This window comes from Ranitomeya imitator, chromosome 5, assembly GCF_032444005.1.
Source record: "Ranitomeya imitator isolate aRanImi1 chromosome 5, aRanImi1.pri, whole genome shotgun sequence".
NCBI lineage: Eukaryota > Metazoa > Chordata > Amphibia > Anura > Dendrobatidae > Ranitomeya > Ranitomeya imitator.
The window spans coordinates 517,780,790-517,836,730 of NC_091286.1; the positions used below are offsets into that span (position 1 = coordinate 517,780,790).

At 45.9% G+C, this 55,941-nt stretch overlaps 1 protein-coding gene across 1 annotated transcript; it reads right to left on the reverse strand.

The window, feature by feature from the left end:
- Positions 1–10,470: 10,470 nt before the first annotated feature.
- SELENOT (selenoprotein T) lies at positions 10,471–33,580 on the reverse strand. The gene is made up of 6 exons (XM_069727528.1): positions 33,374–33,580; positions 25,804–25,914; positions 21,477–21,603; positions 20,914–21,001; positions 13,217–13,372; positions 10,471–11,134 (listed from the first exon to the last, which is right to left on the reverse strand). Exons 1-5 carry the CDS (start codon positions 33,520–33,522, stop codon positions 13,245–13,247), a joined length of 603 nt encoding a protein of 200 aa, XP_069583629.1. The 5' UTR covers positions 33,523–33,580; the 3' UTR covers positions 10,471–11,134; positions 13,217–13,244.
- Between the last annotated feature and the right edge of the window lie 22,361 nt (positions 33,581–55,941).

Consider the following 55,941-nt stretch of genomic DNA (forward strand, 5'->3'; position numbering starts at 1 on the left):
ACTGCCTTCAGGACATATGTTAAGTCAGCAGTCTTCCCCATGATTGTGGAGCCTACTGAGACATACTAAGGGACCTTTTTAAATGCTTAGGGAGTCTTTGCAGGTGTTTTTTTTTTGTTAAATATTCTAATTTACCGAGATAATGACTTTAGGATTTTCATTGGCTGTAAGCCATAATCATCAACATTAACAGAAATAAACACTTCAAATAGATCACTATGTTTGTAATGACTCTGTATATGATTTTCTTTTTGTATTGAAGAACTGAAATAAATTCACTTTTTGAGAACAAACTTTCTGACACAAACGTCAGATCTCAAAAATAGATATTGGTCATAAAGGCCAAAACTAACTAGGCCCTTAAGGAGTTACTGTATATACTCGAGTATAAGCCGACCCGAGTATAAGCCGAGACCCCTAACTTTGCCACAAAAAACTGGGAAAAGTAAATGACTCGTGTATAAGCCTAGGGTGGAAAATGCAGCAGCTACTGGTAAATTTCAAAAATAAAAATAGATACCAATAAAAGTAAAATTAATTGAGATATCAGTAGGTTAAGTGTTTTTTGATATCCATATTGAATCAGGAGCCCCATATAATGCTCCATACAGTTCATGATGGGCCCCATAAGATGCTCCATACGAAATACGCCCCATATAATGCTCCATAAAGTTTATGATGGGCCCCATAAGAAGCTCCTTATTAAAATATGCCCCATATAATGCTGCACAAAGGTTAATAAGGGCCCCATAAGATTCTCCATAGAGATATTTGCCCCATATAATGCTGCACAAATGTTGATTATGGCCCCATAAGATGCTCCATAGGAAATTTGCCCCATATAATGCTGCATAAAAGTAGATTATAGCCCCTTAAAATGCAGTTTATACTGATATTATTAACTGTACAGTATATCTGTATAAATGACATACTCACCTCTCGTTGCTGCCCGCTGCTCCTCAGCGTCCTCCGCAGTGACTGTTCAGGCAGAGGACGGCGCACACAAAAACACATCATCACGCCCTCTGACCTGAACGTCACAGACAGAAGACACGTTAGACGGCGCCTGGCGGTGGAACAGGGACACGTGACTATCGAGCTATGCCCCCGTTATACTCACCTGCTCATGGCACGGTCCCTGCACATCCCTGGTTCTCTGGGTGCCGACAGCTTCTTCCAGTGTTAAGCGGTCACTGACACCGCTCATTACAGTAATGAATATGCGGCTCCACCCCTATGGGAGTGGAGTCGCATCCATATTCATTACTGTAATGAGCGGTACCACGTGACTGCTCAGCACAGGAAGCTGCTGGCACCCGAAGAACCAGGGACGTGCAGTTATCGCGCCAGGAGCAGTTGAGTATGATTAGACAGCCGCCGCTCCCCCTCCCGACCCCTGGGAATAACTCGACTATAAGCCGAGGGGGGCAATTTCAGCCTAAAAAAATGGGCTGAAATTCTCGGCTTACACGGTAATGGCTTTTAAATAAGAAAATTAAATCTTAATGAAACCTGATCTTCGAAGATGGTTAAATTTGCAAAGTGTTTTGGGCTGGATTCGGATAATCACAATACTCATGCTCCCTGTAGGTCCTCTGAAGAATACAAAAGTTTAAGGAAAAATTTTTTAGAACACTTTCTGAAGGGTAACAGAGTACCAGATATTAATTGTAGTTATTTTTTTAGCTATATTCACAAAAAAATTTGATTTCTTGTAAGTCTCCATGACAGCACCACAGGAGGTTGACTCCATTACCTCCACCACTCAGTGTATTGGAAAATAACCAGACCAGCATGAATTCTCTATTTACCACCAAGGAAAACAAGATTGAGGGGGGATATCGGTGCTGCCGTGGAAGGTTCCCAGAAATTGAGTGACTAGTGGTAAGACATTCTATGTTATCAAATCAACTTCCACAAGAGCACCACTGGAGACACCCCAAATAAACATTTATATGGAGAATTTTCTTTGCAATGGCAAGTTCTGCCCCACATCCGGACATATGACGCATGTCAGGTGCAGGTATGGGTTTATTAAGTGGGCTCCAATAGCTACTGTTATCCCTTAAATTCCATATTCTATCTCTGCCAGCAACATTTAAAATGTAAAGTTTCTGGTGTCAACAAGCCACCCTGCATTGTGAACATAGGGTGCTGATGGGTTGCCATGGCAGCCAGAAGCATGCTGAAGGCTTCCATGGCTGCTATTATGGCATTCCTGTGATGCCCAGGCACAAGTTAGGCTACATCAGAGAACTTGATCTGTGCTATACATTGCAATAGAGCAATACTGGGCACAGAGTGGGCATTATGTATCAGGAAAGGATTTTGCATGAGTGATAAAGATTTTCTTTTCCAGAGAAGAGGTAGATTATTTCCAAATGGATAGAATGAGGTACTAAAGATGTGTGTACTTAAACCCAAGATGCCACCTGAATACATGCCAGTTAATTTTTTCCCCATTCCGAATTAAGAGGTAGGTGCATTTCCAGGTTTTTAGCATGCATGTGGTTTTAAGAGCGCTTATAATTTTTCTTCTTTCTGGGGCTGGCAGAATAGAAAAATGGAAGCATGTGACCTGAAGAAGTAGGAGGATGAGGAGACAGTCAGCATCCATACCGCTGGAGAATTGCTACCAGACTCTCATGCAGAACAAGTATGAAGATAAACATCAACAAAAGTTATTTGCCCACAAAAAAACACCCCAGTAAGAAATCAGAAGACTCTTGAAGGGAAAAAAAGAAGCACTGTGGTGAAGAAGAAAAGGAGAGTGGTGGTCATGGGAGATTACCAATAATAATAATAATCTTTATTTTTATATAGCGCTAACATTCTGCAGCGCTTTACATTATGCACACATTATCAACACTGTCCCCGATGGGGCTCACAATCTAAATTCCCTATCAGTATGTCTTTGGAATGTGGGAGGAAGCCAGAGAACCCGGAGGAAACCCACGCAAACACGGAGAGAACATACAAACTCTTTGCAGATGTTGTCCTTGGTGGGGTTTGAACCCAGGACTTCAGTGCTGCAGTGCTAACCACTGGGCCACCGTGCCGCCCAAGAGGAACAGAAGCCGCTATCTGCCAACCGGACATTACAAGAAGTGGGTTGTTTCAGGTGCCCAAATCAAAGATGTGTCTGATTGGGTATCAAGACTCTTCAGTGCTACAGACGACTACCCATGTCTACCATTACACATAGGAACTAATGACACAGCAAAAAAGGACCTGGAAACTATGAGATTTTGAAGACCTAGGCCAGAGACTGAAGGAACTGGGAGCGTAGGTCGACTTCTCATCCATCATCCGAGTGGATGGACAATGACCAAGAAGATTTAACATGATTGTACAGGTGAACTGGCTACGTTGATGGATTCGTGAGCATCATCTAGGGCAGGGGTGTCAAACTGCATTCCTTGAGGGCCGCAAAAATTCGTGTTTTCAAGATTTCTTAGCATTGCACAAGGTGCTGCAATCATTATGTGTGTAGGTGATTAAATTATCACCTGTGCAGTAGAAGGAAATCCTGAAAACATGACCTGTTTGCAGCCCTCGAGGAATGCAGTTTGACACCCCTGATCTAGGGTGACCATAGAGTGAATTACCTGTATGATGGACTACGTGCTAGAGATGAATTTCATCTTACGAAAACAGGAAAACATATTTGGTAGACTCCTTGCTATACTTATCAGGAAAACTTTAAACTAGAGCAAATACAGGATAGGATAAATATGGGATAAGAAATATACGGCAAGGAAAAAAAATTGGAGCTAATGAATTCTTTTGAGAACCCTATTAGAAGAGGAAATCAAGAACAAAAATGAACTCTGAATGAAAATAGAGGAGCAAGAGAAACCAAATACAAACTAAAATGTGTCTATACAAATGCAGAGGGCGTGGGTAAAAAACAAGGAAAGAAGAGATATGATGTCATAGGCATCACTGACACTTTGAGGAATGATATACACGATTGGAACACAAACATTTATGGCTACAACTTATTTAGAAGAAACGGGATTAACAAGAGAGGTTGAGGTGTTGACTTGTGAGGAAAATTTATATCTCCACAGAGATCCAAGCTTCAGACACTGGTAGCTCTCTAGAAACTGTTAGGGTAAGAATACAAAGAGAACAGAAAGAACACTATTGTAGGTGATTACTATAGGGCACCTGGACAGACTGAAGATATAGATGAACTCTTTTTAGATCAGATGTCTCTGTTCTCAAAAAAGTACAACAAAGTGATCATGGGAGATTTTAACGATACAGATATTTTTTCAGAATCTCTCTCAGACAAGAGTAATGTGTCCAGAAAATTCTTATCTTCTCTTGCTGACAACTTCATCTTTCAAAAGGCTTGAAGAGAGAAGAGGATCTGCAATCTTGGACCCAATTCTTAACAGGGAGGAAATGGTTGAGGAAGTGAAGGTGGCTGGGAATTTAGGTGGCAGCGATCATGCGATCCTCGAATTTTAGATTACAAGAGGAGATAGAACAGCGAGGACTCAGACTTTGTTGCACTTCAGAAAGGCAGATTTTAATGGACTCAAAAAGAGGATAGGAAAGGTCTAATTGCTGGATGTTCTACAGGACAGAAATGTCCAAGGATGGGAGATTTTGCTAAATTAAATTCTCACTGCACAACTGGCAACAATCCCGAAAAGGAGCAAGAATTGGAAGCATTTAAAAAGGGACTAGAAAGGATAAACACACAACTTAAAAACTTGTTAAAATGGAAAAAATAAATGTGTATTAAACGGAAAAAGGGGGCATATCAAAAGAAGAATATAATACTGTTTGCAGGGAATGCAGGGCAAGCATAGGCGCTAAAGCCAGTAATGAAGTGAGGCTTGCAAGGGAGACCAAAAGCAGTAAAAACAGAAAAAAAAAAAAAAAGGCTTTTGGGGGAATGTCAAAAGCAAAGGAAAAGTCAAAGACGATATAGGATTTTTATAGGATGAAAAGGGTGAAGTGGTCAAAAATGATGCTCAGAAGGCCAAACATTTAAATTCCTATTTTGCATCTGTGTTCTCCAAGAAAGGAATTGTATCATCAATTGATGATCTTCACAGTGCCATCGAAGGAATAAAAGAATCCACACTATCAATAAACGGAGAGCTGGTGAGGGAACACTTTGCTAATTTAAGTGAATTTAAATCTCCTGGTCCAGATGAATTACATCCTAGGATACTGAAAGAGTTAGAGGAAATTGAAGAACCACTAGCCAGAATCTTTGAAAAATCCTAGACAACAGGAGAAGTCCCAGAAGTTTGGAGAAGGGCAAATGTTGTCCCTATCTTCAAAAAAGTTAAGAAGATGGAGCTAGTAAATTACAGGCAAGTGAACCTTTCTTCTATACCAGGAAATATTTTTGAAAAAATTATTAGACAGCACGTAAGTACTTGGATAAGAATACAGTAATTAACCAGAACCAGCATGTGTTTGTAGCAAACAAGTTATGCCAGACTAATTTCCTTCTATGATGGAATCACTGACTGGGTGGATCAAGAAAATGCGGTAAATATAGTATATCTCGACTTTAGAAAAGTATTTGATAAAGTATCTCATACTATCCTTATTGAATAAATTACCGTGTATGGGATTGACAAGGTAACAGTTAGGTAGATTCATAACTGGCTCAGTGATCATGCTCAAAAAGTGGTAATAAATGGGTTCACATCCAATTGGAAGAGTGTTTCACGTGGTGTATCAAAAGGCTCTGCCCTTGCCCCAGTGTTGTTCAACATTTATATAAATAATTTAGATAAGGGAACTGAAAGCAAACTAAATTTGCATACGACACAAAGCCAAGAGGGATAACTAAAGGTACCTTCACACATAACGATATTGTTAACGATATCGTTGCTTTTTGTGACGTAGCAACGATATCGTTAATAAAATCGTTATGTGTGACAGCGACCAACGATCAGGCCCCTGCTGGGAGATCGTTGGTCGCTGAAGAAAGTCCAGAACTTTATTTCGTCGCTGGATCGGCGTGTGTGACACCGATCCAGCGATGTCTTCACTGGTAACCAGGGTAAATATCGGGTAACTAAGCGCAGGGCCGCGCTTAGTAACCCGATGTTTACCCGGGTTACCATCCTAAAAGTAAAAAAAAACAAACAGTACATACTTACCCACCGCTGTCTGTCCTCCAGCGCTGTGCTCTGCACTCCTCCTGTACTGGCTGTGAGCGTCGGTCAGCCGGAAAGCAGAGCGGTGACGTCACCGCTCTGCTTTCCGGCCGCTGTGCTCACACAGACAGTACAGGAGGAGTGCAGAGCACAGCGCTGGAGGACAGACAGCGGTAGGTAAGTATGTACTGTTTTTTTTTTTTTTACTTTTAGGATGGTAACCAGGGTAAACATCGGGTTACTAAGCGCGGCCCTGCGCTTAGTTACCCGATGTTTACCCTGGTTATCGGCATCGTTGGTCGCTGGAGAGCGGTCTGTGTGACAGCTCTCCAGCGACCAAACAGCGACGCTGCAGCGATACGGATCGTTGTCGGTATCGCTGCAGCGTCGCTTAATGTGAAGGGACCTTTACACTAGAAAAGACAGGGAAAGGATTCAGAAGGATCTAGATAAGATTGAACAATGGGCAGCAACTAATAGAAACGTATTTAACAGGGAAAAATGCAAGATTCTACATTTGGGCAAGAAAAGAATGGGAGGAATAGAACTAAGCAACAGCACGTGTGAAAAAGACTTGGGTATACTAATAAATCACAGACTGCACATGAGTCAACAGTGATGCAGCAGCAAAAAAAAGGCAAACAGTTCTAGAGTGTATTAAGAGAAACAGAGCTTACATCACGAGACGTAATTATTCCCCTCTACCCTTAATTGGTCAGGCCTGATATGGAATACTTTGTCCAGTTCTGGGCACCACATTTTATAAAAAGACATTGAAAAATTGGAGCAAGTCCAGAGACAAGCTACTATGATGGTGAGCGGACTTCAAAACATGTACTATGAGGAATGGTTAAAAGATGCAGGAATGTTTAGCTTGCAAATTAGAAGGCTAACAGGACATAACAGCTGTCTACAAATATCTGAAGTGTTGTCACAGTGTAGAGGAATCATCCTTATTCTCATTTGCACATTGAAACACAAGAAGCAATTAAATAAAACTGAAAGGGAGAAGACATTAGAAAAAAAAACTTTTTGACACTAAGGGTGATCAATGAACAGGCTGCCACGAGAGGTGGCGAGTTCTCCTTCAATGGAAGTCTTCAAACAGAGTCTGGACAGACATCTGTAGGAGATGGTTTAGTGAATCCTGCACTGCATTTAGCAGGGGGTTGGACACGAGGACCCTTGAAGTCCTTTCCAGCGCTAACATTCTATATTAGTCTTGGTTAAAGGGACATTCATCTTTCAGCTTAATCTGCAGCGCTCATCTTTTTCTGATAAGGCTACTTTCACACTTTCCGTCTTTTTAGATCCGTCACAATGCGTCATTTTGGGGAAAAAACGCATCCTGCAAAAGTGCCCACAGGATGCGTTTTTTTCTTATAGAGTTGTATTACCGACAGATCGCGATGTATGGCTACACATCGCGTCCATCGTGAACTGGATGCGTCGGTATTTGGCGGACCGTCGCAGCAAAAAACGTTCAAGGGAACGTTTTTCGTACGTCGTGTCCTGCATTTTAAACTGCGCATGCCCGGCCGTAACTCCACCCCCTCCTCCCTGGGAGTTTACTATGGGCAGTGGACGTGTTGAAACACTGCGTCCGCTGCCCACGTTGTGCAGAAAATCACCACTATCCGTCGGTACGTTGCGCCGACGCTTTGTGACGGCCCCGTACCGACGGAAGTGTGAAAGAAGCCTTAGACCCAACAGTTCCTGCTTTACCCCAGCATCATCTGGCAATCACATAATTGCTATTTTTTTTTTTTTTTTTTTTACACACGAGGCTTGTTCAGCGCTGTATATGTAATGATCAGAAAGGCAGAGATGATAAAACACCATCTCGACCTTCTCTAGGGGGACTCTACAATGTCCGACAGCTGGCTCCCAGCTCCAGCATGATCACATGCAGCTGTTTACTCTGCAATGACATTCTAAAACTTAATTGCAGAGTTTTGGACTACCTCAACCTTTTTTTCTGTAATGAAGATGCTTAAGTTATTGATATTTCTAGTGTTCTCTTTGGGAAAGAAAGATATTTGTCTAAAGTAGTCTAGAATTCCTCAAAAGATCATCCTTGTGAACCTATTTAGGTTTGGCTTCTGTATGTTAAGTCATTCATAGGCTTTAGGATCTGATATTTCATCTCTAAGACATACTGATGGGGAATCTAGATTGTGAGCCCCAATGGGGACAGTACCTATAAAGTTTGAAAAGCGCTGTGGATTTATTGGTGCTGTAAGAGTAAAATAAATCTTGTATAAGAGATGGAGCTGCGATCTGTAGCTTGTGCTAGTATGGTATAATGCTGATCTCTGATTTCTATTTAGGCCACTATTTCTGCTACAACTTTTACAATTATTCTTAGTGCTGTTAAAATTCTAAGCTGTAGGATGTTTAATTGGAAATTACGTTTTCCTTGCTGCGAGAAATTGCAATCCTCGGGAACTCCCTGTACATCGGATAGGGATTTGATAGTATGCATACTGAAGGTCAATGGTGGCCATAGAAAAATCCTAGCCTAAGGGCCCCTTTCCACTTGTGAGAAAAACGGACGAGTGCAATCCGATAAAAAAAATCGGATTGCACTCGGACCAATGTTTTTCAATAGGTGACATTCCATTTGCGATTTTTTTCCCAGCCGAAATCGGACTGAGAAAAATCTGTGTCGGCTGAGAAAAAAAATCGCAGCATGCTGCGTATTGCTGAGATTCTCGGACGAGACTCGCCAATGCAAGTCAATGGGTGCGAGAAAAAAAACGCATGGAATACGGACCATCCGTATTCCATCCGTTTTTTACGGATACCTTACCATTCTGTGGCACAGAACACTGTAAATAGTCCTGTAAATGACTGTATAAAAATAGTTGCAGAGAAAAAAAACGGATTGCATACTGATGTAAAAACGGATGATGCGATTAAAAAAATCGCATTACACTCGCATGACAATCGCACACGTTACATCCGTTTTTTCGGTCCGTAAATCGGACCGTTTTTTTCTCACACAAGTGGAAAGGGGCCCTAAGAGAGGAATTGTGGACTTGGTATGAAACCTAGACTTAGTTGAAAATGACGACATCTTCAACTAATTGTAGGTTTCATACCAAAAGCAGTGTTTTCAGCATTTATTATTCTTTAAGTTCCATAGTTTTGTTTTTGTTTCGAAAGGAAGGGGTAAGTATAATGTTCTGATTTCTGTTCTGAGACAGGAGCAGTGGAGACAACATTATGCTTTATACTTTACATTATATAGGATACTAACTACTTCTACTCATTGGCTGTTTATGACATTTAGCTTTACTGTCAGACCCATGCCTTAACTGTCACAGGAGAGTGGACTATCTGCAAGGGCTCACAATCTACAAATTATACCCATTATTGTTGTGGACCTTCTACCATTTTCACCCATTTTTCTTGTTTGTTGCTTTACCCCTCAACTTAGTCTTTATTTCAATACCCTTGTTTTCACGTCATTTGACCATGTTACTTTCTTACATATTTGTGGGGTATTTTTTTTGTTGAATATTTTTTGATTTATCAAGTTCAAATTAGGCGATTTGTTTTGCCTTATTATGCAGACATCATAGACAAACGATTAGGCCGAACCACCATTCCAGCAGAGTAGGACATATGCAGGATGGGTAAATAACACTTTCCTATGTTCTTTTATGATGGCAGATGTCTGACCTTGGATTTACATCCTTACAATTCACTAGTGGTCCATGATCTTGTTCCAGGCCCTGTGTATGTTCCATTACTAATGTAATGTGTTTATATTGGCTTGTCCTATCCTACTATATGTCGCTATTTTTCTGTGGCCTGTTTTAAAGACCATCTAATTTTTATATTCCTAACTGGTCATAGTTACTGTGGGTTGATTACCACGCTTTTCCTCCCTCCTTTTTGATGTAGTACAGGCACAGTATACGGCTAGGTACACACTGCATCCTCGCCTATTGTAGGAACCATAGGCTCAGGAGATCTACATCAGGCAATGTTAATAGTCTGAGAGGAGGTTATGACATCAGTCTGCCAAATGTACCCATCCGGAGGTAAATATATGGTATTAATCCTCATGCCAACCAGATGAAGCCAACGCAACACACTTTGGACCTCCTTAGACCTTCTGCTAAGAGAACCAAGAAAATATGCATTTACGGTAGTCTAAGAAGCAAAGTTACTCATCCCGTTGCCTCACTGCCATCTTTGTTTGCCTCCATATAAAAACCATTTCCTAGGTTTCAGTCAGAGAAGAAGCGGATGTTCGGGTTCGTCGATACGTTACAGGTTTAGTGGGAATATGCATGTATAACATAAATGGAGTCCACACACATTTTGAGGTTTTACTTTAATGGTAGGTTTATTTAACTTAATTTGTATCTTCTGTAAAGAGGACTAGTAGAAAGGCTCAGTTTAAAAACTCTACAGTAACTCGAACACGACAGCTCCATCCTCCATAGCCCCCAATGAATCTCCAATGCCGATAAATGTGTTTATAATTTAGAATAACTTAGCGATCTGCAATATAATCTTATTATACAGAACATCCAGAGAACTACACGCTAACAGTAGCAGAGTATTGGAGTCTTAGATTTTTTGCTAGAGCTTCACTTTAAACTATAAAAAAGAACAGATTCTTATAAAAATTAGATATCAAAGACAAAAATCTCAGGAAAATGAAAATGAGATAACCTATTCCAACACTGGAAATGATGAATAGAAAACAAGGTTTAATGCCAGCATTATGTGACGTATGGGACAATATGAAACAATGGCTTGAAAACAAAAAACGTGGTTGGGTCTACACAGAATTTCGTTGCATTGTGGCTGTAAAACTCCATAAGAGGGCAGCACTCAGAAAAACCTTGCATGTGGGACTTCAAAAAGGTACAACGAGATGGCAGAGACCTCCAGCCTGCACCAACAGGAGCTGTCTTCAGAGCAGGCCTTCATAAACACCAGCCTCGCTGACCCCTTCAGAAAAGCCCACGTCATGCCTGAGGGGTTAGAAATAGAGGTTAGTTAGACACAAGGCGCCGCATTATGAAATCTACACACATTTTATGGGAAACTCAATGTAAACTAAGGCTATTGCTTGTGCAGTAACGCCAGGGCCATAGTAACAAAGTGGGGACAACTTCTGCCAGGTTGCACCAGTGTGGGCACCACATGCCTCAAGTAAACGGGTAGTGGAGAGGGAGTTACATCTGAAAAATGTGTTCTAAGCTTCTACGCTTGAGGTTCATAACTGGCAGCGAGTAATTGATGGAGGAGGGAAAGACATTTGGGCCCACCATTAACCTACAATATTTTAAAATGTGAGTCTAGCAACAATATTAAACCTATATTACAGCAGACTGACGAAATGTGCATGTGTAATGTGCATAGTAACGATGACCATGAATTCTCAATGTGAGCAGATGGTCAATGCCATTGGCGTTCTTGTGATCACGTGCCAACAAGACTCAGCCGGCTTCTCCCAATAAAATAGTATTGATAAAAGTGCAGGTCTCATTTGGATGCAAACTGCGAACATATGGTGAGGTTCCCACCCAATAGTATTGAGAAAAAGGGAGAATCGTGAGTGTGTGAATAAACGCATGCTGTCACGATTCGGCAGTCTGCGGTCACACACAATGACTGCACACAAGTTTATTAATACCAAGGCTATAATTCTTGTACAGCATTGCCAACCGTCCAGAAATTCCTCGACAGTGGAAAAGCAGACATTCTTATGCCCGTAAAAAAAAATATGTAAAATATACAGGGTGGTCCAAAAGTAGGTGGACAGAAAATAACATTTATTTTGAATTATTTTTTTTTTATTCTGGTAAACCAGAGAGCTATGTGACACAAAAAAGTAACATTTCCCACATTTCTACTTTACATCAGCACAATTTTGGAAACAAATTTTTGTTATGAAGTTATAAGGCTTAAACGTTGACCAGCAATTTCTCATTTTTACAACAAAATTTACAAAACCATTTTTTTAGGGACCACCTCACATTTGAAGTCAATTTGAGGGTTCTATATGGCTGAATATACCCAAAAGTGACACCATTCTAAAAACTGCACCCCTTAAGCTGATCAAAACCACATTCAAGAAGTTTATTAACCCTTCAGGTGCTTCACAGCAGCAGAAGCAACATGGAAGAAAAAAAAATGAACATTTAACTTTTTAGTCACAAAAATAATCTTTTAGCAACAATTTTTTTTTATTTTTCCAAAGGTAAAAGGAGAAAGTGGACCGCAAAAGTTGTTGTCCAGTTTGTCCTGAGTACTTCAATACCCCATATGTGGGGGTAAACTACTGTTTGGGCGAACGTCGGAGCTCGGAAGAGAAGTAGTGACGTTTTGGAATGCAGACTTAGATGGATTGGTCTGCAGGCGTCACGTTGCATTTGCAGAGCCCCTGATGTACCTAAACAGCAAAAAAAAAAACACTAGTGACCCCATATTGGAAACTAGACCCCCACAAGAAACTTATCTAGATGTGTGGTGAGAACTTTGAACCCAAAAAAACATGTTTGATAAATCTCCCCCTTCATAACCCTATTACACATACTGTCCACCTACTTTTGGACCACCCTGTATAAAATTGTGACCGTGATTTTTTAGAGACTCTGGTTTCTTGTAATTCTCACTTTAGAGTTCACAGAAAATACATTCATATCAATATAGGGGATACAGACACGTCATTGATAATCTTAATGATTCACTACAGTTTTTCAATATCATAAAATAAGTTAGCCACCTGTTATTTTAAGCCGTCCAGAAAAAAAATAAAAATGCAGTTTGGAGAACCCTGTTGTAGGGAGATTTTTCTAAATTAATAATTTTCCTTACTGGTTAATGAAGCACCACAACCATGTAGGAAACATTGCATCCCAATACTGGGCAGAAAACAGGTTGGGTGACCTCATTAATAGCAGGCCTCGGTGCATTTCTTGCGCCCTGCCCTATTTTTTGCTAATTATTGGTAGGGAATATTTTACACCCACCCTCATTCTAGATTCTTCATTTACGGCACTAATACTATTTCAGCAGAAGATCAAGGTTACAGACATCCATATACTTACAAAATCAATCCGGTGCTGGAAAATGTGGTTATGAGCGGTGGTGGTTGGGAATCGCATCCATGTGAACATTTAACTTCATCTCATTATCAATAATTTGGACAAGTTGCTGCATTGATGGGATATGGCCAGATTCTAGCTTTGACCACACAGGAACATCTGGAATAAAATACAACAAAATAGAAGACAGGCAAAAAACAAAGCACAATCTACTGGTCAAAAGCCGGGCAGCCAGACTCCATTCCAAAAAAATAACATGGTCAGCGCTAACCTTAGTGGTGTGGCCACCATAGAGGTCTGTATGCAAAAACATGAAACTTACTAAACACCTAAGATAATTAAACTCCTCAGTGACACTGGATGGATGTAGATTTGTACGTTAACCCCTTTCTGACCTCGGACAGGATAGTACGTCCGAGGTCAGATCCCCCTCTTTGATGCAGGGCTCCGGCGGTGAGCCCGCATCAAAGCCAGGACATGTCAGCTGTTTTGAACAGCTGACATGTGCCCGCAATAGCGGCGGGTAAAATAGCGATTCACCCGCCACTATTAACTAGTTAAATGCCGCTGTCAAACGCTGACCGCAACATTTAACTGGCGCTTCCGGGCATCCGTCTGGAAATGAGCGCATCGCTGACGCCCGTCACATGATCGGGGGTCAGCGATGCATCAGGATGGTAACCATAGAGGTCCTTGAAACCTCTATGGTTACTCATCCCAGCCTACTGTGAGCGCCACCCTGTGGTCGGCGCTCATAGCACACCTGCAATTCAGCTACATAGCAGCGATCTGAGTCACTGATGCACAGGCTGTCATGGTGCCCAGGAACGCAATTTCTGATCACACCGGATGGTGCAATGCCGAGCAGGGCTGTGGAGTCGGTAAGCCAAACCGCCGACTCCTCAATTTTCCGGACCCCACAGCACTTGTCACTACTGAGCATGTGCATAAAGTGCAGCACAGATTCATCTCCTCCAGAACTATAAACTATTTCCATAGAGGTGTGGGTGTGGGTGTGTGTGTGTGTGTGTGTGTGTGTGTATGGATGGATACATACATACATTACCCCGTCCATAGTATGTCTATTTCTCTATGGCTTGATAAGAGGCCCTGTGCAGCCAAAACCTGGTTCTTCTGCACTAAAAGTAGAGCATCTGGTGACCTGGTTCCTGGATTTCTCTGTATTGCTACAACCTTGAGGAGCATTGCACCAAGTGTGCACGGGAAAGAGTGGCGCATGGACCTCCTCTATTCCATGATGTAGATTGGATATTAAATCGCCAATCAGTTTTGATCTCTGATCTCAAAGACCCCGGAGAACATGATTCGGGTTGGCTTCTACCGTCCCCAGTATTGCGATCGCCGTTATACACGGAATAACGGCAACCGCAAGAAAGAAAAAAAAAAAAGAGAAAAAAAAAAAAAAGAGTCAGATTTCCCATTTTTTTCTCTCTCCTCTGATATGATCTAGCACATCAGAGGAGAGAGAAATGGGTTTAAGGGCAAAATTGGCTGTCACTAAGGGGTTAAGTTATCTAAAAGTGAAGTGTATGCTTAAGTTCAACTACGTGAAAGTCAGCAGATTATGCACACGACCTGGTGGGAACAATGGAAGTTTCAGGAAGTTTCCCCTCTACACAAAACTTAAGGTACCGTCACATTTAGCGACGCTCTAGCGATATAGACAACGATCGGACCTAAACTAGATTGCTGGAGCGTCGCTGTTAGGTCGCTGTAGAGATGTAAAACACAGCAACTCCAGAACGATGCAGGAGCGATCCAGTGACGTACTTATCGTTCTCGCTGGTTGTTCGCTCCGTGAAAAAACATTGCAGGAATCTTGCTTTTGCTGTCAAACATGACGAATCAAGCCGACCTGACGACCAAATAAAGTTCCGGACTTTCAGCTACGACCAGCGATGTCACAGCAGGATCCTAATCGCTGCTGCGAGTCAAACACAACGAGATCGCTATCCAGGACGCTGCAACGTCACGGATCGTTGTCGTTCTCGTTGTAAAGTTGCTCAGTGTGAAGGTACCTTTACTGTGGTAACTTTTGAGATAATCACATTGGCTTTTCAGCCCTCATGATATAATGGCGGGATGCCAATGGGTTAATATGCAGCCAGTGGCCTATAGAAGGCCCCTGTCAATGTTACCTTGGTAGTCCTGTCAAGCCCAGCTGTGCTTAGAGGAGACCTATCACAGTGTATATAGTGCAAGTGATCAGACGATCACAGGTTCAAGCTCACTAATATAAATATTAGGGTCACGTGTAAACGTTCAGTATTTTACCTCAGTACATGTAAGCCAAAACCAGGAGTGGGTGAAAAATCGAGAAGTGGTGACATGTTTCTATTATACTTTTCTCTGATTGATCCACTCCTGGTTTTGGCTTAGAAATACTGAACAAATACTCAAGGTGTGCACGTGGCTTTAGGGTACCGTCACACAGTGGCACTTTGATCGCTAGGACGGCACGATCCGTGACGTTCCAGCGATATCCTTACGATCTCGCTGTGTCTGACACGCTACTGCGATCAGGGACCCCGCTGAGAATCGTACGTCGTAGCAGATCGTTTGAAACTTTCTTTCGTCGCTGGATCTCCCGCTGACATCGCTGAATCGGCGTGTGTGACGCCGATTCAGCGATGTCTTCACTGGTAACCAGGGTAAACATCGGGTTACTAAGCGCAGGGCCGCGCTTAGTAACCCGATGTTTACCCTGGTTACCAGCGTAAACGTAAAAAAACAAACATTACATACTTACCTTCCATGTCTGTCCTTCGGCGCTGTGCTTCTCTGCACTGGCTGTGAGCGCCAGCCAGCCGGAAAGCACAGCGTTGTCGTATCGCTACAGCGTCGTTTCAGTGCGACGGTACCCTTAAAGTCTCAAAAATCTGACACACACACCTTACACCCTCCCCTCCCCCAAACAATGTGCTACTCCAGAGCATAATGTTGACAAATGATTTTTACCACACAATGCATACCGTAAAAAAAAAAAAAAAAAGTCGGAATTGCATTTTTGCCCCCCACAATTTCATCCACATTGGCACTCTTTTTCAGTTTTTTTTTTAATGTAAGTTGAATGATGTCATTCAAAACTACAACTCAACCCTGTAAAAAAACAAGCTCTTATTTGACTATGTTGACAGAAATAAATAAAATATATATATATATATATATATATATATATATATATATATATATATATATATATATATATATATATATGTATATATATATATATATATATATATATATATATATATATATATACTCTGTCACTTGCTGCTCCCATCCTGTCATGGGCTGCTCCCATCCTGCGCCCCCGTTCTGTCATGTGCTGCTCCCATCCTGCGCCACCGTTCTTTAATTTGCTGCTCCCATCCATATGCCCCATACGCTGCTCCATAAGATGCTCCATAATATATGCCCCGTATCAGGGGGCGTAAGTAACAAATAGCTGTGGCATGAAGTGCCACAGCCTCATGCCACAGCAATTTGTTACTTGCGCCACCTGATACCTTTCCGCCGCCATTTTCTTGGTCCTCCTGCTGGCGGAATCGGCGCCTGCGCAGTCCGCGCTTTCCGGCGCCATTTTCTTGAAGACACACTGCAGTGCGCAGGCGCCGATTCCGGCAGCAGGACAAAGGAATCAGGTGGCGTAAGTAACAAATTGCTGTGGCATGAAGTGCCACAGCTTCATGCCACAGCAATTTGTTACTTACGCCATTCCTTTCCACCCATTTTCTTCGTCCTCCTGCTGCCGGAATCAGCGCCTGCGCAGTCCGCGCTTTCCGGCGCCATTTTCTTGAAGACACACTGCAGTGTGTCTTCAAGAAAATGGCGCCGGAAAGCGCAGGCGCCGATTCCGGCAGCAGTAGGACGAAGAAAATTGCTCCTGACGGACTGCTTTTTCCGACCACACATGCGTGGCCGGAACTCCGCCCCCATCTCCCCGCACCTTACAATGCGGCAGCGGATGCACCGGAGAAATGCATCCGCTGCCTCCGCTGTGCAGTGCGTTAAACGCTAGCGTCGGAATCTCTGCCCGACGCATTGCGACGGGGAGATTCTGACGCTAGTGTGAAAGTAGCCTAACACTGCACAAAAAAAAAAAAAAAATAGCTCCCCCCCAGTAGCGTCCACCCTACTGACTGGCATGGAATGGAACGGTGGATGACTCCTGGACAGTAAGGACAGAGAAATTACTAATGATGCAAAATTGACAGAGGGGAAGACTGACCAGAATGGAGTCTACATTCACAGGAAAAACAAGGTGCTTGACCACAGTAGTAGAGGCCGAGGACGAGATTGCTCTCCTTTAGTATTACGCATGATAGAAGAGAGGCAGGCTCACTAACAAATGCCAGAGGTTAGGGGACAGAAAAGAGGCTGATGCTGAGGAGAGTCAGTCTGCAGAACAAAGCTTCCCCACATGAGAGCGGAGGTCTCGCGAGTTGATCCTACGGTTCTGTGGTGATGAGGGGTCAGAAGGGCTAGAAAGGCTCCTGTGATGCAGAGTCCGGATGCTGGAAACTGGTGACCACGGGGAGGAAGAGGCAGGCCTCCCGAGAGAAAAGGGCGAGCAGTTTCCCGTGCCACAGAAGGAGGTGAGGGGGTGTGTCTGCAGCAGGCAGATAGCCCACACGACAAGGAAGTAGTGAGGGGGCAGAGCGCCGTGGCTAAGGCTACTTTCACACTTGCGTTGGTATTGGCCCCTCGCAATGCGTCGGGCCGACGTACCGACGCACGTTGTGAAATAAATGAACAACGGGGCAGCGGATGCAGTTTGTAATGTCCGGGGAGGAGGGGGTGGAGTTCCGGCCGCGCATGCGCGGTCGGAAATGGCGGACACGTCGCACAAAAAAAAGATACATGTAACTTTTTTTTGTGCCGATGGTCCGCCAAAACACGACGCATCCGTCGCACGACGGATGCGACGTGTGACCATACGTTGCAATGTGTCGCTAATGCAAGTTAATGGAGAAAAAACGCATCCCGCGGGCAACTTTGCAGGATGCGTTTTTTTTCTCCAAAATGACGCATTGTGACGGCCGTCACACGTTAGTGTGAAAGTAGCCTAAGCCGCGCAGAGGCCGGGGTCTAGAATGAGAAGAGAGGCCGACGCAGGAGAGGGGAGTGTCGCGGATGACAACAAAAAAATAAGAGGTGAAGAGAAAGCCTAATGGACAGTACAGAAAAAAAAAAAAAGGGGGAAATAGTTACAGAAAAACACCAAAAACCGAGGTAGATATGGGTCTAAGTGGAAGACCCATGTCCACCTGCTACTGTCACGAAGATAAACTGATGAACTTAGTGCCAGTCGGTGGGGTGTACCTGCTGGGGAGGAACTAATTTTTTTGTACATAGTGTCAGCAGCATACACCCATGGTTTCCTGTCCCCCAGTGAAGCGATAGTGAAAGCAGGTTTATTTAAAACGTGATATATAGATAGATCGATACACACACACACACACACACACACAGCCTTAGGTCAGTTTCACACTTCCAACTATCACAATCCGTGTACTGACCGGCCACCACCCTCCTGACCCAAACACAACTGTCTCATAGTCAACAATGTTGCTTCTGAGTTCAGGAGACACAGCTGGTCCAAACGTTATGCTCCACATATGGATTGAGGGTTGGACATGAGAAACCACCCTTTAGTGGAAAATTTACCAATTCCCAGTTTGTTATGGCTTGTGTCTCCAGCACCATATTAAGGTTTACAAGAACTTTGTGGACATAATGACAAAGGGTTAAAGGGAAGGTACCGCGTTTGTAGGTCATTAATAAATCACTGTAATGTAGCATAACATGCTGCTATAAGCAAGTTTGAAATGCATGTGAAACAGATTTCATGTGTTATATGAGTTAAAGAATGCACTGGGGGCTGACATCTTGGTTTTGCAGCAGTAGCAGGGCACTATCAGTGTCAGATTACGGCACCCCATGGACATAGGAGATAATAGACCGGCGCTGACCCTATCTGTAACATTGCAGCAGCATTAGCAGTGAGCTGGGCACGCCTCTGTGGGCTGCACAACTCACTGCTGTAGGTGTGACTAGCTGCCATTTTATTATAGCCCTGTGCTATCTGCCCAGCTCCACTTACTCTCTATCGCAGGACAGAAGAAGCCCTTACTGCTCCTCTGTACTCCAGGCAGGCACACATCCTCTGCTCCTCACATGCTGCCCTGTGTGCTTCTCCTGCTGTGTCTCTGCCTCCCCCTCACACACAGTCCCTGTGATCTCCTGTAAGGGTACCGTCACACAGTGCAATTTTCATCGCTACGACGGTACGATCCGTGACGCTCCAGCGTCGTAACAATATCGCTCCAGCGTCGTAGACTGCTGTCACACTTTGCAATCTACGACGCTGGAGCGATAATTTCATGACGTATGTGCGATGTAGAAGCCGTTGGTTACTATGCGCACATCGTATACGATATATGTTACACCATGCAATCATGCCGCCACAGCGGGACACTAGACGACGAAAGAAAGTTTCAAACGATCTGCTACGACGTACGATTCTCAGCGGGGTCCCTGATCGCAGGAGCGTGTCAGACACTGCGATCTCGTAACTATATCGCTCGAACGTCACGAATCGTGCCGTCGTAGCGATCAAAATTGCACTGTGTGACGGTACCCTAAGCTGCACTCACCGCCTGCAGAGAGGGAGGTGACACCTGGAGAGAGAGAGCAGGGCAGCTGACAGGACAGGGATTAAGGTGGGGGAAGGGGGATGGCAAGAATGTTATTCACAAAAAATGCTGCTGAGCCCACTGTGTTCTGCTCCTCTGTAAACAGCTGTGCCTCTGATGCAGTAACTGCTGGTGATAGCAGGTCACAGGGCAGTCACACACAAAATGGTGCTGCCCTGTGATGCTGCTCTTCAATCTTACTGTTAGCAGCAAATTTGGGGCAGTAACTGCTGACATTATTATTATTATTATTTATTATTATAGCGCCATTTATTCCATGGCGCTTTACATGTGAGGAGGGGTATACATAATAAAACAAGTACAATAATCTTGAAAAATACAAGTCACAACTGGTACAGGAGGAGAGAGGACCCTGCCCGCGAGGGCTCACAATCTACAAGGGATGGGTGAGGATACAGTAGGTGAGGGTAGAGCTGGCCGTGCAGCGGTTTGGTCAATCGGTGGTTACTGCAGGTTGTAGGCTTGACATCACCATTTCCCTCCCCTTTTGGGTGGTCTAATATCCCTGGGGCAGAGCTGCTAAATCTTACTATAGCTGCTTGAGGTCTAAAATGGAAAATGCACCCTCTAGTGGTAAATATGTATATTTGTAGAAAAATATATATTTTTCATATAGAAATGTTTGCAAACAGTGCAAACATTGCATTAATACATTTTAATTACTATTAAGCTTAATTTCACAAAAAAACAAAATACAAGAAAACTGGTGGCACCTTCCCTTTAAATAGTTAATTATTCATAGCTTACATAGAAGCAGTGAAAGTCTGCGTGCAAAGGTTAACCGGCACGGCTACAACCACAGTAGCAGCCACACAAACATTTACTGGTGGGGTGTCACAGGATGTTGTACAGTATGCTCCAGGACCCACAGATGGCGATGCAGCCAGCGCTCATGGGTTTCACGGTGCCATATGGAACCTGTCTACATGCAAGTCACAGACTGCAACGTAGAACATTTACCATTCAAAGTGATCTCGAAGGCTCCGGTAGACATACACTGGTTCTCAATCATGTTGCTCAGGAAGAAGACCATCATGCAGGCGTAGACCTAGCAAGAAACCATGAGCAGAGGAAGGGTCAATATCAGAAGAGCAGCAAACATTAAAAGAAAATCTTACGATACTCAACATTTTAGGGAAAAATACAATATAAACACAGACATTGTGCAGGGATCTGATACAAGTCAGCTTTGTTGCAGTTTGTATTCAAGATTGAAAAAAAAAAAAAAGTTGCTTTTGACATCAGAACTTCCTTGTATTAACAGTCGAGCGTCTCCAATTCCCATCCTCCTGTAGCGCTGGGTCTCAGAGCAAACACTTGTTCCTTGGGTGCCAGGAACCAGATGATGAAACTGGCAGCAATACATATTGGGTAACAGGCAACATGTGAGCGTGTGCACAGCAATGTGCAGAAAGCTAGGTTTCCTTCCCAGACAGTTGGCAATCAGCTCTTGTACCAAGAGCCTGCTCCTATCACACAGATCCAAGTTATCTATGAACAATCACTGATACCAGGTCACCAACCTTATTTTCTTGTCCCCATTGCCAAAGACCTGGAGGTTGCATGCCGAAAAATGCGAAAGGATCCTTTCCAACAATTATTAGGCCTATTAATACTAGCTTGAAGACTGACAGGAACGATGCAATGTGTCTAAGAGAGTTAAGGAAAAACAAAAACATTACATGACACTTTAATGTACAAATCGGGGCCAAGGAACATATTTCGGCCTAAAGTGGTTGTCCCGGGCAAGTTTTCATCCATCTACAGGAAAGGCGAGAACTTTCTGATATCGGTTCTCTGGGACCCCCACCTATCCAAGAAACAGGGATCCAAATACCCTCTCATTGTCTACGGGACTGCCACAGATAGTAAAGTACAGTGCTCAGCTGAGAAAATGAATATAGTGGTGTATATCAGGACATTTCATTCTTGTTCTTAGCATTGGTGGAGAGTCCTACAGGTCTGAGCCCTGGTTAACAGCATGTTAATGCCTTTCCTGTAGCTAGGTAATAACTTTCAGAGTTAAGGTACAGTCACACTCAGCGACGCTCCAGCGATATAAACAACGATCCGACCTAAACTAGATAACTGGAGCGTCGCTGTTTAGGTCGCTGTAGAGACGTCAAACACAGCAACTCCAGAACGATGCAGGAGCGATCCAGTGACGTAACGGCGACTCACTTATCGTTCTCGCTGGTTGTTAGCTCTATGTAAAAACATTGCTGTCATCGTTGCTTTTGCTGTCAAACATGACGAATCACGCCGACCTGACGACCAAATAAAGTTCTGAACTTTCAACTACTACCAGCGATGTCACAGCAGGATCCTGATCGCTGCTGCGTGTCAAACACAACGAGATCGCTATCCAGGACGCTGCAACTTCACGGATCGCTGTCATTCTCGTAAAGTTGCTCAGTGTGAAGGTACCTTTAACACAATCGCCTTGAAGGGTTTATCCATAATCAGAAAGTTCTGTTATTTCTCCAGAAACAGTGCCTCTCTTCATCAAAGGAAGCACAGAGTATAGCAGCTCAAAATTATTCATTCACGAGTATGGGCCAAACACAGCCAGCACTCACATAAAACCACTGTAATAACTATACTAGATATATATGAATATTAGTATTTACTGCATATCCATGTACATGCAACAATTACCCCAAAGAAAAAAAAGAAAGATGGCAGGAGGGGAAGACCTAGAAAGCATTCAAATCTGAAAATCTACAACCCCTGGCAAAAATTTATGGAATCACCGGCCTTGGAGGATGTTCATTCAGTTGTTTAACTTTGTAGAAAAAAAAGCAGATCACAGACATGGCACAAAACTAAAGTCATTTCAAATGGCAACTTTCTAGCTTTAAGAAACACTAAAAGAAATCAAGAACAAAAAATGTGGTAGTCAGTTATGGTTACTTTTTTTTAACCAAGCATAGGGGAAAAATTATGGGGTCACTCAATTATGAGGAAAAAATTATGGAATCACCCTGTAAATTTTCATACCCAAAAACAACACCTGCATCAAATTAGATCTACTCGTTAATCGGCATCTCAGGCTATGTGCCCACTTTGCGGTTTTTACCGCGCAACCGCGGCGATTTTGATGCTGCGGACCGCAGCAGTTTCCATTGCGTTTACAGTAAACCAATGGGAAACCGCAAACCGCTGTGCACATGCTGCGGGAAAAACCGTGCAGAAACGCAGCGGTTTACAACCCGCAGCATGTCACTTCTTTGTGGAGAATCGCAGCGATTTTGCACCCATAGAAATGCATTGATCCGCTTACTTCCTGCATGGGGCTGTGCCCACCGGTTGCTACCCGGGGTGGAGGAGAGGAGACTCTCCACCAGGCCCTGGGAAGCATATTTGTGGTAAAAAAAAAAAAGAATTAAAATAAAAAATGACATACTCACCTCTCAGCGCTGCACGCGGCCGTCCGGTCTCAGGTTTGCTATGCGAGCAGGACCTGCGGTGACGTCGCGGTCACATGACCATGACGTCACGGAGGTCCTTCTCGCACAGCATCTTTGGAACCGGACCGCCGCCTGCAGCACTGAGGAGATCGGGACGTCAGAGGGGGAGTATAACCATTTTTTTTTTTTTAACATTACTATTGATGCTGCATATGCAGCATCAATAGTAAAACCAGTGCAGGAGTAAAACCCGCAGCGGAAACCGCAAGACAAAACGTGATAAATCTGCAGGGATAACCGCAGCGGTTTTGCCCTGCAGATTTATCAAATCCGCTGTGGTAGAACCCGTAGGGACCCGAACCTACGTGTGCACATAGCCTCAAAAGGAGTGATCACACCTTGGAGAGCAGTTGCACCAAGTGGACTGGCATGAATCATGGCTCCAACACGAGATGTCAATTGAAACAAAAGGAGAGGATTATCAAACTCTTAAGAGGGTAAATCACGCAATGTTACAAAAGATGTTGGTTGTTCACAGTCAGCTGTGTCTAAAATCTGGACCAAATACAAACAACATGGGAAGGTTGTTAAAGGCAAACCTACTGGTAGACCAAGGAAACTTAAAGCAATATGTTTCCAAAAGAGGAAATGCACAACAAAACAAATGAGGAACGAATGGGTGGAAACTGGAGTCAACGTCTGTGACCGAACTGTAAAAAAAGCCTAAATGGGATTTACATACAGAAAAGCTAAACGAAAGCCACCATTAACACCTAAACAGAAAAAAAACAAGGTTACATCGGGCTAAGGAAAAGCAATCGTGGACTGTGGATGACTGGATGAAAGTCATATTCAGTGATGAATCATGAATCTGCATTGGGCAAGGTGATGATGCTGGAACTTTTGTTTGGTGCCGTTCCAATGAGATTTATAAAGATGACTGCCTGAAGAGAACATGCAAATTTTGCACAGCCATTGATGATATGGGGCTGCATGTCAGGTAAAGGCACTGGGGAGATGGCTGTCATTACATCTTCAATAAATGCACAAGTTTATGTTGATATTTTGGACACTTTTCATATCCCATCAATTGAAAGGATGTTTGGGGATGATGAAGTCATTTTTGAAGATGATAATGCATCCTGCCATAGAGCAAAAACTGTGAAAACATTCCTTGAAAAAAGACACACAAGGTCAATGTCATGGCCTGCAAATAGTCCGGATCTCAATCCAATTGAAAATCTTTGGTGGAAGTTGAAGAAAATGGTCCATGACAAGGCTCCAACCTGCAAAGCTGATCTGGCAACAGCAATCAGAGAAAGTTGGAGCCAGATTGATGAAGAGTCCTGTGTGACACTCATTAAGTCCATGCCTCAGAGACTGCAAGCTGTTAGAAAAGCTAGAGGTGGTGCAACAAAATACTAGTGATGTTTTGGAGTGTTTTTGGTTTGTTTTTCATGATTCCATAACTTTTCCCCTCATAATTGAGTGACTCCATAATTTTTCCCTATGCTTGGTTAAAAAAAGTAACCATTACTGACTACCACATTTTTTGTTCTTGATTTTTTTTAGTGTTTCTTAAAGCCATAAAGTTGCCATTTGAAATGACTTTAATTTTGTAGAAAAAGCAGATCACAGACATTGCACAAAACTAAACAACTGAATGAACATGTCCCCAATAAAACCCATTCCCAATACACACAGACGAAAGTAATGGAATAAAATGGCCGTGAGGTTTTATTTTGGGTTACATAATTAATAAATAACCAATAATGTTCCATATATTAAAATTCCAATAAATTCCAAATTTACAGTAAAACCAAATCCACCCATAACTGAGTGATTTTACCCCACGAATAAAACCATACGACAACTCATAACAAACAAATAAAGGGAGGGAGGGTGGGCTCTTCTTTCTTCGTGCGCCCGCAGACTGAGGTGACAGGAGCTTGACACGGGGTTATATCACAGAAAAATACCGCCAAAACCGTTACCAGCCAATCAAAATTTGTCAATAAAAGGGCGCACAACCACTGGTCAGAGCCGGCTAGTCTATTAATAGCACACCGATTACCATTACCTCAAGATTTTTTCCCCAGTAACATAGGAAGAATAAAGTGGGGGTTAGGGTATATGTGGACATGAGACCCCCGCCATATTTCTGTGTGTTTCGGCGGGGGGGCTTACATTCTCCAAGGCCGGTGATTCCGCAATTTTTGCCAGGGGTTGTATAATGATGCTGTCCTTCAGTGTAAGAAAATGTGATCACACGGGGATGGAGGAGCTGCAATTACATTCCTGCCCTCGTTTCTCAGATGATTTTGGAAAAATCACAGAACAGACATCAGCTTCTACAGGAAACTTTTTCTCACCCTATTATTGATTGCTTGCCCCATGAGCACACAGGTCATAATACAGACGGTGAATATCCCATTCTTACCTATACAAGGGGTGGGGAAGATAATTCTCTCCCTCTATACGGATGTCTGGGTACCGCTGGCTGATGACCCGCATGTACTCCTCAAACACCCGCCGGTAACCTCAGGAGATGCTGCAGAGGAACAAAATAGAAGGTGTGCACACATGAGTCTATGTAATGATAGACAGACAGACAGACAGACAGACAGACAGACAGACAGACAGACAGACAGACAGACAGACAGACAGACAGACAGACAGACAGATAGATTCAGCCTCATTTACCCCATGGAAATGGATAGAGTGCTAGGACCTTTCCCCTCACATTCAGATGTAACAGGCTCCATAACCCCATGGATAGAGTACTAGGACCCCTCCCCATGCACTCAGATGTAATCATGCAGATCCCACCTATGGTGACCACGTGTGCGGTTTCCCGATCAGAGGCAGGTGATGTGCGAGGGCTTCTGTTATTTGCACTGAACCAAATAGAGAACATTACAGAAATGTGTTACCACTTCTCCATATATTCTCTGGATGTGGTTGCTGGAGGACCCCTAGTGTGGAGACGGCTTATGGCATATTCTGTGGAACTTCCTCCATAAATACACTAAAAACTGGTATTAGCTGGCTGGGCGAGGTACGCAGGTGTTATATGTACACAGAAACATGACCGCAGCTCTGCTGTTTATACCCTACAGAACAGGCTTGTTTCCCCAAAAACACACAAGAGCAGACCATCTTCTATGACATTAATTCACCAATGTCAAGAACTTCAGTAGGTGGCGCCGCTGAGCCCTGATGCACAGCGCTATTCTCCCCTAGGAAGCATGCTCTGTACATGGAAAGGAAAATGCCTCACAGCATCCATCCATGTGTGTGCGATTGCTTTCTTATAAATGCCCACAATGGGAATACCCCTTCAATTTTGCCAGTCAACCACTTTGGTTTGGATTTGGACGGTTCTGTCATGCTGTGTGCTGCCAGCTCCGAACACATGGTGTCTGATGAAACATGCCACCATTTTCTGATCTGTTTGACTGGTGAGGATCCCAGAGGCTGCCTGCCACAAAGCAGTGATTATAGATCCCCCTTGTAGGGGGAATAAACTGCCTGTAATGAGAGGAGCACTGGTTTACCATGTAAGAAGTTTGGTAATGACCTTCGTCACCTAGGAATGATGGGGGATGATGAGGCTGGTGCCATCCTTCTTGCCCTAATCTGATTGTCAGCAGCACATCACAGACATGTTTACGCCGAGCGGCAATCATCCGGGAAGGGAAGCGAACCTAATGCTATACACTACTGTTCCAAAGTTTAGAGTCACTTAGAAATTGGACAGAGGAAGATTGGAAAAAAGTATTATGGACAGATGAATCCAAGTTTGAGGTGTTTGGATCACACAGAGGAACATTTGTGAGACGCAGAACAACTGAAAAGATGCTGGAAGAGTGTCTGACGCCATCTGTCAAGCATGGTGGAGGTAATGTGATGGTCTGGGGTTGCTTTGGTGCTGGTAAAGTGGGAGATTTGTACAAGGTAAAAGGGATTTTGAATAAGGAAGGCTATCACCCCTTTTTGCAACGCTATGCCATACCCTGTGGACAGCGCTTGACTGGAGCCAATTTCATCCTACACCTGGACAATGACCCAAAGCACATCTCCAAATTATGCAAGAACTATTTAGGGAAGAAGCAGCTGGTATTCTATCTGTAATGGAGTGGCCAGTGCAGTCACCAGATCTAAACCCCATTGAGCTGTTGTGGGAGCAGCTTGACCGTATGGTGCCAAAAAAGTGGCCATCAAGCTAAACCAACTTGTGGGAGAGGCTTCTGGAAGATTTGGGTGAAATTTCTACAGATTACCTCAGCAAATTAACTGCTAGAATGCCAAAGGTCTGCAATGCTGTAATTGCTGCAAAGAGAGCATTCTTTGACGAAAGCAAAGTTTGAAGGAGAAAATTATTACGGTATTTCAAATAAAAATCTTTTTTTCAAACCTTGTCAATGTCTGGACTAGATTTTCAATTAGTTTGGCAACTCATTTGATTAATAAAAGTATGAGTTTTCATGGAAAAGACAACATTGTCTGGGTGACCCTAAACTTTGGAACCATAGTGTACACCTGTTCCTGTATCAGTCGGCCACCCCCCAAACATTACTAACGTAGTCATCACACCAATCACATCTGGGAACAGACAAGAAAGAAAATCCATTCTGCCATTTCTTCACAATCTCCATTTCTGGGAGAGCAGAGAATGGGGCCACTGCAGCTCTTATAGGATCATCATGCACTTTTCCCAAGACCCCTGAAGAGTTAACCCTTTATCACTGCAGACAATTTTGACCTTTAATCTTATTTTTCTTAGGGTATGTGCACACATATCCTGGAGGACTGCGGATTTTTCCGCAGCGGATTTTGGAAAACCGCAGTGCTAAACCACTGCGGTTTTTACTGCGGATTTATTGCGGTTTTTACTGCGGATTCCGCTGCGGTTTTCCATCTGCAGTTTTCTTTTGGAGCAGATGTAAAACCGCTGCGGATTCCGCAGAAAGAAATGACATGCTGTGGAAAATAATCCGCTGCGTTTCCGCGCGTTTTTTTTCCGCAGCATGTGCACTGCGGTTTTCGTTTCCTATAGGTTAACATTGTACTGTAAACTCATGGGAAACTGCTGCGGATCCGCAGCTGCGGAAACGCTGCGGATCCGCAGCAAAATCCGCAACGTGTGCACAGAGCCTCAACCACTTAATGACCACCAATACGTTTTTTAACTGACCTGAGATATAAGGCCATGTTCACACGTTCCTGATTTCCATCCTTTTTTTTCTGCACTAAAAACCGCAGCTCTTGGCAGAAAACGCAGGTCCTTTTTTTGGTGCTTTTTTGGTGCGTTTTTTGATGCGTTTTTTAGTGCGTTTTTTTATGCAGTTTTCTATGCAGAGTCTGTGTGTTTTCTAGGGTGTTTTTTAGGGTTAAAATGGCTGAAAATACCCTAACCCTACCCCTATTCTAACCTTAGTGGAAAAAAAAAATTCTTTATTTTTTTATTGTCCCTACCTATGGGGGTGACAAAGGGGGGGTGGGGTGTCATTTACTATTTTTTTATTTTGATCACTGAGATAGGTTACATCTCAGTGATCAAAATGCACTTTGGAACGAATCGTCGGAGCACGGGGGGTGGCATCGGAGCATGGGGGGGTGGGATTGGGGCACGGGGGGGGGGCAGCCACACTGCACCACAAACCGCAGTAAAACCCGCAGATATTTTTTTGATCTGCGGGTTTTACTGCGGGTTTGACCTCACAATGGAGGTCTATGGGTGCAGAACCGCTGCTGTTCCGGACAAAGAAGTGACATGCTCCTTTTTTCCCGCAGCTATTCAGCGCGGCTTTTTTTGTGAAATTCAGGATCATGTGCACAGCGGTTCCTGTTTTCCATAGGGTACATTGTACTGTACCCTGCATGGAAAACAGCTGCGGTTCCGCAGTAAAAAACGCACTGTGTGAACATGGCCTAAGAGAATAGCCTCCCCATACAGGTGACAATCCAGCAGCTGTCCCCTATAGCTGACAACTTGCTGCATCAGCCACGATCAATGTTTGCACTGTCCGTATCTGTTTAACCCCTTAGATGCTGCTGTCAATAATGACTATCATATAAATGGTTAACAGAGTGAGGGGGCTTCCTATTTATCCCCATTGATACCCTGAGGTCATGACTGTATGGTCCTGATGTTTGCCATGGCAATTCATGATCAAATAGAGGCCACAGAGCCTGACGGCTATAGTGACCTGTTCAAAAGTTAGAGGCATTTAGGTGGTTAAAATACACTTTCATTCTTATCATGGCACTTTGCATTCATTCCTGAAAAAGCATCTGAATGGTTAATCTACTTGACAGCAGTTTTCGATTTGTCAGGGGGTGAAGTTTTTAAAATAGTATCACTTTAGAGGGTTTACAATATATAGGACCCCTAAAGTCACTTAAAACCTGGATAGGTCCCTAAAAATATTAGTTTTGTAAATTTTCTTAGTAAAAGGAAAAATTACTGCTACATTTTTAAACCCCCTAAAATGCTAACAAAATAAAACCACATTTTACAAATGGCTCTGATGTAAAGTAGAAATGAGGGAAATGTTATTTATTCATGTTTTTCTATGGGATGACTATCTGGATTAAAGGGATAATCATTCATAGTTTGAAAATTGCTAATTTTTTTTTTTTTTACATTTTTTGACAAATTTCTTATATATTTTTTAAAATAAACAAAACATATTGACCTAAATTTACCATTATCATAAATTATAATGTGCCACGAAAAAAAAAAACAATCTCCAAATCACTGGGATTTGTTGAAGCGTTCCAGAGTTATTACAATGTAAAGTGACAATGGTCAGATTTCAAAAATTTGGCCTGGTCACTAAGGGGTTAAGGGACAAGTTGTATTTTATCACTTTTTGGGAATTTATACTGAAGGCAATAGACTGCAGCGCCCACCTGTTCATACATTTATGAGAGGCTGCGTTAAGTTCTGCAGTGATGTCCGATATAAAAAGCCGAGATCAGAGTTAGGCTAGGTTCACATTGCGTTAGGGCAATCCGTTAAGCGCATAGCGCTAGCAGATTGCGCTAACGCAATGTTTCTTTTTGGTCCGCGTTCGCCATCCCCGCTATCGCAGATCCCCGATCTGTGCTAGTGAGGACTGGACCTCGGACGCTGCAAGTAGCGTCTGAGGTCCGTCACAAAAGAACGGCACATTGCTAGCGATGCGCTACAGGCAGAAATAACATTGCTGTCAATGGGTGCGCTAACAGACCCGTTGCACGGCATTAATTGCGACATTTTTGCCGTGCAACGCTGTCCGTTAGCGTTAACCCATTAACGCAATGTGAACCTAGCCTTACCTCTAATCCGGATTATTGCATCAGAAAGCCACTAGAATCATAGAATGGTGGAGTTGGAAGGGACCTCCTGGGTCATCTGGGCCAACCCCCTGCTCAAAGCAGGATTCACTGAATCATCACAGACAGATGTCTGTCCAGCCTCTGTTTGAAGACTTCCATTGAAGGAGAACTCACCGCCTCTCGTGGCCGCCTGTTCCACTCATTGATCACCCTCACTGTCAAAAGGTTTTTTCTAATATCTAAGCTGTGTCTCCTCCCATTCAGTTTTATCCCATTGCTTCTACAATTTCCTTGTGCAAATGAGAATAAAGATGATCCTTCTAGAATGTGACAGCCCTTGAGATATTTGTAGACAGCTATTAAGACTCCTCTCAGTCTTTTTTGCAAGCTAAACATTCCCAAATCCTGTAAACATTCCTCATAGGACATGGTTTGCAGACCGGTCACCATTCCGGTCGCTCTTCTCTGAACTTACTCCAGTTTGTTGAGGTCTTCTTTAAAATGTGGTGCCCAAAACTGAACACAGTATTCCAGATGAGGTCTGACCAAAGAGGAGTAGGGGGCAATAATGACTTCACATGATCTAGACTGTATGCTTCTGTTAATACAACCCAGAATTGCATTTGCCTTTTTTTGCTGCTGCATCACACTGTTGACTCATGTTCAGTCTGTGATCTATTTGTATTCTCAAGTCTTTCACATGTGCTGTTGCTTAGCCCTATTCCTACCATTCTGTATATGCTTTTTTCATTGCCCAGATGTAGTACTTGCATTTTTCCCTGTTAAAAACTATTCTGTTAGTTGCTGCCCACTGCTCCAGTTTATTTATATCTTTTTCAATCCTCTCTCTCTTCTCTAGTATTAGCTGTCCCTCCTAGCTTTGTGTCATCAGCAAATTTAATCAGTGTACCCTCAATTCCTTCATTAAATCATTGATAAAGATGTTGAACAATACAGGGCCCAGGACAGAGCCCTGTGGTAGCCCACTAGGTAACGCAGGCTCACAAAGTACAGAAGTCAGGCTGGAAGGGGGCACTCCACAAGAATTCGGCACAATGATCGACAGATCTCTGGTGGTCTGGCTGCGCAACTACCTTTTATTGTCAGGGAAGGTGACATCTCATCATACATTTCCCCTGCATGGTGGCTATAGCCCCACATCATGTCAGCCATATGGTGGTGCAGGGTCTGACAGCGGCTCTACCACCTCAGAGCAGGGGGCTGCAGCTTGCCACACACCCCTCTTCCACACTAGGGGGGCCCAGCTCATCACATGCCCCTCTAATGCACTGGGGGGGGGGGGGGGGGCCCGGTTCCACGCTAGAGGGGCCCGGCTCCCCACGCACCCCTCTAATGCACTAGTATGGTCCGGCTCCCCACGCACCCCTCTAATGCACTAGTATGGTCCGGCTCCCCACGCACCCCTCTTCCACACTAGGGGGGCCCGGCTCCCCACGCACCCCTCTAATGCACTAGTATGGTCCGGCTCCTCACGCACCCCTCTTCCACACTAGGGGGGCCCGGCTCCCCATGCACCCCTCTAATGCACTAGTATGGTCCGGCTCCCCACGCTCCCCTCTTCCACACTAGGGGGGCCCGGCTCCCCACGCACCCCTCTTCCACACTAGGGGGGCCCGGCTCCCCACGCACCCCTCTAATGCACTAGTATGGTCCGGCTCCCCACGCACCCCTCTTCCACACTAGGGGGGCCCGGCTCCCCACGCACCCCTCTTCCCTACAAGGGGGCCCGGCTCCCCATGCGCCCCTCTAATGCACTAGTATGGTCCGGCTCCCCACGCACCCCTCTTCCACACTAGGGGGGCCCGGCTCCCCACGCACCCCTCTAATGCACTAGTATGGTCCGGCTCCCCACGCACCCCTCTTCCACACTAGGGGGGCCCGGCTCCCCATGCATCCCTCTAATGCACTAGTATGGTCCGGCTCCCCACGCGCCCCTCTTCCACACTAGGGGGGGTCCGGCTCCCCACGCACCCCTCTTCCACACTAGGGGGGCCCGGCTCCCCACGCACCCCTCTTCCACACTAGGGGGGCCCGGCTCCCCATGCATCCCTCTAATGCACTAGTATGGTCCGGCTCCCCACGCGCCCCTCTTCCACACTAGGGGGGTCCGGCTCCCCACGCACCCCTCTTCCACACTAGGGGGGCCCGGCTCCCCACGCACCCCTCTTCCACACTAGGGGGGCCCGGCTCCCCATGCATCCCTCTAATGCACTAGTATGGCCCGGCTCCCCACACGCCCCTCTTCCACACTAGGGGGGTCCGGCTCCCCACGCTCCCCTCTTCCCTACTAGGGGGCCCAGCTCCCCACGCACCCCTCTTCCACACTAGGGGGGCCCGACTCCCCACGTGCACCTGTGTGCCCTTACAGGCTGCTACAGAGCTTGCCGAGAAGCCCACAGGGGACATCACTCCGTGGTAAGGACAATGGTGGCGGCTGCTGTGATGCCGCTCAGCAGCCTCCTGTAGTCACAGCGCCCTCCCTCGCACACTGAGAGCACTGCAGCACAGGCCTCTCCGTGCAGCCATTACTCAGCGGCGCAGCTCTCCCCGCCGCTCCCGTGCTGGGTCAGGTCGGGACCGCTTGCTATACCCCGGGGACAAGGTGACCCCGCAGGACGGTGCTGGGAGCGGGCGCTGTGCGCACACCCGCCATGTCTACTCACCAGATCTGGAACTTGAGCAGCGGCCCCGCCGTGTACTGCATCCTCAGCTTCCTGCTCGGGACACCGTTCCCGTCCGCCGAGGCCGCGCTCAGTACAGCAGCCAAGACGCCGCTCACCAGCAGCAGCCACGGAACACACCGAGCAGCCATCCTGGCCTCAGCGAGCGACTGTTGCACTGCGCAGCGAGCGCCGGGTAGTGGGTATTGCCCGCAGTGATGCAATCACGTACACTCTCAGCAGCGTGCCGGGGTGTCCGCCATGATTACTGAGGGCAGCGTGCCAGTACTACACCCCAGCAGTGGGATACAGACTTTTAAAAGGGAATGTGGCACAAAAATAAACATTTCCAACTATTACATAAATGTACTGTGTTTTAATATTTTAAAAAATGCGATTTTATTGGTATAAAATATGAAAAATAATTTAAAGCGTTTTGATATTTTCTACTTTTAAGCACTAGGGGGAGCAGCTGCTGAAATCTGCCATGACACCTGATGTACAACTTAGGCTACTTTCACACTAGCATTTTTTACAATACGTCGCAATGCGTCGTTTATGGCAAAAAACGCATCCTGCAAAGTTGTCTGCAGGATGCGTTTTTGCCCCATAGAGTAACATTAGCGACGCATTGCCACACGTAGCAACCGTCGTGTGACGGTTGCGCCGTGTTGTGGCGGACCGCCGGGAGCAAAAAACGTTAAATGTAACGTTTGTTGCTGCCGACGGACCGCTTTTTCCGACCGCGCATGCGCGGCCGGAACTCTGCCCCCACCTCCCCGCACCTCACAATGGCGCCTGAGAAATGCATCCGCTGCACCCGTTGTGCGGCGCATCAAACGCTAGCGTCGGAATCTCGGCCCAACGCATTGCGACGGGGAGATTCCGACGCTAGTGTGAAAGTAGCCTAAGGCCCGTCATGACATGATTAAGGGAGCTTAGTCTCCAGAAACGCGTTGAGATTCTTACCCATATGGTTCGTGCTGAGGTCTGTATCCTCTATGCTTAAAGTTTGTGAATAAAGAAAACTCTTTTTTATGGATTCAGTGAAGCTGGACATTCTCTTCTTTTTTTGGTCGCTAATAAAAGCCTGTGGAGAAAAAACGCATCCTGCAGACAACTTTGCAGGATGCGTTTTTTCTGCACAACGACGCATTGCGTCGTGCGTCGTATGATGCTAGTGTGAAAGTAGCCTAAGTTGCAAAAAGATAAGTAAGAATGATCCAACCTGTTGGTGACTGCAAAGTGGTGACTTGGACGGTGTCACCGAGACCTGCTGCCAGTGCGGATTGTGTTGGGGCTGCTCACTGTAGCACGCTGGGGTTGGATACGTGAGGTGTATCACGTCCTAGGATTAGATATTCGGCTCTGGGGGCTGTACGATATTTAATGGGATTAGATACACGGCTCTGCGGTCTGTATCACACATGATGGGATTAGATACCCGGCTCTGCAGGGAGTATCACACATAATGGGATTAGATACACGGCTCTGCTATCTGTATCACACATGATGGGATTAGATACCCGGCTCTGCAGGGAGTATCACACATAATGGGATTAGATATGCAGCTCTGCAGTCTGTATGAAACATGATGTGATTAGATACGCGGCTCTGCAGGCTGTACAACATATAATGGGATTAGACACACGGCTCTGCGGTCTGTATCACACATAATGGGATTAGATACTCAGCTCTGAGGTCTGTACCATATGTATAACGGGATTAGATGCACTGCTCTATGGTCTGTATCACACATGATGGGATTAGATACGCTGTTCTGCAGGCTGTACTACATATAATGGGATTAGACGTGGTCCATATCACATGATGGGATTAGATATCTGGCCCTGCCGGGAGTATCACATACGAAGGTATTCGATACGGGCAGCGCGATGGCTTAGTATTGCAGCCTTGAATTTCTGGGTTCAAATCCCACCAAGGACAACAACTCCAGGGAATGTGTATGTTCTCCCCGTGTTTGCGTGGGTTTCCTCCTTGTTCTCCGGTTTCCTCCCACATTCCAAAGACATACTGATAGGGAATTTATACAATAGAATACACTGGCGCTAAAACTATACGTAAGGCCTCCACAAGTGCCGCTGGTATCCCAGTCGGATAATGTGCCCAATCCGACAAGCAAGCAAAAGAAACTACTATATAACAGTGGGAATACCGCGCTACAGGTGGCTAGAACTGATGAACGTGCGAGATAATCCTATGTTATACAGAACCGCATATGATCCTGAGCGGTAGCTGCTATAAAATATGCAAGTGACCGATTAGGGATCGCACTCATTAATGGTGACTAAAAATGATATAGTCCTTACTTGGTACAGCCGTATAGATATCGCCACACGGGTGAACTGTTAGCCTCAGATGCAGATGACGAACTTGCGTTCATAGAAGTCCGATGAGCCGGAGACAAGTCCCGTCCCTCTGGTAGGTGAGTATGCAGCTATCAGGAACAGCTGTTAGCTGTGGCTGTGGGTATGGCAGGCAAGGGCTGCTTGAGTTGCGTGTAGGGCCAATCCAAACCTACGCGTTTCGAAGTGTCACGCACTTCTTCATCAGGGTCTTCATGGGTCTAGAGACAGTGGGCGGTAACCCTGATGAAGAAGTGCGTGACACTTCGAAACGCGTAGGTTTGGATTGGCCCTACTGAGTCTCCTTAGGCCAAGTGACGTCACTCACTGCTCGGCGGTGTCGGCCATCTTCCACGTGTATCCAGGGACGCCTCCGGCCGGGACGTCTCTGGCTCTACACACAACTCAAGCAGCCCTTGCCTGCCATACCCACAGCCACCGCTAACGGCTGTTCCTGATAGCTGCATACTCACCTACCAGAGGGACGGGACTTGTCTCCGGCTCATCGGACTTCTATGAACGCAAGTTCGTCATCTGCATCTGAGGCTAACAGTTCACCCGTGTGGCGATATCTATACGGCTGTACCAAGTAAGGACTATATCATTATTAGTCACCATTAATGAGTGCGATCCCTAATCGGTCACTTGCATATTTTATAGCAGCTACCGCTCAGGATCATATGCGGTTCTGTATAACATAGGATTATCTCGCACGTTCATCAGTTCTAGCCACCTGTAGCGCGGTATTCCCACTGTTATATGATAGGGAATTTAGATTGTGAGTCCCATGGGGACAGCGATGATAATGTCTGTAAATCCATGTGAAATTGGTGCTATATAAGGGTGTATAATAAATAAATAAGATACATGGCTCCCTTACATCAGAGTAAAGCCATTCTTCAGACATCTGTAATGCAGGGTTGTCTGAATGAGGCTTTACAATGATATAGCAGAAATGAGAGCTCAGTTAGTGATTACATGGCTGTGCTTTAAACACTGCAGCACTAACATCAGCTTTGAGCAAAGGTTGTGTGGGGCAGTGACAGGTGCCAAATGCGAGGGGCGATATGTATCCCCCAGGAAGCATACTGAGGCCGCTGGAGTGCATTGCAGTCACTGACATATCTGTGATTGTAGTGCAAAATAGAACTAAGTTCTGGTCCTGGACAAGCTATTTGCCCAAGGCAGATTTAAGAAAACCCGGCACGGGCTTTTATTTTTGGAGCGGACTACATGATGGTAGTGGGGCAGTTCGCTTCCTCCAAGCTGTGTCTTACAAGTGGCCCATGACCACAGAGTTCATTTAAAAACCCTGCAGCAAAGGGTTGGGGGTGTCAGTCTTGGTTTGTAAGCTTGCAGAGCAGGTGGCTCTGAAAAGCTCAGCCTGTGTGAGGTAACACAAAACCAAGCGGAGCCAAAAGATCTGGCTCCGCTCAGCATAGCACGGTGGGGCAGTCGCCCACGGCAACCGGTCTCGGATACAGACTGTCTTGATTCCCGGCTGCGATCCAGAGGATACCATTTGTTTTCCGTTTGTAAGTATGTTGGACATTAAAGATTCTTTCTGTTGAACTTTCCAGTGGTCACTGCCTGTCTGTCACAGTACACCAACCCCGCTGCACTACATATGGTGGAGAATGCGAACTGATGCATACCCAAAGCCCGCTGCATGTCGGTTATTAGGCCCTAGGCCCGCAATACTGCAGCCCAAGCCTGCCGACAAGATGGAGAAGCTTTTGAAGCAGTTGGTCCTCACTCAGCAATGGCAGCAGGAGCAGCAGAAGCTACAGTTTCAGCGGCAGCAGCAGGAGCAACTGCAGTTACAGCGGTAGCAGCTGGAGCAGCACAATCATCAGCCGCAGCTGCTGTATCAGCAGCAGCAAAAGACTAATGAGATGATTCTGCAGCAGGTTGTGCCTATGCGAGATGCATCCTTACCAGTGACCTTGATCCATTCTGAGGCCCTGTACATAGTTAGGTCAGCGCTGAGGAAGATGAGTCCTGGTTTGGAGGCTTTCTTCACCATGTTCGAGTGCACACAGAGCGGGAGAGCTTGCCGATGACCCAGTCGGCTGAAGTGGTGGCCCCCTTCCTGACGGGAGTTGCCCAGAAGGCATACCTGCATCTCAGTCGGGACGATGCACTGGACTATGAAAAGCTCAGATCCTTGCCCGGGCACAGCGTTCTCTTGTCTTTAGTGACTCTGTGCAGTACGGTCAGTTACTAGTAGCGGGTTTTACTCCTGCACGGTGGACCTCGGGTTGCGAACGCACCGATTCCTCTTTAAATATATATTTGGTCTGTTCTGCCAAACCGTAACATAATACTAGCGCCAGGGTCTGGCTAGTAAATGGCGGATAAACAGCAATCTTTGAGGTACATCCAGCAGCTGGACGGTAGGTTGGCGGCTCTCGAGCGCACAACCTCAGCTGTGGATGTAACCACAGTTGCTGTTCAGGCTGCTAGTGTGGCTACAGCAACCTTGTCCACTGCCACCCCAGTTCCGACTCTTTCTCGCCTCCCACTGCCAGAGAAATTTTCTGGAGATAGTAAATCTTGTAGGGGTTTCGTGAGTCAGTGCTCTATACATCTCGAGCTTCTGGCTGCACGTTTCCCCACAGAGGGGGCAAAGGTGGGATTTATAGTGTCTCTCCTGTCGGACAGGGCATTAGAGTGGGATACGCCGCTGTGGGAGCGTGGTGATCATGTGGTGCAGAGTGCTCCGCAGTTCCTGAGCACTCTGAAACAGGTCTTTTTAGGACCTCGAGTCACCCATGATACGGCGCTCCAACTGTTGGCATCGACTCAGGGCTAATCCTTGGTCAGCCATTTTGCCGTCCACTTCCGTACCCTAGCATCTGAGCTGGAGTGGTCAGATAAAGGCCTTATCCCTATATTTTGGAGGGAGCTGGCTGACCACGTGAAGGACGCTCTGGCCACTAGGGAGATTCCCGCCACACTGGAGGAGTTAATAACTGTGTCCACTCGTACTGACCTTTGTTTTCACGAGCGGCGGTTAGAGCGAGCCCAGTGTAGGCAGAGGTTTCGGCTGGCTCCCACCTTCGCCAAACCTTAGGAATCTCCGGTCCTGGTCCCTGAGTCACATGAGGCCATGGAAGTGTCACGAGGGGGATCTAAGTCCCGGACCGCTCGTGCACTCACGGTCTGTCATGCTTGCCAGCAGTCAGGACATCTTGCCACAAGATGTCCCCAGCGGTCGAGGAAACGTCAACGTCTAGTGGTAGTAAGTGGAGGTACACTAAACACGGCGACGTTTGCCTCCAAATTGTCCTTTAAGGGGACAATTACTATAGGCTCACTCTCCCACTCGGTAGAGCTCTGCATGGATTCTGGGGAGGAGGGCAATTTTATGTCTTCTGCCTTAGCCCAACGTCACGCAATTCCCCTGGTAATGCTAGCTCAACCAGTTACCGTACGAGTGGTGAATGGGTCAACACTGCCCTCTCAGATAACACACCAGACCATCCCTTTCACTCTGTCTATGTCGCCATATCATCAGGGGATTATATCTCTGCTCATCATTCCTGAGGGAATTGATGAGGTCCTGTTAGGGATACCTTGGTTACAGTACCACTCTCCTCATATTGAGTGGTCCCCAGGCACAATTTTGGGATGGGGTGAATCTTCTGGGGGTAGATGTCAGAGGGAATGTGTTCAGGTTGCTACTACCGAGGTACCCGCAGATCTATCCTCTCTCCCCAAGCAACATTGGCCCTATGCAGACGTGTTCTCCAAAAGAGCTGCGGAGACCCTTCCGCCTCACCGCCCATATGACTGTCCTATAGACCTCCTACCTGGTGCTGAGCCTCCCCGGGGTCGAGTCTATCCGTTATCTCTCCCGGAGATGGAGGCAATGTCACAGTACATCCAGGAAAATTTGGCAAGGGGATTCATTAGGAAGTCAGTGTCACCTGCAGGGGCTGGGTTCTTCTTCGTGCAGAAGAAGAACGGGGAACTACGTCCATGTATAGACTACAGGGGTCTTAACACCATCACCGTTAAGAATAAATATCCCCTGCCCCTGATATCTGAGCTCTTTGATAGGCTTCGGGGAGCAAGGGTATTTACTAAACTAGACCTGGGGGGTGCTTACAACCTGATTCGCATCCGTGAGGGGGACGAATGGAAGACAGCTTTTAACACCAGGAATGGGCACTATGAATATCTAATGATGCCCTTTGGGCTCTGTAATGCCCCAGCTGTTTTCCAAGACTTTGTGAACGACATCTTCCAGGATATGCTTTCCACCACGGTCGTAGTCTATCTGGATGATATCCTCATCTACTCTCCAGATATTGACTCCCACCGGAGAGATGTTTGCAAAGTCTTCGACCTCTTACGAACTAATTCCCTCTACGCCAAGTTGGAGAAATGTGTGTTTGAGCAGGAGTCCTTACCTTTCCTGGACTATATCATCTCCGCCCAGGGATTGGCTATAGATCCTGCCAAACTACAGGCTGTGATGGACTGGCAAGAACCCCATTCTCTTAAAGCAGTGCAGCGCTTTATGGGGTTCATTAACTATTATCGCCAGTTCATTCCTCATTTCTCAACTTTGGTAGCTCCCTTGGTAGCCTTCACCAAGAAGGGAGCAAATCCCAAATTGTGGTCTGAGGAGGTCTCCAAGGCCTTCACTTCAATTAAGTCCCATTTTGCTAGCGCTCCCATCCTACATCGCCCCGATGTAGATAAGCCGTTTATAATGGAGGTGGATGCCTCTTCCGTTGGTGCTGGAGCAGTCCTCTTTCAAAAGGATGCTCAAGATCAGAAGCATCCTTGCTTCTTCTTTTCCAAGACCTTCACAACAACGGAGAGGAATTATTCCATCGGGGACAGGGAGTTGCTAGCAATGAAGTTGGCCTTCTCTGAGTGGAGACATCTTTTGGAGGGGGCTCGCTTTCCTTTCCAAGTATTCACAGACCACAAGAATTTGGTTTACCTACGGATAGCCCAGCGGTTAAATTCTCGCCAGGCCAGATGGTCCTTGTTCTTCTCCCGATTCCATTTCACCCTCCATTTCCTTTCTGGGGAGAAGAACATTCGTGCCGACGCTCTCTCTCACTTTGTTATATCATCTGAGGAGGAAGAGGAGCCTCGGCTTAAGGTCCCTACCGAGAGTCTGAGAACTGTGGCCCTGGTTTCGCTCGAGTCTGTGCCTCCAGGCAAGACTTTTGTACCATCCAGTCTGCGTCCGGAGGTTCTCTCTTGGGCTCACTCGTCCAGGGTAGGTGGACATTTTGGATCCAAAAGGACATCTGAGCTACTGGCGAGGACATACTGGTGGACGCATATGGCCCATGACGTCGCAGACTATGTTCGGGCATGTGTCTCCTGCGCCAAGAACAAGTCTCCTCGTCAATGGTCAGCTGGGTTGCTTTACCCCCTGCCGGTGGCGGACAGGCCCTGGGAGATAGTTGGGATGGATTTTGGGGTGGGCTTACCCAAGTTTCGTAGCTGCACCAGTATTTGGGTGATCAATGACCATTTTTCAAAAATGGTGCACTTGGTGCCTCTTCCACGGCTACCTTCTGCATGGGCGCTGGCAGCGTTGTTTATCAAACATATCTTTCTCCTACACGGTATGCCGGACAAAATTGTCATTGAGCGGAGAGAGTTTTGTCGTCTACTCAGCATTGAGTTGAATCTCTCCTCGGCATATCATCCCGAGACGAATGGGTTGGTAGAGAGGGCCAACCAGACTCTGGTCACATATCGGCATCATTTTGTTTCTGCCAGGCAGGATGACTGGGCATCCTTGCTACCGTGGGCGGAGTTTGCCCTTAACAACGCCGTAGCCGACTCCACCGGTCAGACTCCATTCCTCCTTATCTACGGCCAGCATCCGCGTGTCCCTGTGCCCATGCCCGTGTCTTCCGCTGACTTCAGGGTGGCAGACTGGGCTGTGGAGGCACGGGACATTTGGAACCTCCAAGGAGAGAATGAGGTCCTCTGCCGATGCTCATCGGCGCCCCGCTCCGACCTTTCCTTCTGGCGACTTAGTGTGGCTCTCCACCTGTAACATCAGGCTGCATGTTGAGTCCACTAAGTTTGCACCTCGCTACTTGGGTCCCTGATCTTCTTCAGAACTGCTGGGATTAGACATATCAGTGGGAAGGCATACAAGAGTCCTGACGTCCATTCTATGCCGAAGGCGTCTACTGCCAATGGCCTGTCTGCTGGGTTCAGGGAGCAGAACTTCTGAACTTTCTTGTTGGCTATTGAGGCAAAGAGGTCTACACTGGGTCTTCCCCACATGTGTATTATCCGATGAAAAATTGACTTTTTTAGGGACCATTCCCCTTGCCGTAAGTGGTTCCTGCTTAAAAAGTCTGCCTTTATATTGTCCACACCTCCAATATGCAGGGCTGATAATGAGAGGACATGCCTTTCGGCTAGAGTCATGAGTCTTTTGGTTATGTGCATCAATGACCGAGAACGGGTGCCCCCCTGGTGGTTTACGTATGCGACCGCTGTTCAGTTCTCCAATAGGACTCTCACATGATGCCCTGTCAAGTGTGGAAGTAACCTCCTTAACGCTTTCTCGATTGCTAGGGGTTCCCACTCATTTGAGGATAGATTTTTTTCCTCTTGAGCCCATGAGTCTTGGACCCATAGTGTGTCTGAGTGAGCTCCCCACCCCCATGGACTGACGTCCGTTGTGATTACTTTGGAGGCTGTGTATGTCCAGGGAACTCCTCTCGGAGATGACTATCTGTAACCACCATCTGAGTGATTGGAGTACAGCAAGCGGGAGAATGAGATTCTGCTCTAGCTGCCCATGAAGTTCCCGGTCATTCTGCAGCACACACCATTGTGCGGTGATGTCACCGCTGTGCTCTGCTTTATGGCTGGCGCTGACACAGTCAGTGCGGGAAGCTGACGGCGGGGGACGTGACAGACATCGGAATGTGAGTATGTAGTTTTTTTTTTTTACTTTTACAATGGTAACCAGGGTAAATATTGGGTTACTAAGCGCGGCCCTGCACTTAGTAACCCGATGTGTACCCTGGTTACCCGGGGACTTCGGCATCGTTGACAGTTTCAACAATGCCGAAGTCTTTCCCCTGATCGTTGGTCGCTGGAGAGAGCTGTCTGTGTGACAGCTCCCCAGCGACCACACAACGACTTACCAATGATCACAGCCAGGTCGTATTGCTGGTCGTGATCGTTGGTAAGTCGTTTAGTGTAATGGTACCTTAAGTAAGGTATTATCAGAGTACTGTGAGATGTGCTGTGACCTCTGCAATCAGTTTTGTAAATACACGTGGGACTGTTGCTATCCCAAAGGGCAGAGCCCTGTACTGAAAGTGACGTAGCTGGGACCCCATCTGAACTGCTACTCTGAGGAACTTGCGATCTTGTTGTCTGATTGGGACGTGATAATAAGTGTCCTTTAGATCTAGCACTGTCATGTAACACTGAGGATATAGAGGTTTCACCGCTGATTTTATTGTTTCCATTTTGAATGATGGAATTATTAGATATTTGTTGAGGCTTTTTAAAATTATCATTGTCCTCCAAGTATTGTCCGGTTTTTTTATGAGAAAAAGGGGGGAATAAAACCTTCTATCGTTTCCTCCATTGGGACTTCTTCCAAGACGTGTTTGTCTAGGAGTGATGTTACTTCCCCTTCCAGACTGTCTTGCTTCTCTTGGGAGGACTGTACTGGAGTCTGGCTGTATTTTCTTGGAGGCCAGTGGTGGAATTTTAGTTTTAGGCCCGATCCTATAATTTGTCTGATCCATGCGCTGGATGAGATCCTCTCCCAGGCTGGAAGGAAGTGAGAGAGCCTCCCACCTGAGAAGGACCGTCACTGGGAGGGTTTCTTGCCAAAATTGAAGCCTTTTCCTCCCCTGGATCGCTTGTCACAGTTGCTCCTGTCTCGGTCTCTATACTGCTGCCTTCGGAATTTTCGGCCTCTTTGAAAGGAGCGCCGAAAGGGCTGAAATGGCTGTTTCGGAAAATTTTTCTTTTTGTCACCGGCTTTTTCCAACACCTCATCTAATGCCGGTCCAAACAGGAAGTTCCCTTCACATGGCAAAGAGCAAAGTTTCATCTTTGCCTGTGTATCTCCTGGCCAGCATTTAAGCCACATCACACGGCGTCCTGTGTTGGCTAAAGCTACTGCCTTTGCTGCCAGTCTAGCTGAGTCTGCTGATGCTTCAGCTAGAAATACTGCCTCTGCTCTCATGGCCGGTATTGCCTCTAGGATAGTCTCTCTGGGAACTTTTTGTTCTACCTGATCCTCCAGGTTATCTATCCACACTTTAAGGGATCTGGCTACACAAGTGGCCGCAATAGCTGGCCTTAGTGCCCCTGCCGAGGCTTCCCATACTGTCTTCAGGCAACTGTCCATTTTTCTATCCAGAGGCTCTTTTTGAGAACCTAAAACCTCAAATGACAGGGAGGATTTTCTGGCAACTTTTGAAATTGCCACATCAATTTTTGGAGCTTTATCCCAAGATGAGGACGCCTCTTCCTCAAAAGGATATCTCCTTTTTAGGGAGTTGATTATCTGGGACTTTTTGTCTGTTTTTTGCCATTCTTTCTTAACAAGTTCTTGTAGTTGTTCGTTAACAGGGAATGATCTACGTTTTTTCTTTTGCAGCCCACTGAACATGAGTTCTTGTGCTGTCTTTACTTTGTCGTCTACCAGCCCCATGGTAGAACGGACAGCTTTTATAAGTTTATCTGTAGCCTCCACTGGAAATGCATCTTCCTCTGAGCTACGTTCGGAGTAACGAGAACTATCTGAGGCTTCCTCCAACTCTGAGGAGTCCCTTTGGGATGCTACTGAGGGGCTGGATCTGTCCCTAGATCTGGTATTTGTGTCGGCTGGCTGTCTTACCTTCCGCTGTCTGTCCTCCGGTGCTGTGCTTTCCTGCACTCACTGTGAGCACAGTGGCCGGAAAGCAGAGCGGTGACGTCACCGCTCTGCTTTCCGGCCGCTGTGCTCACAGCCAGTGCAGAGAAGCACAGCGCCGGGGACAGACAGCAGAAGGTAAGTATGAAGTGTTTGTTTTTTTTACTTTTAGGATGGTAACCAGGGTAAACATCGGGTTACTAAGCGCGGCCCTGCGCTTAGTAACCCAATGTTTACCCTGGTTACCGGCATCGTTGGTCGCCGGAGAGCGGTCTGTGTGACAGCTCTCCAGCGACCAAACAGCGACGCTGCAGCGATCCGGATCGTTGTCTGGATCGCTGCAGCATCGTTTAGTGTGAAGGTACCTTTACATACTACCACGTAACAAGAGCAGTCACCTTCAAACTGGCCTGGTTAGTGACACAGGGCAGCACTTCTGGTTCGTTTAAATAGACTCACTTCCTTCTCCTTTCTTTTTTTTTAATGGATAACCTGGTTGATCCTGCTTTTTACTGGCCGCTCAGCACTTTGTGCTACAATCAGGTGTATGTGCGCACCTGCAAGTTATGTGCAATCAATAACCTGGCTGATCGTGCCTTTGTAATGGTCCAGCCTCAGCTGGTTAATACAGTTGTGGCCAAAAGTATTGACACCCCTGCAATTCTGTCAGATAATACTCAGTTTCTTCCTGAAAATGATTGCAAACACAAATTCTTTGTTATTATTATCTTCATTTAATTTGTCTTAAATGAAAAAACACAAAAGAGAATGAAGCAAAACATAGATCATTTCTCCAAAAATGGGCCAGACAAAAGTATTGGCACCATCAGCCTAATACTTGGTTGCACAACCTTTAGCCAAAATAACTGCGACCAACCTCTTCCGGTAGCCATCAATGAGTTTCTTACAATGCTCTGCTGGAATTTTAGACCATTCTTCTTTGGTAAACTGCTCCAGGTCCCTGATATTTGAAGGGTTGCCTTCTCCAAACTGCCATTTTTAGATCTCTCCACAGGTGTTCTAAAGGATTTTTCGACCCCCCTGCCCCTTAGTCCTGTACAAAACGTTCCAAGTGCTGCCGCGGGGTAATGTGCGCACGCGCGTACCCACCATTTCCGGGTACCCGGCGCTGGTTGGGAAGGAGCTTGCAGCGCCGGGAATGTCCACGCCACGGACTCCAGGAGGCAGCGCAGCACTCACCTCCAACGTCTGTGCTGCCTTCTCCGGACACCGCTCCATACCTTTCCTTTGTGCAGCCTCAGGTACCGACCAGGGAGGAGGGGGGAGAACCTGCTTTCTATGCTCGACAGGGATGCCCCCACACCACCAAGACTTACTCAGCCTGGGCACCGATGTGCCTTACGGGCTGCATGGCCACTTTAGGTCAGTGGGGGGGCACCTAATAGTGACCCCCGTGGACAGCAGGATTTTGCAGCAACAGGGGGGAAACATTACATGCGGCCCCCTTGGCTCAATCTTTACCCTGGCATTGCCTCACGGGCTGTGGCCATGCTTCAGTCAGGGGGGATATGGAAATACATGGCCCCGAGGCGACTACCGGTACCTGGTGACGGGTGCAGCAGACTAGCACCTGCCCAAATCCTTCTAACCCCGGCATCCTCTTCTGTCTTCAGAAGTCCATCTTGAGGGTTCCCCATCAAGGACAGGAAACCAACATATGTGGTGAGAGGAACCGCCCCTTTAATCTTGATGGTTTCCTGTCTTTGAAGGGCGGATCCCCTCTCTCGTGGTGCCGTCATGTATGATGGAAAAATGTTATTTTACATTTTTGTCAAATTGCTGATAGTTTTAAAAAATAAACAAAACATATCAATCTAAACTTACCATTCAAAAAGAATAATGTGTCACGAAAAAGACAATCTTCAAATTAATGAGATATGTTAAAAAGCGTTCCAGAGTTATTACCACGTAAATTGACACTGGTCAGATTTCAAAAATTTGGCCCCATCACTAAGGGGTTAGTAGAGGGAAAACAGCTTTTTGGGATTATTTTTTTTTTAACATACTTAGTTCCAGTATGGTGAAGGACTTGAATATTTTTCACTTTGATCTATGGTCTCATGCGCTTGAGTGCAAGAGAACTGACCACCTTTCACTAAGGCTAGGTTCACATTGCTTTCATTGACTCCGTTAAACGGACTACGTTACACCGCGGCATAACGCGGTGTAACGTAGTCCGTTAACGCCGTCATTGAATGCAATGTCAGACGCATCACTACCGCACGCCCACAATGGGCGTGCGCTAGCGATGTGCCATCATTTGAGTGACGGACCCGAGACGCGGGCTGCAGCGTTTCCGGGTCTGTCACTGCGAGCGCAGATGGAGCTAGCAGATGCTCCATCTGTGCTAGCACTGTGCAAAGTTGGCACTTGCGTTACCGCAGTCAGTTTAACGTATGCAATGTGAACCTAGCCTAACACAGTCTGCTAGACCTTTCTGAGCTGATGGCAGATCGAATTAGCCACCGCAAGTATCGGCAACTTTACTCAGGGGTGCCAATATGGTTAAAGATGGAGCCCTCTTCCTCATCTAAATGTCACGGTCATGACTGACATTATCTAAAGGGGTAAATTTGCTTTGATTGGTTCCAAAAGCGATCAGAACCGATGCCACAGGGTGTCAGCTAATACTTACAGCTGGAACTGATAATTAAGCCTGCTTAACCCCTTTACCCCAAGCGTAGTTTGCACGTTAATGACCGTGCCAATTTTTACAATTCTGACCACTGTCCCTTTATGAGGTAATAACTCTGGAATGCTTCCATGGATCCTGGTGATTCTGTTTTCTCGTGACATATTGTACTTTGTGATAGTGGTAAAATTTCTTTGATATAACTTGCATTTACAGGTCCTTCTCAAAAAATTAGCATATAGTGTTAAATTTCATTATTTACCATAATGTAATGATTACAATTAAACTTTCATATATTATAGATTCATTATCCACCAACTGAAATGTGTCAGGTCTTTTATTGTTTTAATACTGATGATTTTGGCATACAACTCCTGATAACCCAAAAAACCTGTCTCAATAAATTAGCATATTTCACCCATCCAATCAAATAAAAGTGTTTTTTAATAACAAACAAAAAAACCATCAAATAATAATGTTCAGTTATGCACTCAATACTTGGTCGGGAATCCTTTGGCAGAAATGACTGCTTCAATGCGGTGTGGCATGGAGGCAATCAGCCTGTGACACTGCTGAGATGTTATGGAGGCCCAGGATGCTTCAATAGTGGCCTTAAGCTCATCCAGAGTGTTGGGTCTTGCGTCTCTCAACTTTCTCTTCACAATATCCCACAGATTCTCTATGGGGTTCAGGTCAGGAGAGTTGGCAGGCCAATTGAGCACAGTAATACCATGGTCAGTAAACCATTTACCAGTGGTTTTGGCACTGTGAGCAGGTGCCAGGTCGTGCTGAAAAATGAAATCTTCATCTCCATAAAGCATTTCAGCCGATGGAAGCATGAAGTGCTCCAAAATCTCCTGATAGCTAGCTGCATTGACCCTGCCCTTGATGAAACACAGTGGACCAACACCAGCAGCTGACATGGCACCCCACACCATCACTGACTGTGGGTACTTGACACTGGATTTCAGGCATTTTGGCATTTCCTTCTCCCCAGTCTTCCTCCAGACTCTGGCACCTTGATTTCCGAATGACATGCAAAATTTGCTTTCATCAGAAAAAAGTACTTGGGACCACTTAGCAACAGTCCAGTGCTGCTTCTCTGTAGCCCAGGTCAGGCGCCTCTGCCGCTGTTTATGGTTCAAAAGTGGCTTTACCTGGGGAATGCGGCACCTGTAGCCCATTTCCTGCACACGCCTGTGCACGGTGGCTCTGGATGTTTCCACACCAGACTCAGTCCACTGCTTCCTCAGGTTCCCCAAGGTCTGGAATCGGTCCTTCTCCACAATCTTCCTCAGGGTCCGGTCTCCTCTTCTCGTTGTACAGTGTTTTCTGCCACATTGTTTCCTTCCAACAGACTTACCATTGAGGTGCCTTGATACAGCACTCTGGGAACAGCCTATTTGTTGAGAAATTTCTTTCTGGGTCTTACCCTCTTGCTTGAGGGTGTCAATGATGGCCTTCTTGACATCTGTCAGGTCGCTAGTCTTACCCATGATGGGGGTTTTGAGTAATGAACCAGGCAGGGAGTTTATAAAAGCCTCAGGTATCTTTTGCATGTGTTTAGAGTTAATTAGTTGATTCAGAAGATTAGGGTAATAGGTCGTTTAGAGAACCTTTTCTTGATATGCTAATTTATTGAGACAGGTTTTTTGGGTTATCAGGAGTTGTATGCCAAAATCATCAGTATTAAAACAATAAAAGACCTGACAAATTTCAGTTGGTGGATAATGAATCTATAATATATGAAAGTTTAATTGTAATCATTACATTATGGTAAATAATGAAATTTAACACTATATGCTAATTTTTTGAGAAGGACCTGTATTTGTGAAAAAAATAGAATTAGTTCTTACCGGTAATTCGGTTTCTAGGAACCTTCCAAGACAGCAGTATCGGAGGATGTCTCCCCGCCCTAATAGGGGACAGGAAACAAAGAGGTTAAACCCCCCCCCTTCCTGCAACCACCAGTGTTTTTTCCGGACACAGTAGCATGTATAGTTACCACTTAAGTGCAGGAGTCATGAAATAAATAAATCAGATCGGGAGGGAAATTAGTGCTGTCGTGGAAGGTTCCTAGAAACCGAATTACCGGTAAGAACTAATTCTATTTTCTCCAGTCACCTTCCACGACAGCAGTATCGGAGTGATACCAACCGATAATTTCTTTAGGGGGGACAACTGCTTGCAGAACGCGTCTGCCAAACGATAGGTCCCTGTTGAAGTTGAGCCTATAGTGTCTGGTGAATGTATGGATTGACGACCGGGTGGCGGCTCTGCATATCTGCTCTGCTGATGCGCTTCCCCTCTCTGCCCAGGAAGTCGAGACTGAACGGGTGGAGTGGGCTTTCAGTGAAGCTGGAGGTGTAAGCATCTGAGATGAGTATGCCAGGCTAAAGGTACCGTCACACTAGACGATATCGCTAGCGATCCGTGACGTTGCAGCGTCCTCGCTAGCGATATCGTCCAGTGTGACAGGCAGCAGCGATCAGGCCCCTGCTGGGAGATCGCTGGTCGGGGAAGAAAGTCCAGAACTTTATTTCGTCGCTGGACTCCCCGTAGACATCGCTGAATCGGCGTGTGTGACACCGATTCAGCGATGTCTTTGCTGGTAACCAGGGTAAACATCGGGTAACTAAGCGCAGGGCCGCGCTTAGTAACCCGATGTTTACCCTGGTTACCATCCTAAAAGTAAAAAAACAAACACTACATACTTACCTACAGCCGTCTGTCCTCCAGCGCTGTGCTCTGCACTCCTCCTGCTCTGGCTGTGAGCGTCGGTCAGCCGGAAAGCAGAGCGGTGACGTCACCGCTCTGCTTTCTGGCTGCCCGGCGCTCACAGCCAGACCAGAGAAGCAGAGCGCCGAGGACAGACAGCAGAAGGTAAGTATGTAGCGTTTGTTTTTTTACTTTTTAGGATGGTAACCAGGGTAAACATCGGGTTACTAAGCGCGGCCCTGCGCTTAGTTACCCGATGTTTACCCTGGTTACCGGGGACCTCGGGATCGTTGGTCGATGGAGAGCTGTCTGTGTGACAGCTCTCCAGCGACCAAACAGCGACGCTGCAGCGATCCGGATCGTTGTCGGTATCGCTGCAGCGTCGCTATGTGTGATGGTACCTTAATGGCTTGCTTAATCCAATTAGCAATCGTGTTTTGGGCAGCTTTCTTGCCCTTATTTCGTCCTGACCACTGGATGAACAGGTTTTGATCCAACCTTCCGTCTGTTGGAGGTAGAACAGGACCACCCTGCGGACGTCCAGGGTGTGAAAGACCTCTTTTGGGTAATATGATGTTCTGATTTCTGTGAAAATCTGAAACTACCTTAGGTGTAAAGGCAGGGTCTAAATTGAGGATTATACTATTCGTGGTTATGGTCAGGAATGGCTCCTGGATTGATAAGGCCTGTAATTCCACTATACGCCTGGCAGTAGTGATAGCTACCAGGAAGACGGTTTTAAGGGTCAGGATCTTTAAGCTGGAAGCTGATAGGGGTTCAAAGGGGTCCCCGGTCAGACCTTTTAATACCAGGTTCAAGTCCCAAGGAGGGGTGTGGACCTGGAGTCTTGGACGGATTCTAGTTGCCGATGTTATGAATCGTTTGACCCATCGGTGGTTTGCTAGATCCTGGTCGAAGAAAGACCCGAAAGCTGACACCCAAACCTTTAGGGTACTAGGTGAAAGCCCCAGTTCAAAGCCCTTCTGGAGAAATTGAAGGATCTGTGCAATATTTGGGTTGAAAGGATCCAGTCTGTTTGGGGAACACCATGATGAGAACCTTTTCCAAATTTTGCCATAAATGGCGTTAGTTATTGGCTTCCTACTCTTTTGTAGGGTTTCGATTACTTCCTGCGAGAGTCCACTGGCTTTCAGGATCTGTTTCAGTAACCAGGCTGTCAACTTGAGCTTGTGTAGGTCTGGATGGGTCAGGGGACCCTGTTGAAGAAGGTCGCGTCTCTGAGGAAGCAGAATCAGGCCTTCTAGACACATGCTTGTCAATGCGCTGAACCAGCTTCTTCCTGGCCACAATGGGGCTACCAGAATCGTTGTAACTTGATCTATCCAGATCTTCTGTAACGTTCTGGGTAGCAATGATATTGGCGGAAAAGCATATGCCAGGGTAAACTCCCAGGGGTGGGAGAAAGCATCCAGTCCCTGTGCCTCGTTTGAGGGGGTCAGGGAGAAGAAGGTGTTTGATTTTTGGTTCCAATTGTTGGCAAACAAGTCCAAACCTGGAGATCCCCACCTCTGGACTAGGGTTAGGAATACATCCTGGTTTAGAGACCACTCCCCTGGATGGAAGTCCCTCCTGCTGAGGTAATCTGCCTGGGAATTGTCCAATCCCTTTATATGTACTGCAGAGATTGACAAAAGGTGATTCTCCGCCCAGGAAAAAATCCTTCTAGCAGTTAGCTTCAGGCTCGTGTGTCCTGTGCCCCCTTGGTGCCGGATAGGCCACAGTGGTCATATTGTCTGACATCACCCGTACATGGTGATCTTGGATGATGACAGATGCGGCTCTTAGCGCCTCTTCCACTGCTTTCAATTCCCTCAGATTTGAGGAACTGTGTCTTACATTTGGGGGCCACAACCCCTGAAAGTGGGAGCCTTCTATCACGGCGCCCCAACCTCTCAGACTTGCGTCTGTTGTGAGTATTCTGAGAGGAGTCTGATCCCAGCTGACTCCCCGATGTAGATTTTGGGAGTTCAGCCACCATGACAGGGAGGATCTCACATGAGAGGGAAGGGGAATCTTCCTGGTTAAAGCCATCTGGCGTCCTCTTGAGTACGTCAGGATGTGCGATTGGAGTATTCTCGTATGGGCCTGGGCCCAGGAGACTGCCTGGATGCATGATGTTAACGAACCCAGGATTGACATAGAGTCTCTTAGAGTCGGGTTTTTTTGATTTCTGAACCTGGAGATCCTGTGGACAAGATCGGTCTGACGGTCCTTGGGTAGAAAGGATATTCTCTTCTCCGAGTCTAAAAGGACTCCTAGGAATTTCTTCCGTGGAGAAGGCCGGAGGTCTGATTTTGCCACGTTCCGGATCCACCCGAGCGATCCTAGGATGTCGAGGACTCTTGTCACATCCTGATTGAGGCGTGAAGCGGATGGGGCAATAAGAAAGTCGTCCAGGTATGGAATGACAAGGACCCCTTGTTGACGAATAAAGATTACCGCTTCTGACATGATCTTGGTGAAGACTCGTGGAGCAGACGAGACTCCGAACGGAAGAACATTGAATTGGTAATGGCTGATCCGCTTGTTTTGGGAAATTGCGAACCTGAGGAACTTCCTGTGGTCTGGATGTATTGGCACATGGTAGTATGTGTCCCTCAGGTCCAACGTCGCCATCACCCAGTCCTGACCGATCAGCGGAATTGCTGATCTGATCGATTCCATTTTGAATCTTCGGTATCTTATTACTTGATTTAGAGGTTTCAGGTTTATGATGATACGGTGTTTCCCGGAGGGTTTTTTCACCAAGAAGAGGTGGGAATAGTGACCTTCTCCTATTACCCGATGTGGTACATTGGGAAATCACCTCTGCTTGAAGCAGGTTTAAGATATCCGGCATCATAGATTCCCGAAGTCCTGGGGATTGTAGAGAAGTGATAGTCAGACGGTGAGGAGGAGGACTCTCGAACTCCAATCTTAGGCCTTCTCGTATGGTACGCAGGACCCACTGCTTTGTGGTGATCATCTGCCACTGGGAGAGGAATCCCGAGAGTTGACCTCCGACCGGAGAGCAGTCATTGCTTCTCAGAGGTCTGTTGAGGCTGGGGGACCAGGATATTTCTGGCTTTCCCTCCCTTGGGGTAACTCCACTGTCCCGATTTGCCCTTACCCCTGTAATTTTGCTGGGGGGTCTGGTCACGGGGGAATGAAAAAAACGCTTTCTAGGGTTCTTTTGTTCCGGAAGGACTTTCTTCTTATCTGAGGCTTTGTCCAAGATTTCGTCCAGAACTGGCCCAAATACATAATGACCCTGGAAGGGAATACCACAAAGCTTAGATTTTGAGGTAATATCGCCTCCCCAGGAATTCAGCCACAAAGCCCTTCTAGCTGAATTTGTGAGAACCGCTGATCTAGCGGCAACTCGTACGGATTCGGCGGAGGCGTCCGCGAGGAATCCAGTTGCCTTCTGGAGCAGAGGGAGAGAATTAAGGATCTCTTCCCTAGATGTACCTTGAACAAGGTGATTCTCCAAGGTACGCAGCCAGAGAAACAAGGATCTGGCTACACATGTTGAGGCCACGTTGGATCTCAATAAATTTGTTGAAGTGTCCCAAGATTTCCTCAAAAAGCTCTGTTTTGCGATCCATGGGAGGTTTCAGCTGGGAGGAATCTTCGAAGGGTAGGGCCGTTAGAGTAGTAAAGCCAGTTACTGAGGGCAGAAATTAATAGCCTGGAGAGGGTCCACGGTTATTGCCCCCCCTGGCTAAAAACACCTGCCCCCAGCCACCCCAGAAAAGGCACATCTGTAAGATGCGCCTATTCTGGCACTTGGCCACTCTCTTCCCATTCCCGTGTAGCGGTGGGATATGGGGTAATGAAGGGTTAATGCCACCTTGCAATTGTAAGGTGACATTAAGCCAGATTAATAATGGAGAGGCGTCAATTATGACACCTATCCATTATTAATCCAATTGTATGAAAGAGTTAAAAAAACACACACAATATTAAAAAATATTTTAATGAAATAAACACACCGTTTGTTGTAATATTTTATTGTACGCTCAATCCACTCGCTGAAGACCCTCGCTCTGTAGCAAATAAAAAATAATAAACCAAAAATATCCATACCTTCCGTAGATCTGTAACGTTCCACGTTGTAAATCGATCTGAAGGGGTTAAAATATTTTACAGCCAGGAGCTCTGCTAATGCAGCGCTGCTCGTAGCTGTAAACCCCAGCGAATGAAGGTAATGTAGGTCAATGACCTGTAGTTACCTTCATTCGCGGTGATGCGCCCCCTGCTGGATGTGTCTGAATGATATATATATATATATATATATATATACAGTGGGGCAAAAAAGTATTTAGTCAGTCAGCAATAGTGCAAGTTCCACCACTTAAAAAGTTGAGAGGCGTCTGTAATTTACATCATAGGTAGACCTCAACTATGGGAGACAAACTGAGAAAAAAAAATCCAGAAAATCACATTGTCTGTTTTTTTTATCATTTTATTTGCATATTATGGTGGAAAATAAGTATTTGGTCAGAAACAAAATTTCATCTCAATACTTTGTAATATATCCTTTGTTGGCAATGACAGAGGTCAAACGTTTTCTGTAAGTCTTCACAAGGTTGCCACACACTGTTGTTGGTATGTTGGCCCATTCCTCTATGCAGATCTCCTCTAGAGCAGTGATGTTTTTGGCTTTTCGCTTGGCAACACGGACTTTCAACTCCCTCCAAAGGTTTTCTATAGGGTTGAGATCTGGAGACTGGCTAGGCCACTCCAGGACCTTGAAATGCTTCTTACGAAGCCACTCCTTCGTTGCCCTGGCGGTGTGCTTTGGATCATTGTCATGTTGAAAGACCCAGCCACGTTTCATCTTCAATGCCCTTGCTGATGGAAGGAGGTTTGCACTCAAAATCTCACGATGCATGGCCCCATTCATTCTTTCATGTACCCGGATCAGTCGTCCTGGCCCCTTTGCAGAGAAACAGCCCCAAAGCATGATGTTTCCACCACCATGCTTTACAGTAGGTATGGTGTTTGATGGATGCAACTCAGTATTCTTTTTCCTCCAAACACGACAAGTTGTGTTTCTACCAAACAGTTCCAGTTTGGTTTCATCAGACCATAGGACATTCTCCCAAAACTCCTCTGGATCATCCAAATGCTCTCTAGCAAACTTCAGACGGGCCCGGACATGTACTGGCTTAAGCAGTGGGACACGTCTGGCACTGCAGGATCTGAGTCCATGGTGGCTTATTGTGTTACTTATGTTAGGCCTTGTTACATTGGTCCCAGCTCTCTGCAGTTCATTCACTAGGTCCCCCCGCGTGGTTCTGGGATTTTTCCTCACCGTTCTTGTGATCATTCTGACCCCACGGGGTGGGATTTTGCGTGGAGCCCCAGATAGAGGGAGATTATCAGTGGTCTTGTATGTCTTCCATTTTCTAATTATTGCTCCCACTGTTGATTTCTTCACTCCAAGCTGGTTGGCTATTGCAGATTCAGTCTTCCCAGCCTGGTGCAGGGCTACAATTTTGTTTCTGGTGTCCTTTAATAGCTCTTTGGTCTTCACCATAGTGGAGTTTGGAGTCAGACTGTTTGAGGGTGTGCACAGGTGTCTTTTTATACTGATAACAAGTTTAAACAGGTGCCATTACTATAGGTAATGAGTGGAGGAAAGAGGAGACTCTTAAAGAAGAAGTTACAGGTCTGTGAGAGCCAGAAATCTTGATTGTTTGTTTCTGACCAAATACTTATTTTCCACCATAATATGCAAATAAAATGATAAAAAACAGACAATGTGATTTTCTGGATTTTTTTTTCTCAGTTTGTCTCCCATAGTTGAGGTCTACCTATGATGTAAATTACAGACGCCTCTCATCTTTTTAAGTGGTGGAACTTGCACTATTGCTGACTGACTAAATACTTTTTTGCCCCACTGTATATAACGAAACCCGACTTTTAAGTAGAGATCGCCGAC